The 72,089-nt window shown below is 28.8% G+C and overlaps 5 protein-coding genes across 5 annotated transcripts; 3 read left to right on the forward strand and 2 right to left on the reverse strand.

Annotated features, from left to right (window-relative positions):
• Nucleotides 1-9,853: 9,853 nt before the first annotated feature.
• On the reverse strand, nt 9,854-10,675 carry LOC136084165 (uncharacterized). The gene has a single exon (XM_065804297.1). The coding sequence runs from the start codon at nt 10,673-10,675 to the stop codon at nt 9,854-9,856; it is 822 nt and encodes a 273-aa protein (XP_065660369.1).
• Nucleotides 10,676-11,952: 1,277 nt separating this feature from the next.
• On the forward strand, nt 11,953-13,155 carry LOC136084166 (uncharacterized). Its single transcript, XM_065804298.1, has one exon. The coding sequence runs from the start codon at nt 11,953-11,955 to the stop codon at nt 13,153-13,155; it is 1,203 nt and encodes a 400-aa protein (XP_065660370.1).
• Nucleotides 13,156-29,759: 16,604 nt separating this feature from the next.
• On the reverse strand, nt 29,760-30,838 carry LOC136084167 (E3 SUMO-protein ligase ZBED1-like). The gene is made up of 2 exons (XM_065804299.1): nt 30,281-30,838; nt 29,760-30,077 (listed from the first exon to the last, which is right to left on the reverse strand). The coding sequence occupies exons 1-2, from the start codon at nt 30,836-30,838 to the stop codon at nt 29,760-29,762; spliced, it is 876 nt and encodes a 291-aa protein (XP_065660371.1).
• A 4,432-nt stretch (nt 30,839-35,270) lies between these two features.
• LOC136084169 (uncharacterized) lies at nt 35,271-36,122 on the forward strand. Its single transcript, XM_065804301.1, has one exon. The coding sequence runs from the start codon at nt 35,271-35,273 to the stop codon at nt 36,120-36,122; it is 852 nt and encodes a 283-aa protein (XP_065660373.1).
• Nucleotides 36,123-37,958: 1,836 nt separating this feature from the next.
• LOC136084171 (uncharacterized) lies at nt 37,959-38,678 on the forward strand. The gene has a single exon (XM_065804302.1). It carries the CDS (start codon nt 37,959-37,961, stop codon nt 38,676-38,678), a length of 720 nt encoding a protein of 239 aa, XP_065660374.1.
• Nucleotides 38,679-72,089: the final 33,411 nt, after the last annotated feature.

The raw sequence follows: 72,089 nt of genomic DNA on the forward strand, positions 1-72,089 counted from the left end.
TTTGATAAATGAACCGTTTCTCAATCCAGAGAATTAATAAAGCAAAAATACAATGTGCTGTATCAAAAATTATTGTTTGTTGCGTTCATAAAACTTTTAAATTTGTAACATTTGGTTCGGAATAATGACGTCATTCTACATTTTTGACCCGAGAACCATTGGCGCTTTCAAAGGCCCTGCCAGTACCCATCACCTTTTCCATCATTATTAAGAACTACTTTATTTGTATATTTTCTTACATTATTAGCAAATATGGTGGTCGATTGTGAAGAAAAGTGTCTTGATTTTATTTTATCATACAGATGAAATAACATCAAGTCTTTTTTTTTCAGTAAATTTTTGTTACTTTTTTCTTAACTTTAAATTTTCAAAAATTTAAAGTAAAAAAGTTAACAAAAGTGCAAATCACAATATTTAAACAACCAGATTCCAATCACATATTTAAAATCAGGCCCGTTGCAAGCTGTTTGTTTTTGTTTGAGAATTTAAATTTACGTAACGACGTGGAACAAACTCCAAACATTTATATAATCATGTTTATAAAAAGCTTTTCAAAAGTATTGCAATAATCGGAGTCTGTTAAATAAACCGCTTTAATGTTGACTTCCCTTTTATGCCATTAGTGTGAAAGTGATGAGTTTATAACATTTATAAAAAACTTTTTTTTAACATTTTAAACTAAATTTAAGTTAATTAACATGTCTTTAATAAGACATGTTGTCATGCAATAATCTCTTAGTGTTCAAAAACTATGACCATATAAATTTTGAGCAACCTCCCCGATTATATAGGGGATTTAAAAGGGGATTTGATATTTATCAAACTAATTTTTTTTCAATTAAATTTCGTAATTGATTTTTATTTTTTTTTATTACATAAAGACATTCTTTAATACAGTAATGGATTTTTAATTTTTATATTTTTTCTAAATTTGCCGTTACAAATTATTAATTTTCTTTATTTGAATATACGAAAGGCGGGGAAAAGAAGAAGACAAAAATAGTCTTATTGCCAAGCCCCTAAATATTCGTATATAATAAAGTCATTGAAAACTCGTCATTAAAAATTGACGATCATGTGTTTTTCTGAAGTTTGAGTTTAATAAGCTTATTTTAGTTGACAATTATAGTTTTGTATTTTTTCGGAATATATCTAAAAATTAATATATGTATCTGAAATACCAAATTCTCCTGTTTTAGTATGTTATTTTAGAAAAAGGTTAATCTTTTTCTAAAATATAATAATAAAACAGAAAAAAAATTGCATTAATAACAGAAATTTTGAATAATTTTGTTTTTTTTTAATATAAATGGTTTAAAAAATATCATCCATGAAAATATAAATTAAACAAAATACAAGATTTAACTTTAAATTGATTTAAATACAAGTACTGCGTGGTATTATACCACGTTAAAAGCGATGTAAAAAGGTTTAATAATTTGAAAATACGGCGATTTCGTTTATCACCAAACCTATTAAAATTACTTAATCAACAGCATCATTAGCTAATAGTAATATTAATAACGACGTACAAATGATGTCTTTTAATGTGTTGCTAAAAGCCATATTAAACTCATTTAAAGATTTTATGATAACCAATAATATAATGATGTCTACTTGCGTAAACTCTGAGATGTAATATTAATATAATTATGAAAAACCAATGATTTTGGTTAATAAATATACTTTTGGGAAATAAAACATACTAAGTGCCAAATTTGGTAAATAAAACATACTAGTGCCAAATTTAAGTATGCTCTTGTTTATATCACATTAGAATGTTTAGAAAAATGTTGAAACAACCACCTTGTTCGGTTTAGGTGTAAACTTGATATAATCATAACATTTCAATTTTGAATTTTAAAACCTGTCGACTTAAATTTAGTGTAAGAGTATAAAAAACAAAAGTTACTAAGTTGATGCCTTCATATTTAGGGTAAAGATGGTAAGTCTTTTTGGGTTGTTTTTTTCCAGGCTCCAATCACCACAAGTTTTATTTCTTAATCTACATACAAACCATTGCTTAGCTACAGCTCCGGTTATATGTACAGTACACAGTGGTATAGCAAAATATTTTTGGCCTGTAGGCATACTGGTCCAGGTGCCCAATTTCTGTTTCTCTGGAACAATAACTTTTACTAAAAAAAAACAACAAAAATACTCTTTAAATACATCTTGAGGCTCCTAAATGTCTCGGCCCTTGGTCTAATTGCTTGAGGGACAATAAATGTTGCATACAGTGGCCTTGCTGTAGTTAAGCCACTGATACTAAGCGCAGATAAAGATATTTACATAAATAGTTCTAAATTTTTCTCGCCCATAAAACACCGTATTTCTTAAAACCAGTGCCGGATTAAGACTTGCAGGGTCTGGGGATACTTTTGAGCAGGTGGCCTTTATTCTTACTAAAGTGGCGAAAAAACCTTACAAAAGTAAAGTATCTTTTTTAAAAATTTCGGAGCTCCTAAATCTACGGGACATGGGGTTGTATTCCCCATAGTCCAGGACTGGTTTAAACTTTCCCTTATTAGTTTTTAAATAATATTAACTTTCACGCAAAAAAACCTGTAAAAAGAACTAATAATTATGCCAATTATGCCTTTCAAACAGTCTTCCTTTTTGAGTCTCCCATGGGTATATGCGTCTTCTCACTGCTATGTTTTAGCTTTGTCTGAATTCTAGACTTTAATTTCTTGTATTACTGAATTCTAGACTTTAATTTCTTGCATTACAAGACCCTCTCAAAGTTATTGTTAAATATAAGTAAAGTTACTTAATTATTTTATATAGATTACTTTAATTTACTTTACAAGTTACATAAAATGTAACCTTATGTAATTTAAATTTATCAATCCGCGGAGTGGTCTTTAAAACTTTGTCAGTTTTTTTACCAAATATCTCCAAGCAGCATGCACATTTTTTTTTCTTTTTATACATGTTTATTTTACAACTGCAAAGTATTTACATGTAACCAATCACAGATTGGCGATTAAGATATACAAATATAAATTATAGATATAAAGTTCGAAATATACGAAGTAAATAAAAATATAGTTGTATACACCTCCGAGATATGATTTAAACAAATATCAATTACAACAATATAATAACGTGTACTTAAAAATAATCCGAGAAATATATCAATATATTATTCCAATTAAAATAAAAAATGCAATAAATAAAAATAAATCTGCTGATTTTTCGGAGGGGTGTTAAGATGTTTCACTATAAGTTTATTTACCACATTTCAAAAAAATGTTAGTGTATAAATATGATAAAAACAAAACTTGTGTAAGATTGATAAAAAAGTTTACATATTTGAAGTTATAGGAAGCTCGCTGAAGACTTAAGTCAGTCTTGTCATCGAGTACCTTTTTCAAAGACGTGTAATACACATAAAAAATCAGTTGCATACGTGGTATATATGTATGTGTCACATATATACCTTGTTATTAATATTTTTTTTATCGATTTGTATTAAAAGTTAAGTTACATTTATTTATTTTTTTATTCAAATTTAAAAAAGTTCCTTATAATTTGATTATTGTAGTTTTTAGCTTTATTTTTAGAGACTGTTCGTTGTTTTAGTTTAATAATGACTTGCGCAGCCGTGGCGCAGTGATTAGAGTTCTGGCACATAATCCAGAGGTCCGAAGTTCGATGCCAGCTTTAGCACAACAAGCGACATTGGTACGGAAGGAGGCGTATACTTTTTGTTAAATGCTCTCCCGCGGTGCACTGTGATAAGACCGTAAGGACTTCTGGGATCACCTAAAATAACTACAACAAAACATTTGTTTCTGGAAACTAATTTGTTAAATAAATTGGGACCACAATATGTAATTGAGAATTTTGAGAGTTTTGTTGTTTCAAAAGGTATCTTAAAGTTGCCTGTTGCTTTTGTTTTATATTTTTTTATATTATTTTTAAAATAGTGACTTGTAAAATGTTCTGGAACCAGACTTTGTTTATATTTAAACATGAATAGTATATTTTGAAAAATATTTATTTGAAATATATTTAGTGCGTTCACTTGTTCCAGTAAGTGTCGAGGAAGAGTAAATTTTTGTTGTTGTATGCTATGATATTATGTTTGAGTATTCTTCCATTTCTCACAGAACTGATTTTTAAAACTACTATTAAATTTTTCAAAATATAGAAAATTTTAGACAAAACAAGAAATTACCAAAAAGTTTTTAATAATTTAAAACTTTTTATTAACAGCAAAATTTTATCTTATAAAATATCTCTCACTTTTTATTTGTCGGGTTTTGAACTTAATATGGATAACTTGACTATTTCCTACAAATACAAAAATTTTCCAGCACAAATTAAAAACCTAATTTTCCGTTAACGGTAAAACTAATCATGAAAATGATTTCTTTTATGATTCACTTTAAATACTCAATAAAAAAATTCGGTTAATGACGTCACTTTTTTCAAGGATACTTAAAGCAATAAATCAGGAATTTTTATGCTTAGCAGTTAGTTTTGATTTTAAAAATAGTCTAGAACATCATTTTTCAAACCTAATAATAATAGCCAGTAAAAAAAATTTGGACTAAACCAAAATTTACCTTGAGGGTCGCAGGGGAACTCTATGTCATTGTTGATCGCAAATAATTTTTGATAGTCTTTAGTCTACTGAAACATCTCTCATCATTAGCACGTAAAACAAGAAGATTTAAATAGGTTTTGTAGAGTATAGACAGATTAGAAATGCATGATGTAATCTGTTTCTCAATTAAAAAATAGAAATGCGTCTTTTATTAGCATCGTTGTCGCTACAGTAAATTTCACATAAGCTTCTAAATAAATCTGTATTTTCTTCAGATAAATTTGACGGATCAAAAGAAATACAGCTGCTAAGGTCATTAAAACTTTTAAAATTATCTAATTGGTTATGAATAAATTCAAACTTTAAAAAAAGGTTTCACATTTAAAGCGCGTAATTGAACCCAATCATCAACCCCTTTGTCTCGTCAAAGTTCTTCTGTCATCCTTATTTTTTAAATTAACATTAACTGATGCCATTTGTTAAATGCAGTCGCATTTAATTTTAAATAAGTTTATTTTATTAAATAGGCAGTTAAGTTGGGTATATAAAAAAAGTTAAATCAATATTTAATTTTAATATTGTTTTAAATATGTATATGCATATGAAGCGAATTAAATTTTTTTTTTTGTTTGTTTATTGTCTTTAATATGTATACGAATATGTACAGATTTGTAATTTTTTATTTGTTATTTCATATTTTAACTTTATCTTAAATTTCTTCTTTTTTTAACTTTAAGTTCTTTTTTTAACTTTAAGTTCTTCTTTAACCTTCTAAAATTTCTAACCAATTTTTTTTTTTTAAACTTAATAATTTCACTCTTTTATGTAATATTGGAAAATGTAAAATTTAATTGTATTTTTTTTTTTTGTATTTCACAAAGGGGCTTGATGATAAGACTTCTACTTGCCCCAGTCAGCTTGTAATTATATATATTTGTTTAAATTTATAGATAACATTGTAAAATGTGTAAAATGACGAAATAAATAGAAAAAAAAAAAATAAAAAAAAAATAAATAAAATGTATTGTTTTATTATTGTTATTATTACTAAATTATTATTATTGATATTTTTAGTTTTATTATTATTGTTATTGTTTTTAAGTAAAACTAATTTTGATGATATATATATATATATATATATATATATATATATATATATATATATATATATATATATATATATATATATATATATATATAAATATATATAAATATATATATATATATATATATATATAAATATATATATATATATATATATATATATATATATATATATATATATATATATATATATATATATATATATATATATATATAAATATATATATATATATATAAAGGTGGATCCGGAATTTTTAATGTTTGAGGTCAAACTCCAAACATTTATACGTTTATACTTATGTCAAATAATAATGCTTTGCAAAAATATGTGATGATTGGAGGCTGAGAATAAAAAAGGCCCAAATATTTTGCAACAACAGCCCCAAATGTGAGAGCTACAAATAATAAAATTTTTTTTGCTATTCTCATTCAAATTTATATTTGTCGATAAATTTTAAGTTTCATAGTATTATACCTCAGCGTTCAAAAATTTTGACCGCACAAAGTTTGAACTTAAATCATTCTAATCTCCCCTTAAATTGAGGGATTGGAAATTTTATATGGTCATAACTTTTGAACGCTAAAAAAGTATTCAATGAAACTTAAAATTTACCAACAAATATAAGTTTAGATGAGAATAGTAAAAATATATTTTATCTACTTTTTATATATATATATATATATATATATATATATATATATATATATATATATATATATATATATATATATATATATATATATATATATATATATATGTATATATATATATATGTATATATATATATATATATATATAATATATATATATATATATATATATATATATATATATATATATATATATATATATTATTTGATTTAGTGTTGTATTTAAATAATACAAAACTCTTGTTCGTTGAAAAGTGCTCGATATTTAGGAAATTTATTTTGATTATAAATAAATTTCAAAACAGAAACGTTAACTACGATATTAACTCTTCTAAATGTCCTCCGCAAATTAAGGAAATGTGTGCTTTCGAAAATAATTTAATTAATCTTGTTAAAGGCATCATATTTCGGAAAATCAACAATGTTTTTCAAGAAAAAAAAAGCAAACGATGTAAAATCTATACGAACCTCGAAAAAAACTTTAACTCTAGCCGACAAAACATCAAACATGTACAAACTATCCAAAGATCAATACAACCATCTCCTTAATAATAACGGTACTGCAGATTGTTTCATAACTCTAGAAGACCATAAAGAGAACATCCTAGATAAACCAACTGCTAGACTTATTAATCCTGCTAAATATGAGATTAGAAGAATTTCAAAATTTATTGTATCCAACATTAATTCCGAGCTGAGAAAGAAGCTATTTTTGAACCAATGGCAAAACACTCAAAATGTTATACATTGGTTTCAAGCCATAAAAGAAAAGCAATTCTGTAAGTTCTTAGGCTTTGGTATTAATGATTTTTATCCATCTATTAATGAAAACCTACTAAAAAATGCAATAACTTTTGCAGAGCAACATCTAACAATAAATAGCGAACAAAAGAGTTTTATACACCATGCAAGAAAATCATTATTTTTTAGCAATAGAACTGCTTGGATTAAGAAAAAGGGAGGTTTACCCGATGTCACTATGGGGGTCTTTGATGGCGCGGAGATTTGCGAATTAGTTGGGGTTTTTTATTTTGTATCAAATCTCGCAGTTTTATGATAAAATTTCGGCATATATCGAGATGATGGATAGCTAAGTTTTGGAATAAAATTGGTCAGGAAATGGAGAGGATAAAGAAACATTTTGTGCAAATTTTTAAAAATAAAAATCTTCTTATCTCTATTATATGTAATTTGAAAATAGTTAACTATCTTGATTTAACGCTAAACCTTATGGATGGTTCCTTTCAGCCATATCGCAAACCAGATAAGTACCAAATTATATACATATTAGTTCTAATCCACCGAGTGTAAAAAAAAGTATTCCTAAGACTATTGAATTAAGATTATTAGCAGCATCTCAAGTGAATCGATTTTTAAAGAAAGTATTCTTCCTTATCAAGAAGTCTTGAAAAAATCTGGTTACAATTGCATACCATCCAAGTATAAAATCAACAAACGGCAACAATAAACGAAAGATAATTTGGTATAATCCTCCTTTAGTGAAAATGTTGTTACAAAAATAGGTAAATGCTTTTTGAGCCTCATCGACCTCCACTTTCCAGTTAACCACAGACTTCGTAAAATACTTAATAGAAGCACAATCAAAATAAGTTATTCCTGCACGCCAAACATAAAATCCATTATCAACTCTCACAGTAAAAGCATTTTACATAAGGAGTCTAAAACTAATGAAATAGAAGGCAACTGCATTGACAAAACCAAATGCCCAATGACCAACCATTGCCTTCCTAACAACATTGTTTATCAGGTCACCATCTATTCAAACAATCCAAAATATAAAGAAAAAGTATTTTGGACTTAGCGAAACACCTTTTAAAGTTCGGTATGAAAACCACTTAAAATATTTTAATGCAGTTAGCAACAAGAATGATACAGAGCTATTAAAAGAAGTATAAAATTTAAAAGACAAAAACTTTACACCTTTTGTCAGATGGAAGATTGCTCATAAATGCAAACCATGCAACCCAACATCAAGAGTTTGTAACCTTTGTTTGAACGAGAAGTTCTAAATTTTGATGAATAAAGGTGAAAATCTATTAAATACAAGGAGTAAAATGATCTCGAAATGCAGGCACAAAAATAAGTTCCTTATTTCCTCTTTTGATACCAAAAATTGATCGTGTTTGGCTTACGTCACGTTAACGTCACGTTATACTTTCAAAACTTTTGAAAATTTTGTTTCCATGGAGTCATTAGAACTCACGCCAACGTAATTCTAATTGTAATTTTAACGTTTAATTTTTAATTTTGTAATATATGGCTGATGATTGCTGTTAGGCATAAAACTTAAAGTTCCATAAAAGTTTTTTCTTTATCGCTTTTAATTATAACTATATATATATATATATATATATATATATATATATATATATATATATATATATATATATATATATATATATATATATATATATATATATATATAGACATATATATTTAATGTTAAAATCGGTTAGTTTGTTTTTTTATTCCTTTAAAAAAATAAAAGACGTTCTCCGTTTGTGAATCATTTTATTTTATGAACATCTGTCACTGTTCAGTCACAGTTTTTTTTGAATTATAGAGACTACTTTACTATAAAAGTAAAGTTTAGTTAGAGACCGCCGATCCGTTACTATTTATCGGATTGTCGGATTGTGCACCGAACTATCTATGCTGAACGGTTCAAATTACTTACGATTGATTTGATCCGAAAGTAACGTATCGGAAAAAAATTCGCTAAAATTTTTCGGATTATTTATTCGGACTGCAATCCGATTCGATGCTTTCGGATTGGATTGCAAATCGAAATTTTTTTTTTCGAATTGGAACCCGAACCGATATTATTTAAACGGATTTATACGGATTCAGAATGAAGAATTTAAATACCCTTCAATTTCAGCAGAAATTGCTTTCTTGGTGCTTCTTTCACCTCCAGATTTATTGTAACCTACACCAAACACTTTCTTCCTCAGTTGGTCAGTGAAACCTAAGTTGTCATCATCTTCATCATCCAACATTAAAGTAGAAGGAGTGTTTTGGCTAGCCAAAATTTTTTTTTTTTTCGACAGTTCTTCCATAGCTTTCTTTACTGCAGTTTTGACTACTTCAATTTTTTCCCCCTCATCCACAAAGCACATGCCCTTGCTGTTAGGATCTAAAAAAATGTGCAATTGAGAATTCAATATTCATTAGCTCACCTTCGAATCTTTTGTTTAGATCTTCATTGAAGTAGTGAGCAAGCTCTAATGAAACTTCGGTTTTTGGCTTGATTATCTCCCTTGCTAATCTTCCTCTGATGTTGTATAGACACTTAATAACGGAACAAATACTAACATTTTTTTCGCTACTGCATTTCTCAGAGAATTCTGAGAAGTCTCTCAAAAGCCAGATGACAGATTGAATAGATTCCACTTCATCTTCTGCTGGTAAAAGATCTGCCAACTTACAACCTCCAGGAACAGTAGGGTTCGGATTCTTTAAAGAATGCATCGCCGGAAGAAGATCCACCTCAGACTTCATTTAATGGAGGTCAGAGTCCTATCTTGTGGGGAATCTCTGCACTAACTTCGTTCTGGAGTTATTTAAGGCTTTTGCAGCATTAACTAAAGTCATTGCTTTTTGAGAGGACTCGTTGAAGTGACCTACTAATTTTGTTATTTTGTGGTTGAGAATTGACCGTTTCGGACATCTTTTATCATCGACAGCACCACTGACAACTAGATTTAGACGGTGGTCAACACACCAAATTGCACTTTGAACACCAATTAATTTCCTAATATCTGCTTGGACATTAGCTGCACCGTCGACTGTTATCCAGGTCTTGATTCCAAAATCAAGTTCAAGTTTGTTGAGAGATTCATTGAGCTTCTTGGCAATATTGTCGCCAGTGTGTTGTTTGGGGAAGTAGGACATTTCCACCAAAAAGCGCTTTAATTGGAACATTGAATCTATATAGTGGAGTGTACGGCTCATGAAAGACAAATTGGTGTGATCAGTGGTCCACACGTCGGATGTAAAGGCCACTACATTAAGATTTGACTTGTCTGTATTGAAAATGTTTTTTACTTGTTCCTTGATAAATTTAAAAAGGAGAGGAATGTATCTTGTAGATATATTCTTTGCTGTAATGGCTCCGAATTGACCGTTAGTTGTAGTTTTCATTATCCGGGTGAATGCGTCAGTTTCTACAGTAGAAAATGGTCGACTATCCTCAATCACCCATTTAGGGATCTCAACAACAGTTTTTATTTGATTGATGTCAGTAACTTCCCATTCTGGTTTGGTAGCCTGTTTTCTATCTTTCTGTGTTGGGAGTGCCACAAGTTCCACCTGGTCCAGACTGTGGCGATGCTGGTGCATCTTTTTGTGTCTGTGGACATTTCCTGTTTTTTCAGATTTTGAGCAAAGACAAGAAATTGTGTTTGCTCAAAATCTGAGTTTTCAGAGGTAAGCTCATTAAAAATGTCTGGTATTGTTGATTTTTGCTTGTCTTTCCTTTCTAATTGTTTATATAAATTCAAGTGTACTCTTTTTAAATGATTCCTTAAAGGACTTGTGGTACTTTCATTGATTAAGTATATTTTGCTACAGGCCTTACATTTTGCCTTGTTTTCCTCCACATTGTTAAAGAATTCCCAAATATTAGATAGCTAAGCATCTGAAAAAAAAAAAAGGAAGTAAAATAATAAAAAAAAAGAAACGAATCGGATTTGCCAGATCAGAACAGACGAATATTTCGGATTATTTATTGAATTTAAAATCCACAAAAACGGATCAGGCAGGGAGGTAAATGTTCAAAAAACTTTTTTTTTGCCTAAGTGTGGCGTAAGTTCAAAACAGAGAAATTTGTATTCACTAAACTTGCGCAGCTGCGTTTAACAAAACTTACGTAAGTTTTTTCGTAAGTTCAGCGCGAAAAAAATCGGTATTCACCAAACTGAAATGGCATTCACCAAACTTTTTGACTAATTAAAAAAAGTTTATGCCTTTGTATGGATACACACATATATATATATATATATATATATATATATATATATATATATATATATATATATATATATATATATATATATATATATATATTATTATACTAGTCCAGTTGCAGTTATATTATACTAGTCCAGTTGCTGTTGATGTTATGAATTTTTTTTATATAAGTTGTTACACAATGATAATTGTTTTCAAATTCATTTTCTCCTTTTTTGTTTTGTAGTGATTAAGTGATTATTTGATTTTTGTAAATAATTTTTTAGAATTTGAAATGTGGAAATCAGATGTTGAATGTAATAATGCAACACAATATGTTTTACCTTCTGGTGAAAAGATTGATAAAGATGGTAGGAAAGTATCATACTATCAATGCAACAGAAGTGGATTTTATTAATGCATTGCGAAGAAAAGACTAGTTAAAAGTAGTGGTATGTATCAAGTAAATAGCGATATTTAGAAGAAGAAAAATATTTGTAATTGCCACAAATTTTAATTTATTAGCATTGTTTATCTAATTACTGTTATAAGACTTAATTCAGTGACCACTTTCTTATTAAATTTTTGTTAAATATAGACATAAAAATGATATTCAACATATTTCTCTATCAAGTGTTCAAAGGCAAGAAATTGCTAGCAAACTTAAAATGGGTGTAACCAAAAATAGAATCCTAGATGATATTAGAGATGAAACAAGTTGTGTTCAATCCAGGTTACATTTAACCCAGCTTCAAGATATCAAAAACCTAGAGAAACCATTCAACATTAATTCTATACAACTTCATGCCAATGATCAAGACAGTGTTGCAATTTGGCTAAAAGAATGGCAAATGAAGGGAAATGTTTTATATTATAAACTACAGGGTGAGTTAGATACATGTTATACATTTAAAGAATCAAACTTTATAGTTATAATGCAAACAGAACATAAAAAAAAAATGCTGCAACAGTTTGGAAAAAATGGTGTTTGTAGTGATTCTACGCATGGCACAAATGCATATGATTTTCTTCTCACTTCAATATTAGTTGTAGATGAATTAGGTAAGGGGCAACCTGTTGGATGGTGTATAGCAAACAGTGATTCATTTAGATTTTTAAAATTTTTTTTTATAAAATTACATGAACATTCTGGAAGTTTTTGTCCAAAATGGGTAATGAGTGATTTGGCATTCCAATACTATGAAGCATTTTGTGATGTTTACTTATGTGCGCCTCTGAAATTCTGGTGTACCTGGCATGTTGATAAAGCATGGAGAGAAGAATTGCATAAAAAAGTACACAATCTTGAAATGGAAGCAGATATATACAAGCGAATAAGATATGTTTTACAGCTGAGTGATAAAAACCTATTTGATGACTATTTAAAATCATTGATGGGTTACTTGCAATCCTCAGTTTTGACACAAATGTTCGCTGAATACTTTGAAAAATATTGGGTTAATAATAAACATATATGGGCATTCTGTTATCGTATGGGTCATGGTATAAATACTAATATGTATATGGAATCTTTCCACAAAGTTTTTAAGTACAGTTACCTGCAAGGTAAGCATAATAAAAGAATTGATAATTGCTTGTTCGCTTTGTTAAAGTTTAACAGAGACAAAGTGTATGAAAGAATAACAAAATTAACAAAAGGAAAGATTAGCTATAAAATAAAAATGGTGCACTATAGACACATTGCAAGCCTACAACTATGTGAAAGTTTTACTAAAGACGATAAAGGAGCCTGGCTAATAGCATCTGAAACAAATGCTTACCATTACAGAGTTGTAATACACCAAAAATTGTGTGACATCACTGAATGTTTCACTAAATGTCCAGAATGTAAAGTGTGTACTCATAATTAGTATAATTAGCTAATTTAGTATCCCTTAGTTCAATATCAGATGAGGATAGTTTTCAGACCATACAGAAAAATATATCAATAGTTAAAAATGCTTTCTTAAGCTTAACAACAAATAAGCAAAATGATTTACATATCAAAAGTAAGGTTCCATCAAACAAAACAATAACTAAGCAGCCAACGTTTTATTCAACAACAACAAAAAAGAAAAACATCAAACATTCGACTAGCAAAACGTTCAGCTGCCGAAATAAATAACTTATTAGATATCTCTAACTGGACCATGAAAACAAAAGGTTTCTATACATTATTTTTGGTTTCCAAATATCAGTATCTTTACATATATTTATAATTATATATATATATAATTATATATATATATATATATATTTATATATATATATATATATATATATATATATATATATATATATATATATATATATATATATATATATATATATATATATATATATATATATATATATGTATATATATATATATATATATATATATATATATGTATATATGTTTATACATACATATATATATATATTTATATTTGTATGTACATATATATATATATATGTGTGTGTCTGTATATATATCTAATATACAGGCCTCTGTAAGATTAAATGAGTCTGAGAGCAGAGCTGCTACTCTAAACAACATTTTACAAGAGCTATCAGTTTTTGGGCAAGCTATCTATAGGTTTATATACTTATATATATATATACATATATATATATATATATATATATATATATATATATATATATATATATATATATATATATATATATATATATATATATATAATTATTGAATTATTATATTAACAAAATAACAACTACATCTTTATAAGTATTCTATTTCAGTTTTTTGTTAAATGCTTCATGTCGCATTAAGTTTAACGATCATAGTTTATTTAGTTGTTTTAATAGCTTTATTTAGTTTTAGTTTAAATGGAAATTTAGTTAATTTGGTCAAGATCAAATCTGGTGATAAGCTCAATATGTTGCTTTAAATGATTACTATGATGTAGAATGTGTTTAAAAATTTCATTTGTATAAAAATAAATAGAGGTAGTGAACACATTAACAATGATTTGTCACCAATCATGTTGAGGAGCAACCCAATTTCTTCTGAATCAAAAATGCTAATATCAATGAGGCTTTTTTCAAATTAACTGTGAGTTTTCAAAGAGTAATTGTTAAAAATTACTAGTCAATTCAAAAAAAATTAGTAAAAAAAAAAGAGCAATTTTTTGATTATTTATTGTTTAATATCGTTCTTAATTGACTGTTACGAATGAAGTTTGAAAGAGTTGATTTATCGATGACTTACTTAAAAATAGCTTTTTTCCTTTTTCAGAGGTGTCAAATGGTATCCTTGATAGAGGTTTTTATCTTTTCTATTTCTGAATTAAAAAAGACATTGGAATATAATCCTAACGCAGATTTCCTTTTTGCTTGTTAACAGTCCATTAAATCAGCCAACTACACCAGAGAAAATATATTTCAATAAAGTTCAACTTCAGGTAGATAGTGATGTGGAGCAATTCTTTGATTATCTCAATAACCGTTGGAGGTCACAAGAGAGGTGGAGCACTTCAGTGACCCTAACATATGCTCACCCACAGAATATATTGCAAAATATATTTTATGTGCAATTTGCTGCAAAACCTTTACAATTGCTTAGGATTAGAAATTCCAAATGACATAAACTTTGACAGGAAAATGATGAAGATGATGTTGAACATAGTCTTCATCAATGATGATGAGGACTATGTTCAGGCTGAATTATCACAATTCAACCAATTCGACTTGGCATTGTACAAAGAACTCTAATTAAAACTTTGTTTTTAAATCAAAGACGATAATATATTGTTGAATATTACAAGGATTTTTTTGATTTTTATATATGACTTGTTTAAGCATTATGCAAACTCCAAAGTTATGCTCTTTATAACCTCTTTAACTCTGCCCTTTATAACCTCATTGTATAATAATCAATTCTGAACCCCTTTCTATCTCTTTTCTACTTTAAATTATTTTCCTAATTTTCATAGTAATATATTTTACTTAATAAATATTCAATAAAAAGTATTTAGTTTTTATTGCGTCTTATAAAATTATTATTATCATTATATTAGGCTGTAAAAAATATTAAATAGTAATAATCCCTAATTTAAGTTAGTTAAAAATTATATAAATTCAATATTAGAAAAGTTTTAAAATTACGGAAATAAAATTACGGAAACTCGGTTCATTCAAAAAAAAATCAACTTGGTTGTTTTTTGCTTAGGTTTTTGCGTAAGTTCAGCGCAACTCATGCGCAACTCTAACTTTACGGTTAATTTAACTTTACGGTAACTTTACGGCAACCCTAACATTACGGTAATTTATTGGTGATGCGAACAAAACGCGATTCGTATAAAATCGAATTGAAGTTAAATTGATTCGTAAAAGTTTTTCGCAATAATAATCCGAACATCAAAAAAAATCTGCTAAATAAAAATCCACAAGCAGTTCGTAAAAGTTTTTCGGATTAATAATCCGAACAGCAAAGACTATCCGAAAAAAAAAATTCGCTATTAGTTTGTAAATTATTTTTCGAATTATGGTTTGTAAATTATTTAACGATCGGACTGTTTTAATCCGCAAAATCAGTAGGTCTGACTTTTTGCAGACTTTACGAACCGAATCGGCGGTGCCTAAGTTTAATAAAATATACAATTTTAAAATTTTTATAGATTATTTTTATAGACGAATTCTTCCAGAGCGGTGCAATAAAGTTTCTTTTTTTTTAGCAATTGGTTCACTTTTTTCACAACCAACTTTTCTTCTAATTTTTGTTTTTATCGTTTGGTGACACGTTGTTGAATAATCCATAAGTGACTGAATTTTTTTTTTTTAATTTCATTAAAAATATTTTTTCTCTACTAAAAAATTCATGCAGACTTACATATAAGAAAAACAAAATATGAACATGCAAAACCACTAATGAAAAAAAATTTAGAAACGACCTCTCGTTCTCCGATGCCGACAATGAGGCCTTCACCACAGAAATAATCAATAAAAATAAAAAAAACATTCTAGTAACTACTTGTTACAGGCCACCTGATGGCAATATTATCAAATTTTCTAACTATCTGAACCAAATCTTTATAAAACTCAACAATGAAAAAAAATATATATTTTGCATAGGAGACATGAACATAGATTGTTTAAAATACAATGAAAACAATAACATTAAAATTTTCTTTGATAATTTGTTTCAGCTCGGTATATTCTCATTAATTAATAAACCCACCAGAGTCACTTCAACTTCAATTACAGCCATAGATAATATACTGACCAACTCATTTTTAGACATATCTTTAAAAACAGGAATATCTAAAATTGGTATATCAGACCACTTTCCAATATTCTTCTTACTTACACAAAACTCTTCCTCATTAAATAATTCAAAAATTAAAACATATAAAAGAAAAATTAACAAATCTTCGATTCACAAATTTAAAGAAACTTTATCAAAAACAAATTGGTTTATGATAAAGTTTATCATAAAGTATATCAAATGTTTATCAACAATGCAACCGAGGACTTACAAATACTGCTTATAATATATTTATTGATATTTTTCTTGAGGACTACAATAAACACTTTCCAATTATTGAAAAAGAAATAAAAGTTAAATATTTGAAATGTCCATGCATAACTTACGGAATAAAGAAATCGTCAAAGAAAAAACAAAAACTATACATTAAATATTTAAAAAGTAGAAACGAAAAAAATCTTACTGTCTATAAACAATACAAAAACCTTTTTGAAAAAATTAAAAATAAATCAAAAAAAATCTATTATTCTAAACAATTACAAAAACACAATGGTAGCATTAAAAAAACATGGGAAATTATGAACGATATTATCGGAAAAACCAAAACTAAATCCGAAATGTTACCCTCCAGAATTGCGGAAAATGGAATTGAGTATACAGATAAGAAACTCCGACAAATTTAATAACTTTTTTGTAAATATCGGTTCTAACCTGGCATCCAAGATAAACAACTCGAACAATTCATATAATAACTATTTTACTGACCATACTAGTTCATTTTCTGAGAGTGACCTAAAATTGGAGGAATTTGAAGAAGCAAAAAAATCAATCAGAAAGAACAAAGCTCCGGGCATCGATGACATTTCCAGCAATGTAGTATATGATATTTTATCCATTGTAGCAGATCCTTTATTTAATGTTTTCAAGTCATCAATTAGAACTGGAGTTGTTCCGAACAAATTAAAAATTGCGAAGATTTTACCTGTATTTAAAACTAGAGACACGGCATTGCTAACCAATTATAGACCTATCTCAATTCTTCCAGTGTTTTCCAAACTCCTGGAAAGAATAATGTACAACCGACTTTATAAATATTTAGCAGACAATAAAATTCTAAGTGAATGTCAGTACGGCTTTCAAAATAATCATTCTACGGAACATGCAACCTTAGACCTAATGGACAACATTAGCTCGTCATTTGATAAAGGAAAATTTGTATTGGGAGTTTTTATCGATCTTACAAAAGCTTTCGATACTGTCAACCATAAAATTCTGCTCGAAAAAATGAGAAAATACGGTATAAAAAATCAAACTAATAAATGGTTCACTAATTATTTAAATAACAGGCAACAATGTGTTATTATAGACGGTATCACTAATACGGAATTATTAAAAATCAAATGCGGTGTCCCCCAGGGATCTATTCTTGCACCTTTATTATTCCATCTCTACATTAACGATCTTCCTAAAGCCTCTACAAATCTCGATTGTATAATGTTTGCAGATGATACCAATCTGTTCTATTCATCTGCCTCTATCAATGACCTCTTTGATAAAGTCAACTTTGAACTTCAAAATCTTAAAACATGGTTCAGTGCTAACAAGTTATCATTAAACGCGCAAAAAACTAAATATATTTTATTTCACTCAAAGAAACAGAAGAACAAACTACCATCAATTCTACCGACACTAAGTATTGACTACAAAAAAATTGAAAGAACCCAAACAAATAAATTTCTTGGTGTGATTATTGACAAAAATGTTTTATGGACAGCTCATATAAATGCCATCAACACTAAAATATCTAAAAGTATTGGTATACTTTTTAAAGCTAGACCATTTTTATCGCAAAAAAACCTAAAACTTCTTTACTTTTCCTTTATACATAGTTATCTCACATATGCCAACATAGCCTGGGGAAGCACACACAAGACAAAATTAATATCTCTTTATCGACAACAAAAACATGCTTCTAGAATAATACATCATAAAAACAAACTGACCCACGCTAAACCCCTATTAAAAGAAATGAAAGCACTAAACATTTACCAAATTAATAACTACGCTAACATTTTGTTCATGCTTAAATACAAACTAGGATTAGTTCCAAACCGATTCACAGGAAACTTCTTTCAATCTAATGTCAACAAATTTAACACAAGAGCAACTGGTAACTTTATTGTACCCCTGAAAAAAAAAAAAGTTCTCAATTTTTTATTTCTTATCGTGGCCCATATTTATTCAACAAATTAATTCCAATTTATACCTCGATTTCTCTACCAGGCAATATAACTTCTTAGAAGTCGAAACTCAAAAATCATGTTCTTAATATGGATAATTACCTAGAAATGTTCTAGTTCTGATGGTAAATCAAAATTTACGCTCAAATTAAAATAATCAGCAATCAAATACATATGGAAAATGTAAATTATTGTTTAACAAATAAAGCTAGTATTATTATTATAAACCTCAACACTAACACAAAACATAGTTCAATTAAAAAGAAAAGAAAAAAAAGTTTGCAATAATAACATGTAAAACATTTCTTTAATGAGAATCACATTGTTTTTATTTGTGCTTTACGCAATACCTCAAGGTTCTCGATAATAAGACTAATCTCAGTCTTCTACGAGTTCCCTACAACAACAAAACCCTTCTTATCAAGTCATAGCATACCTATTTATTGCTTCCTATACTTAACGGTATTTTGTAAAATGTATTTTTTTTTTGTTTAGGAAGTACAGTTTCTTTATAATATTGCAGTGTAAAAAATTTGTAATTAATATGTAGTTGTGAAAATTTAAAGAAAAAAAAAAAAAAAAGAGTCATGCAAATGATGAGTAAATATAACAGCCTAATTCCAAACACCTTTAATAATAAATTTACGAAAAATGTTAACAATAATTACTCTCTTAGAATAAATCAATGGAATACTTATAAATTGCCTAGAATTAGGAGCAAGTATTTTGAATATGGAATTGCATACCGTGGACCGAAACTATGGAACACATTTCTAAAAACTAAACATTTAAATACGGTAAAATCACTAAACTCCTTTAAGTTTCTAATAAAAAATGAAATTTTTAAACATTATAAATAATTTTTCAATTTTTCTAAATGAACATCGAATTCCATTTTTCTTAGTTTTTTTATTTGTTTGATTGTCTCTTATTTTTTATCAAATGCTAATTTCATTATTTGAGCATAATAATTAGTTTTTGTGGTTTTATGCGTAGGCATAAACGTTCTATAAAATATAAACTTTATTATTTAAAAACACAATTATTTAAAATGAGGTTAAATGCAGCTGAACAAGAATCTTTTTGAAAGCGACTAAAAATGTTTTTTGTAAATAAACCAAATATATATATAAAAAAAAAATCGTAAATCATTTTGAAAAGGAAGGATTTGCTCGAAGTACAATATATGATAACCTAAAAAGACTTGAAACTGTTCAATCGTTTTCTGATAGAAAGCACCCTGGTCGTCCGACATTATGGACTAGAGAAAAGAAAACCGAATTAAAGAGACTTGTCAACAATCAAAAAGGGGTCAGTCAGAGAAAAATAAGTATTAAATTTGGTGTAAATCAATCGACAATTGGTCGTCAGTTAAAAACAATGAATATTAAATATAGAAAACGTGAAAAGACTCCAAAATACACTATAGAACAACAAATAAAGGCAAAGAAAAGAAGCAGGAAACTAGTTAACCAACTCTATAACACAAAATCGCTTCTAGTCATCGATGACGAAAAATACTTTTGTTTTGCAGGGGACAACATGCCTGGAAACTCTGGATTCTACACAAACAGCAAAAAGACATGCCCAGAAAGTGTTAGTTTTATAGGAAAAGAGAAATTTCCAAAAAAATTATTAATGTGGATAGCCATATCTGACCGTGGTATGTCCGAGCCATTGTTTCGCACTTCCAAGGCTGTAGCGATCTATATTAATGAATGTTTAGAAAAACGACTTCTTCCATTTATTCACAAGTATCATGGAGACTTTAACTATTTATTTTGGCCAGATTTAGCAAGTTCTCATTATTCTAAAGATTCTCTAAATTGGATGGACCAATATGTCTATTACGTTGATAAAGAATCTAATCCCCCAAATGAGCCTCATGCACAACCAATTAAAAATTTTTGGGGACATTTGGCACAGAAGGTTTACGAGGGAGATTGGCAAGCTTCAACAGAGCAAGTTTTTATTGATCGCATTAAATTAAAACTACAAGAAATTGATTTAAACTTTTTACAGTCGCATATGAAAGGCGTCAGAGCAAAATCGAGATCAATTGCAGATGGTGGTATTTTTTCATATAAAAAATAATATATTTTTATTAAAAGATAAATGCTTTATTTAAAAAAAATATAATAGTAGTTTGTTTTTTTATCTATAAATAAGTTATTGACGTTTTTATTTTGTCCGATAACTTCCGCATCACTCGTTAGGGGCTCTAGGAAAAGATTGTGGTGACTTTAGTCATCCATATCTTCTATGAGCCCAAAATCAACTTTTTTTTGTATGTAAATGTTTCTTTGTAATTAAATTTTCTTATTATATAAACAGCAAATATATATTAAAAAAAAAAATTCTGAAGAAAAAGAGTACTTAATAAAAAAACAAAAACGAAAAAAAACTATTTTTTTTTTTTAATTTTGTTCTTTAATCTTTAATAATTACAAAGTCGTGTTATTTAGTAAATCGTGATCAAAATAAAGTAATATCTTTTACATATGCAATATAACAAACTGCATATACTGTAATTATAATCGTGTACATATATATATATATATATATTTATATATATATATATATATATATATATATATATATATATATATATATATATATATATATATATATATATATATATATATATATATATATATATATATATACAGTGGTGGCTCAAAAAATTAGAGCCACCTCGAAATTGAGACAATATTTGAGTTTCGACTGTGAAATTAATTAAAATACATACGGATGTCCAGTTTTTGTCATTTCGCATTGTTAATTACTTTGTTTTGAACATATTTTTACAATGACAACACTATTGAGCGGTTTAGAGTGAAGTTAGTTGCATTATTGCAGAAGATGTCACATTTTAGCACGTGTTGTACTGGGCGATAGTTGTGTTTCTGGCGGTTTTTATTTGTTGATTTTATATTTTTACACCAAAATTTGTTTATTTTACTATTCAACACTTATTATATATTCTATTTACAAGTAAGTTATCATTATTTTACAACTTTTTTATCATATTTAGGTAAATTTTGTTATTTTTTAAAATAATTGGTGTTATTAAGGTATGGGCAAAGAGAAAGATATTTCTCCCACAAAACTAGGGCTTATTCAAGGATATTTGTCAAGTGGAAATCATTCCAACAGGCAAATTGCCAAGTGTGTGAATGTTTCCAGAGCAACAGTCGATAGGATTAAAAGAAAACTGGACAATAATCAATCACTAAAATTGAATAGAAGAAAAAATTGTGGACGAAATCGAATTACAACGCCTCGCACCGAAAGAAAAATAAGGGATATTGTGATAGAAAATAGGAGAAAATCGAAAAAAGTGCTTAAGGAAATCATAAACAATGAAGGTATAACAATATCCCTTGCAACACTTCGGAGAAGAAAGGCGGAGCAGGGGTTTAAGGCCTGTAGACCAGCCAAAAAACCAAGGCTCACCCAGGCAATGAAGGATAAACGTCTCCAATGGGCTAAAAATCATCGCCATTTTACCACTGATGATTGGGAAAGAGTAAGTACTCAATTTCTCTTCATAAACACATTGAAATTTAAACGAATACCATATTAAAAAAAAAGAATATAAGTATTTCCTCAAAAATATTAACCCAATTTTGAAAATTTTAGGTTTGTTTCTCAGATGAATCCACATTGGAAATTGTAATGGATAAAACTAATTTCGTCCGAAGAAGGACAGGTGAAATGTTCAATGAAGATTGTCTTGTGGAGAGGGTGAAGCACCCGCTAAAAATTATGGTCTGGTCAGTCATTAGTAGCCAGGGTACTGGAAGGTTATACATTGTAAAAAATACAATGCGGCAGGACCAGTACATCCAAGTCTTGAAGGAAAGAATGATTCCTCAAGCGATGGAGTGGTATCCGAATGGGAACTTTACCTTCCAGCACGACTCTGCTCCATGCCATAAGGCAAAAACTGTAACAAAGTTTTTAGAGGCTGAAAAAATCCATGTATTACTCTGGCCAGGAAACTCGCCCGACCTAAATCCCATAGAAAATTTATGGGAATTGTTAAAGAGGGATATAAGTAAAAATCTTATAACAAATAAAAGAGATTTGATTGAAAAATTAATAAATGTTTGGCACCAATAATTAAATTGGTTTGGCACCAATAATTACTTTTGATGAAGTTTTGACAATTTTTTTTTATTTCCAAATAAACAATTTGGAAATAAAAAAAAATTGACAAAACTTCATCAAAAGTATGACCAGAAGAGTTGAAGCCGTAATTGCTGCAAAAGGTGGCCACACTAAGTATTAGTGATTTTGTGTACAATATTTTATATATCATATTTATTTTTCCTAAATATACGTATATATATATATTTATATATATATATATATATATATATATATATATATATATATATATATATCTATATATATATATATATATATATATATATATATATGTATATATATGTATATATATATGTATATATATGTATATATATGTATATATATGTATATATATATATATATATATATATATATATATATATTATATATATATATATATATATATATATATATATATATATATATATATATATATATATTATTAAAATTAAAAATAGTTGGAATTCGTAATATATAATAAACCGTTAAAAGAATATAGGATAGCCAAACATGAAATATAATAGACTGCTTTTATAATACTTAATCGTTTACATATATAGTAAATTGTTTATTGGGTAAATAATATATTAAAAGATTTTGGAATATACAAAATTACAATTAAGTAGTAGCACATTTTATGGAACGCGTGAAACTTGCAGAAGACTAAAGGTCTTATCATCAAGAAACCGCTTTTTCGTACCTTATGATACTTTTTTATACAATTTCTTTGTAATAACTTTATATTTATAAGCCACGTCATGTCCGCAGTCTGTTTCATCAATAAAGACTCATCAGAAAAAAAGGTTTTCTAATGAGTCATTATTGATGAAACGCATGTTAAATTTTCGTTAAGTGATTTTCTCCTAATTTATAATTGCTCTGTTCTTTTATGAACATTGAGCAGTCTGTTTTGTAGAATACGTTTTAAAATTATACATGGTTCCGGATGGTTTAGGACTTAAATTGTCATAACTAGCTCAATATAAAGAATTTTGAAATAATTTTTTTAAATAAACTTCATAACAAGACAAATCAAACGATATAAAAAATATTATTTTTGCAGTATAAATCTATCTTTTATCTTATTTTAAAAAAATATTGTTTTTATCCGGAATTAGGTGTTTATGTCCCTAATTCCGGATGCTTATAAAATACAGAAAAACATTCAATGCATGACCAATTTGAACACTGCTCACACGCAAGCCATTGGTTATCTAAGTTATTTGTACAAATAATTTCGCAAGAATAACATAGAAGATCATCAGATACTAAAATGTTATTTGAAGCTTGAGGAAAATGAGGGTCTTCTAATTGATTCTTTGTCTTTATACCTTTTTTACCTGGTATTTTAGACGACTGACTTTGTCTCAACTTTTTTTTTCTTCTCTTTTCTGTGCATTTTTTGCTGTTTGAGTAGCAGTGGGTTCTTTATCTTTTTTTGTTCTCTAGTAAATTTCTTTGCAGCTTGTTCATCTAATTTTTGTTTTTTTGATGCTTGTTCAGCTTCATCGTAAGCTATGTCATCCGCCGAAGTCATATTATAATTAGCTGGTTGCTTTATTCTCTCACTTTTTTGAACTTCTTTATTTAGAGTTGGTGTCAATTGATCTCGAAGCATATTTAACACTGATTTGTTTATATCTTTGCGCACGTGTTGAACAACATTATTCAAAGTAGCAAAGCTTTTAAGCAAAAATTCACGATTTGACATTCTTGACGGTGTGTTTGGTGTATTGGTAGCATTTCCCATAACTAATGAAATAGATACTGTTGAAGAATCAAATAAATTTTCAATATTGTTGTTTTCGACAGCTTGAAACACAGCACCAATGGAGGTTTTTTTAGAAGAAATTTGCGAACGATCGAGTGGAAATATATCAGTATTTTTGAAACCACTCCGTGCATTTTCAGGTTTAAACCCACCATTTTGGATGAGATCCTTAAACATGGCCGGAAAATGTCGATTAGTCAGGCTTTGAAAGTGATTTTTAGTCAAATAACTTTCGACAATTCTCTTCCATGAGCCTTTTACTGTTTTAAAAACGCCAACATCTAGTGGCTGTAAAAAATGGCTGATATGAGCCGGCAAACGTCAAAGTAAAATAGAATTTTCTAAAGCTTTTTTTTTCAACTATAAGCTCATATTTGAAGTATGGCCATCAAGTATTAGAACTTTAAGTCCTGAAAGTTTGTTTGCGTGAGGCAAAAAAACTGTTTTAAACCACGACAAAAAATGTTCGGATTCCATCCAGCCTGAACTACTACTGTTATAATAAACATTCTGGGCACCTCCTTTGCACCAGTCTTTCATAACATGTTTGCCTTTATAAATTATTTGATGAGGTAAATAATTACCGAATGCGTCACAACAAGACAAGATTGTCGTCATTTGCTTTTTATTCGTTGATGCTAGCTTTTTAGTGTTTTTTGTTCCTTTTCTACAAATAATTTCGACTTTGCCTTGATCAAATTGCAAACCAGACTCATCACAGTTAAATATTTGAAACGGCTTATCGCCTAAATTACGTTCATTATATGCTACTGCTAATTGCTCAAACCAATTGTCAATTATAGCTGGTTGTGTGGCCACAGCACAGTGGGCCAGTAGGTGGACAAAATGGGAAAAATTTTAGTTGTCTAATCTTGAAAACCTATTTAATTTTAGTATCTACATATATTAGGAGAAATCTATTGATAATTTATTTATATTAAATCCCTTAGTTACCAGGACTCTAAGCATTTGAATATTAAGATAAAATAAAAAAATAAAAATTATAAATAAGTAATTAACGGTGACATCAACGTTGTGTTATATTTCAATTACATCTACGTTTTTGAAACAAAAAATTAGTACATGTTATTCTAGAGTATTTAGAGATAAGAAAAACCAATGTGTGAAATAAATTTGTCATAGCATGTTATCTCAGTTATACTTTGAAAATCACAGATTAAAAAAAAAAATTTCTTAAGAAACTTATTTTTTGCCGCACAATAACTAATAATTACCACAATTTGCCATGTGTTGTCTTATATTTATTTGAGCTATATGATGCTTCAATCGAGTTTTAATTGATTGCTCGTCCCCTTAAATCCCCGTTCAGATTTTATGTATGTTTTAACTTGGTTGCTATGGTACTAAATTTTGCATAGCAACAACTCATTTTTACATTAACGTTGTTTTAACAGTATTTTACTTGCGCTAAATACACAATATTGGGGGTATGTATTAAAATGAGATTCAGAATTCTTATGAGGTTAACTTTTTTTGGTTACTATGGATACCTTACTTTGCATAACATAGCAACAACATATTTTCGGTAGTTGTTAGTAATTTAATTACTAACACTGGCAGTAATTTAATTACTTTTAATTTTAATTACTAACACTTGTAGTAACTTAATTACTAACAAGTATTAGTAGTCCAGGCGGCATATATATTATAACATTTTACTTTTAAATACAAAATACTTGTTACAATAATTATTTAGATATGGTTTTGTTAAACTTAGACTTTCATAATTTTCTCCAAAAAAACAACCTTAGTATTTCAAAACAAAATATTACTGAAGATATATTAAAATTTATTCAGCCAAAATTTGCTGATTTTAAAGACGTTGATTTTAGACATGCTGTTCAACGATTTGTTTACTTGACTATTCAGCTTCAGTTCCTTTAAAAGATTTAATGACTCATACTTTGCAAAGAATCTGTGCAGTTCAGGAACCTGTGCTAAGGCACTTGATATTAAACGACAAAGCAATAAAAACAATGACACTAACGTGTAAGGCTGGTTTTGATGGTGCTACTAAACAATGTCGGGTTCTGATAAACAAGTTTTATCAGAACCCGACATTACCAGAGATTTAAAGCGTGAAGAATCATTATTTATTACTTGTCTTGTCCCATTGGATTTGACTGGATTTAACAACAGCAACGAAAAGGTGCCTATTTGGAGAAATCAAAAGTCGTCCTCCACAGCCTATTGTAGACCCATAACATTTGCATACAAAATGGAATCCAAGGAATCTGTGATTGAAGAAGATCAGTACATTAAAAGTGAGATAGAAAGCTTGGGTATGATTTTATTAGAGGTTTGCGGATCTTCTATTGAAGTGAATTGTATTATTGAACTTACAATGACTGATGGGAAGGTTCAAACAATATTATCTGAAAAAAATAACTCATACCAATGCTGTTCAGTGTGTGGTGTCTCTCCAAAAAATATGAATAGTCTTGATATCCTTAATATAGATTATACTAACAGAGAGTTCAAATATGGTCTTTCCAGTCTTCATGCATGGATTCGATTTTTTGAGATGTTATTGCACATTGCATATAAAAAAGAAACAAGAAAGTGGCAAGCAAGATCTAAAGAACACAAAGAAAAGGCATCTGTAGCTAAACAAAAGATTCAGACTGATTTTATGAACAAAATGGGACTTGTTGTTGATTTCCCTAAAAGTGGTGGTTCTGGAACAAGTAATGATGGCAATACCTCAAGGCGTGCTTTTGCAGCATATGAACAAACAGCTGAAATTCTGGGTATTGACCAAAACCTTATATTCAGATTTTACATTATCTTGGTAACGCTCTCTTCAGGATATGAAATAGACTGCTTAAAGTTCAAGGATTATTGTTTTGACACTTTTAGACTATATGTGTCCCTTTATCCATGGTATTACATGGCTCAATCAGTTCACAAGGTATTGATACATGGACATGACATAATTAAAAGCCTTACATTACCCATCGGACTTATGTCAGAGGAAGCTCAAGAGGCTAGAAATAAAGACTTTAAATCTTATCGCGAAAATTTCAGCCGAAAAACATCCAGAAAAGCAACAAATACTGATCTTATCAATAGACTCCTAGTTTCCAGTGATCCTGTTATTTCATAAAGCATTTCCTTCAGATGTTTTACAATTACTTAAACAATCTTCAAACGATATTATTGTTTTATAATTTTTTGATGTAATTTAAAATTGATAACGTTTTCTTGCACTATTTTTTGCTATTATTATTCCTAAAACATTATTTACCTAAATACTCAATTTTTATTCAATATAGGTGGGTCAAAAATCCGATAAGATATTCAAATATCAATTTACCACTTTGTAACTAAGGAAAGTATCCGGTAACTAAGCAATATAAGTATCCATAACAACTGAATTTAAAAAATTATCACTTTTGTAAGAAGTGTGATCTCATATTGGTACTCATGCCAAATTTAGTGAATATAGCACTTATAAAATATCTGCAGATAACAAAAGTAGGTTGTTGCTAAGCAAAATAAAGGTATCCATAGCAACGAAATAAAAAAATATTACCTTCATAAAAAGCGCAGACATCATATTAGTACTCATACTAATTTTAGTGAATATAGCTCTAATATTAAATTAGTTATGAATTTTGTCCAGTAAAAGTGCATTCTGGCCCACTGTGCACAGCCTTAATAGTTTGCATACCGCTTACTTTTCTTGGGCAAACTTCTTTACGATATTTATTCATGAAACCGGAGTACCATTTTCTAGTCGGTTTGCCGTCTTTAAATAGACTACGTTGGTTTGATTCTTTTAAATAGTTTTCAACAACAATAAGCACGTCTTTTCTATTCAAGCCGAAGCGTATATCACTCATAAATTTTAATAAATCAACAATAACAGCTTCAGTGATGTTGCTCATCTTTCTTGGCGCTCCTCGACTATTAGATCATCCTTTTGTTCTGTCAAAAAGTGTAGATTTTGCCACATTATAACACTTAGCAGCTTGTACGTATGACATTTTTTTTCCAGTAATAGCTTGAATAGCTAGCTGGATTCGACTCTCTCGCTCTTCTTTTTGTTTAAAATTATCCATATTTTTTAATACAGTAATACAATTAACACAAATGCGTTAACTTTATGGATGCTAAAAAAAATTGCTGTATCTGGATTAGTGTCAATTATTTTTTCCCTGGTGGCTATTTTATTTTTTATTACTTTCATGAACATGATATATTATATTATGTGCATGAAAGTGATAAAAAATAAAATAGCCAATTGTAATTAACTGTATCTGGGACTCAAAAGTGTATTTGTTTATTGCTGCTGGCTAATTTGTTTATTATTTTTTTTAGTTACATAAAATAATAATTACCTATATCCGGAAATAGGTGGCTTTTTTTTTTTTTGGCTGGTAGCAAATTTGTTTTTCATTTTTTTTCTATTATTTCAAAAGGTAATTTAATTTTTTTTGGCTAAAATAATCAGCATAAAATTCTCCACAAAATAGTGTTTTTACTTTTTTAATTTTTTGGTTGCAAGTCAAAGTTATTTTTTTCCTTTTTTTTGTTTTTTTAGTTATGAGAGATTTCAAATTGAAATTTTTCATGATTGCATTAGTTTATATAATTTTTTTTATATTTGTCGATTTGTCTGTTAAAGACGTTTATTAATTAAAAAAAATTATTCTTCAATTCATTATATTAAGGGAGTTATGAAACTTTTTACTAAAACCATCCGGAATTAGGTTACATCCGGAATTAGGGGTTATATATATATATATATATATATATATATATATATATATATATATATATATATATATATATATATATATATATATATATATATATATTAGGGCTTGCATGCGATTAAAATTTTTAATCGCAATTAATCGCACGATTAAATTTTTTGATCATAATTAATCGCGCGATTAATCGAACATTTTAATTTAAATAAATAAAGGAAACAAACAGGAAAAGTTTTTTAAATCATTTGATCTGTTTGCATGCAAATGATAAAACATCATAAAAAAAGTTCTAATTATAGTTTATATTGTTTCTAATACAACCAATAAAAATAAAATATTTTAAAAACTTGAAACAAAAAATTTCTTAAAGCCAGTCTTTTAAACATAATAACATGTTCAATGAATCTGGCAGCAGAGATGATCTGTGCTTGTCTGCAATGAATCCAGCGGTTGAAAACAGTCTTTCGCATGGAACTGTAGTCGCTGGAACTGACAAATATTTCTTTGCGATTGTTGCTAATCGAGGATATGAACCTTGATGTAGCTTCCACCACTGAAGAGGATCTGAATCCATTTTGGCGCAGGGTTCTTTTCGATATCGACTTACTTCATCTTCACTTGGGGAATCAACTTCATCCAGATCTGGTAGATTGAATGCCATTTTAAAATTTTTTGCTGATGGCTGTTGCAAAATAATTATTCAAATATTACCATAAATAAAGCATATAGATATTATCTAACTATTTCAATTAATATTATAGTACTCATAGAGTTTTATCTATAAAAAACGATTATTTTAATAAATGCAATTTTGAATCTATTATTATGTCATTAGAATAATTCAATAAAAAAACAATATCAAATTTATTACTACAAAATGCTCACCTCTTTTGGTTCTTGTTCTATTGATACTGGTCTGAGGTCTGGAACAGATTCAAGAAGCTTCGATAATCTCTGCCAGACATTTGATCTTTCATTTGAAGCTATAAAAGATAAATTTTTAAATCTTGAATCCAATGCTGACGAGATTTGCAACCAACTATCATTCGAAAAATCATTAAATCTGCGATCCATTTCATTTACAAATTTTTCTTTAAATAGCGCGGTGTAACGAGGATTATCATCTTGAATAACCATTTCACGTGATAAGTGGCATATAATTGGTAAAACCACCGAACTAGATACGTATTTATTACCACCTAACAATTCTGAAGCCACTTTGCATGGTTGCAAAACATCAGCAATTTTTTCCATTTTTTCCCACTCTCTTTCTGTCAAAGTCTGTAAGTGATGGTTTTGCTCATCAAGTGTTACTGTGATGGCTTTTTTATGTTTCAACATACGTCTCAGCATATCATACATGCTATTCCATCTTGTAACAACATGCTGAATTAGATTTTCTTGTGGCAGGTCGAGGTCAATCTGATTTTCATGTAATTCCATATTATTTGCTGGACTATGTTTAAAATGTGCAACAATTCTGTGACATTTAGCTAGTGTTATGTCAAATGCAGTCTCTTCAATGGCAGATTTTATAATTAGCTGAACGGTATGTGCGAAACATGGAAGATGTTTGATGGGAAAACTTGATACAGCCTTTACAATGCTTCTACCGTTATCAGTACCAATAGAAAATATTTTTTCAAATTATCCCCATTCATCTGCAATATTTCTGATGTGGGTTGAAACATTGTCACTGGTGTGTCGGTCCAATGTTTGATGAACACCTAAGGCAAATGAGTTCAACATCCAGTTGTTATCTATCAAATGACATGTTAAACCAAGGTAACTGACATTACCCATTGAAGACCAATGATCACAGGTAATTGCTATACTAGTAGCCATGTTTACGAGTTCTATTTTTTTTTTCTTCTCATCTTCATAGAGTGTTTGCATTTTAATTTTAATTGTGTTTTGACAGGGAAGATTGTAACTGTAGTCGGACGTTGCTGTTCGAATGACGTTCGTCAAACCTGGATCTGTAACAATGTTGAGTGGTCGACAGCTACTGTCAACCCAGCAAACAATGGCTTCCGTAATTTCCTTTGATTTATCTGCAGAAATTTGTTTATTTACGCCATTTTGTGATTTAATACTGTCCTCAATTGTAAGTTGTTTTGAGGAACTCACGATCTTGTTTTGATTTTTACTAGTAGTTGCGAAGAACACGTGTTTACTGTTCAAATGATACTGAAGCGTTGTAAGACTTCGGTGATATGCAAATTCTTTGGAACAATATTTACAGATAACCAATTTTTTTGATTCGTCTTTAAAAATAAAGGCTCCGTTGAGGATAGATTGATTGCCGTTTGAACCCATAATTTAAATTATTAACAAATAAAGTTCATCAGGATAAGATATTAAAATTTTGGAAATTTAATAAATTTATTAACAAAACAACAACGCGATCAAAACAATTTCGAAAACAAAAATTATAAGGTAAGAGAGACATAATTGAGACAAATAAAACAAAATGGCATCATCAATGAGTAAACATTGATTAGAAATAAGAAAATGGTATAAAAATTTCTTTATTGCTCAAAAATTATTTTTTGATGCTAACCAAAATTAGCATCGCCAAAATAATTTATGATCTAATCTAATCGTCAGGGTTAGGGTTTTATGAAAATTTATGAGTTAAAAAATTTGATCTGCGTTAATTTTTTTAACTTGCGTTAAATTATTAGCGCTTTAACGCGTTTTTAACGCGTTAACTTTGCAAGCCCTAATATTTATATATATATATATATATATATATATATATTTATATATATATATATATATATATATATATATATATATATATATATATATATATATATATATATATATATATATATATATATATATATATATATATATATATATTAAAAAAAGTTGCAGAATGCAATATGTGAGTCAAACATATCTTTACAACATAGTTGTATATCTGTATATCTTGACAACATAATTAACTGAATTGACCAAAAAGGTTTATTCGTGTTTGACATTTATTAATAAGTTCATTCGCAATTTCTCAACAACTCTTGTTCTCAGCAAAACAAACAAACAAACAATTGCTTTCTAATAGAATGCTGATAATAATTCGAAAAGATGTTGATAATAACATTACTCGATTTGACAATCGAACCGTGATGTGTAAAAATCGCACGTGTACCTTAATATTAATACCACAGAAACGTTTAATGTTTAACTTCGTTTTATTAGTTATGCTTTGAAAGAACGCTTTTTCAAAATGCACGCGGTCATTGGAGAAAGATCTCTTAAGAGAGTTGAAACTTTTTTCCTTTTGAAATTTATTATTAGTTTAGATATATTACATAAAGAATCATACTAAGATAAATAATCATCGTTAAGATCATATTACAATTGAAGTAAGTATATAAAATAGTTTTATATACGTATTTTTATTAGATAAAGTAGGAATGATTTAAATTTTTATTAGATGAAGTAGCAAGGATTTTAAGTAGAAAGAACTTTAATTTTTTAAGTCGTTAATATTTTGTTTGTTTTAGTTTTTTTTTTAGCAGTTTTATTTTTATTATTTTATTTTTTAGAAGGAAAATATGGGTATGGATGTTATTTAAAGTTATACTAATGCTATTTCCATAAAATGGTTATTACTACTTTGAAATTTCTGTGATGCTATTAACTATTTTTGTTCTTTTTTAGAAAATTTAGAAAAATTAAATTAAAATTTTGTGCCAACACTGACATGGCATGTCACATGTTATTATGTGTAATGGGTATAATTTTTTTATGAGGATTACAGTTCTAATGAAAAAAAAAAAAGGTAAGGAGTATTGTTTGTAAATATATATTTTGTTTACTTTGAATCTTTTTCAATTTTCTCGCGTCATTTTTAAAATTTTTGTTTGTACACGTTTATTGTTTGCATTTACGATTTTTTGATATGTATGTGTATGTGGTAATAAGTGCTTTATAGTTGTTTTATCAATGTGTTTTTATAATAATGTAAAGTGTTTTTTATTGTTTGTGTATGTGTTAATATGTGTTATACAATTGTTTTAAAAATGTGTTTAAATATGTATATGAGGTATATATTTAACCTTAAATACATATTTAAACACATTTATTGTGTTTAAAGTTGGTACATATGTTTATATTTAGTTGTTTCCATGTTTTCAAAGTTCTGTTACTTGGTAAACGTGTAGAGTAAGATTTGCCAACTTTGCCAGCCAAGTGATACATAATAATGTATATTAATAGCATTTTGCGTAATGTTGTTATTTATGTTTTGTTATATATGAATGTTATCTTACTTAAGTTATATTATATACATATTATATTAATTTATGGTGTGTGCTATTGTGTGTTGTTGCTGTGTTGTTTTTATGTTATCTTTTGAGTTGATAGACATTCGGCTTATCTTCATGTTGGCGTCTATTGTTCAAAATGGTAAATAGGTAATTTTATTAAAAATCACTGCTTTTAATCATTCACTAAAAGCCAATACAAATTATACCATATATACAATTTGTTTTATCTCACTTTGATTTTTTCGTCTTTAGCGCTGTTTACTACATGATTTTACTATAAATATTTTGGAATCATGATTTTCCAGCATAAATTATTTTGTAAAAGTTAACATGAAATAATAATATTTTACAATTATTACTCTGATAAATTACAACAGCTTTTCTCTATAAGGTGCATTGATTTTCAATTTTTGTATGTAAGCTTTATATTATTTATTTACTTATTCGTTACATTTTTTATTTTAGATTTATCAGATGTTGTATTAATGTGGTATAGAAGAACAAAATATTGTAAAGTTTTGTGAATTTTTGAAAAAAACGTTAACTAATAGCTTTTTTTGAAGATATAATTTTTAAGTTTGCAACAAAGGGTTTACAACGTTTTTTTTTTAATTTCTCTTTGTTAGCAGTATGTTTATTATTAGAATTGCATGTTTTTAATAATTTTTTTTATTATTATTTGGTTAGCTAATTTTTAAAAAAAATATATATATATCTCCAAGCTGATATATATATATTTTTAAAGTCATAAGATTATTGTATAATTTATTTTAAATGACAGTGTGTTATACATAAAAATTATTTTTGTGTGCTATTTAGAATAGAAAAAAATTATATAAGAAAGATCGCAATCTTCAGGATTCGTTAATGATTTTTTGTTACTACTTTCAATAAAAAGTGAAGTTTAAATGGATGATATTAAACTAGACGCAGATATTAGTTTAGAAAATGGAAATGTTAATAGGCAAGTTGTTTGTGGCACAAATGAAAGAGATAGACTTAGGCAAGATGAAATTAATAATGGACAAAATGCTGCTCGGCAAATAATTCGAACCCGAATGAGGAGAGCTTGGTTAAGCGAGTTGAAAATAATTGTCGCAGAAATGAAAGAGATGGGCTTAGGCGAGATGAAATTAATAATCGACAAAATGCTATAAATGCTGCTCGGCGAGCAGCAAATAAATTGAATCCAAATGAGGAGGGTTTGGTTAGGCGAGTTGATAATAATCGTTGCACAAATGAAAGAGATTAGGCGAGATGAAATTAACAATCAACAAAATGCGAGTGTTGCTGCTAGATACGAAAGAATGTATTGTATAGCAAGAAGTAATTCTATTCCAAATTATAATTATTTAGGAGAAGTGAATTATGTTTGTCAGCATTGTGGTGCTAAGAAATTTCCTGATTAAACACATTTTTTATGTTGCCATAATGGAAGGGTAGTTTTGTCGCAACCTTAATTTCCACAAGGTTTTGAAGATTTATTTAAAGGAAACTATGCAGATAGAAATGCCAATCTGAATTTTTTAAAGTATATTAGAAATTATAATGCCTGTCTTTCTTTTGCTTCATTTGAAGCTAATGTAGTTTAACCCATGAATCATGGGCCGTCATGTTTTAGAATATGTGGTCAAGTTTTTCATCGTTTTGGTAATTCAAGGCCCAATCAAGATGTTCCGCCGACATATTGTCAACTATACATTTATGATCCACTAGCAGCAGTAAATTTTAGAATAAAACAACGTGGTCATAATGTTTGCTTAAATGACTTAATGTTTCGATTGCAAACTATTATTAGTGAAGAAAACTCATTTGCTCTTGTATTTAAAAACATGGCTAAAGTGGTAGATGAAGAAATTCGTCAAGCAGCTCTAGAAGGTCGCTCAGTGTCAGTTGTAAAAATGTCTTTACTTGAAGGGCATAATAGACGTCGCTATTATCTCCCTTTACATAATGAAGTTGCAGTTGTATTTGTTGCGGAAGATGGTGCACCACCTGCTTCCAAGGAAGTTGTTATTTACCCAAGAGGTCATCCTCTTCAAACTATATCAAGTATGTCTATAAATATGATTATGCCAACCAGCATCACCCGAGGGGTGATGCTTGTTGGCATAATCAATTGGTTCACAACCCTGAACGTGCTACATTGGTTAGAAATTATGTTACATTATCTCAGTATTACAATTATAAACTTTCAGTTAGTCAATTTTTTTTCTTTACTCTTTTATGGCAAAAAGCTGTTTCAGCAATATGCTGTTTATGCGTATGTTAAAATTGAAGGCCAGCGCCTTGGTTTCATCAGAAATAGCCAAAACAAACTGAGAAGCGAGCAGAATGATGTCTTACACAAACATATAAACAACCTTGGAAATGATCATATTGTTAGACCAGGGCGTGTTGTAGTTTTGCCATCAAGTTATGTAGGAAGTCCTAGAGCTTTAAAATAAAACTTTAAAGATGTTATGGCTATAAATAAAAATTATGGTAAACCAGATCTTTTTTCACTTGCAACGCAAAATGGCGCAAGATGACTGAAAATTTATATCTAGGTCAGACAGCAAATGACAGACTTGACTTGGTTATTTGAGTATTTAAACTCAAATTAAATCACCTTCTCAAAGACATTTTTAAGCACGGTGTATTAGGGAAAGTTGTAACACATGTTCAGGTTATTGAGTTTCAAAAGCACGGTTTGCCACATGTTCATATTTTACTTCACTTTGCAAATTATGATAAGCTTGAAACAGCTCATGATATCAATAATTTAACATCTGCAAAAATTCCAGATCCGATTGTTAATCGAGACCTTTATGACGTGGATAAAACTTGGATGATTCACGGTCCACGTGGCATACTGAATCCAAATTCTCTCTGCATAAAAGATAGGGTGTGCAGCAAAAACTATCCTAAAGAATTTAATGCTAACACAGTAGCAGTTCATGATGGTTATTCACGCTATAGACGTCGTGATAATGGTTTGGTTATCAATATTAAAGGTAACAATGTAGATAACCGCTGGATGGTACCTTACAATCCATGGTTATCAAAAAAATATCAAGCTCACATTAATGTTGAAGCTTGCATGTCTGTTAAGGCTGTTAAATATTTGTACAAATATATATACAAGGGTCACGACTATGCCAATATTTTAATAAGTAAACAAATTAATCATGATGAAGTAAACGCTTTTTTAGATTGTCGTTATGTCAGTGGACCTAATGCATTGTGGCGAGTTTTCGAGTATCCAATAAGTCATATGTCACACACTATTATACGCCTTAAAGTTCATCTACCTCAAAATCAATTAGTGTAGTTTAGAGAAGGAACAAAACAAATGGCTTAGGTTGTGCAGCTCAACGTGATGCGTACCTAACGGCATGGTTTAAGTTAAATACTGAAAACGAAAGAGCACATTGCTATTTGTATGTAGACATTCCTTATCACTTTATATTTGATGATAAACATTGTAAATGGAAGGTTAGATAAAGCGGTGGTAAAAAATGTGATAGTAAGAATGTATAATTTAATTAAGTTAATCCAACTAGAGAATTGTTTTTTCTTAGACTGTTACTTTTGCAAGCAAAAGGTGCAACATCTTGGGAGGATGTGCGTACTGTTAATGGTATTGTCCTTGAAACATTTCGTGAAGCATGTGTTTTGAAAGGTATGTTGCAAGATGACACTGAATGGCAGAATAGTCTTTCTGAGGCGGTATTAACACGTATGTCAAAGCATATTAGACAGTTTTTTTCAATTATTTTGCCTTTTGTGAACCTGACAATCTTTTGCATCCCTGGAATACATACAAAGCTTTTATGATGGAAGATTTCAGTCACTCAGACCCACTTCTAAAAGCTGAACAAGCTACTCCTCATCAAATTGAAAAGATTATAAATGAGCCAACCGAATGAGACTGTTGCTTAATGTCAGTCAATTAAATGTATGAAATGCTATCCTTGCTGCCCTAAATGAGCAACCAAATGTAGATAACCAACATTCTAAATTGTTTTTCATGGATGGACCAGCTGGTAGTGGAAAAACCTTTACCTAAAATTATTTGATTGCTGAAACCATAAGTAGGGGCTTTAAATCTGCTACAGCTGCATGGACTGGCATAGCAGCAACTCTTCTTGCAAATGGATCTACATTGCATGGCTTATTCAAACTTCCTGTTCCAATATTGGATATTAGCACATGTAATTTAACTCCTAACTCTATACACGGGCATTTTTTAAGAAAAGTTAGTTTGTTTTTGCTTGATGAAACATCCATGATACCTAAACATGCTATTTACAAGTATAATACAAGATATTTGCAACAACAACTTTACGTTCGGAGGAAAAGTTATTCTTTTTGGTGGTGACTTTAGGCAAATTCTGCCTGTTGTGAAAAGATTACAAACAGCTGAAATAGTAGAATTTTGTATAAAATGTTCTTTGCACTGGCAATGGGTGCAGAAGTTTGCATTAACTGAAAATATGAGAGTGCAAAATGGGGAAGGTGAATTCTCCCAATGGCTACTAAAACTTGGGAATGGAACTATACCTGTCAAAGAGGAGGATCCTTTTAAAGAATGCATTGAAATCCCAAATCAGTGCATTATTAGAGAAAATGAATCGATTGTTGAAAAGATTTTTGGAGATGCTGATCAAAATGATTATTCTAAATGCGTGATTTTAACACCAACTAATGTTGATTCATTACAAATCAATAAAGAAGTGCTTGAATGTCTGCCGGGTGAGATTAAAATTTGTTTAAGTGCTGATCAAATTGATACTGATGAACTTAATGAAAGAAATAACTTTCCTGTTGAGTTTTTAAACAGCTTAACTCTTTCAGGTATGTCACCTCATTGTTTAAAACTGAAAATTGGTTGTGTAACTATGCTACTTAGAAATTTAGATCTCAAAGCTGGGTTATGCAATGGTACTCGAATGAAAGTTTGTGCTCTCCAAAATAATTATATTGATGCAGAGGTTTTGACAGGTTTTTTCTGGTGGTAAAAGGGTTTTTGTCCCTCGAATTCAGTTGGCTCCATCAGATTCTAATTTACCTTTTTTTATGAAAAGTTGTCAGTTTCCTGTCAGATTGGCTTATTCAATGACAATTATTAAAAGTCAAGGTCAAACATTTGATAGAGTTGGTTGGGGTATATCTCAAAAAACCGTGTTTCTCTCATGGTCAACTATATGTTTCATGTTCAAGAACTAGAGCATTTAATAGTTTCTTTTTTAAAATTGATAAACATCTCATTCAAGGTATGGTAGGTGGAAAGTGTTACACAAATAATGTTATATATTCTAATGTTCTTAATTTATATAATCTTTAGATTTTCATTTCGAAAACTTACTGTTTGTAGATTGTGAGCACATTTTGCATGTATAACTTTATTTATTGTTTTAATTTTTTTTCAATGTTTTTGATAAATATATCTGTTATTTAATATTGTTATAAAATGTGTTTATATGTGTTATATAAAACCATATTTGTTTATAGTTGTATATATGTTAAAATTATGTTGTTTCCATGTTTTCAAAGTGGTTTGATTTGGCATTATGTTGAGCAAGATTATTAACCTTGCCAGCCAAGCGGTGTACTTATAGCAGAGGTGTGGCAGCATTTAGTGCCATGCGGTGTTACTGCTTTAGAGCTAGGTTGCGTTGTCTATCCTTTTTTAATTATTCTGGAAACACATATTTGTTAATGTTTAGCGTAATGTGTATGAGAGAGTATGCAACCTTGATCTTTAAATCTTGGGCGTTTTAATGACCTAAATTTGAAGTAATTAAATAACTAATATTGAATATAAAAGCAAATACACTTTTATATAAAAGCAAATATACTTTTATGTACTTATATGTTTTGTAAAAAGATAAATATAGTTAACTTAAAATTGGTTTTCTAATATTGTCTTTCATATTTTAATTTGGTTTGTTATTTTCGCTGGATTATAGGATCAAAGGTGTAAATATTCCATTATTATATGTTATTATTGTGATGTTTTATGTTAATAGACTGCTTGGCTTACCTTCATGTTGGTGTCTGTTGTTAAAAAAATTCATTATTGGAACTTACTGCTTTTATTTATTTACTAAAAGCCGATTCATTATGTTGCTAAAAATGCAATTTATATCTTAATTTGATTTTTTTTTTTTTTTTTCTTTAGTATTTTTAATCCTTTTGTACTTCGAAACAGATTTTATAGTTACATTTTCGATAAATGTTTATGTTAACTGCCATATCAACATAGGTGTCTATAAATAGGTAAATCGATTTTGAGTTTTTATGTGGTGTTTTTTTTGTTTTTTTATTATTATTATTTTTTTTTTGTTTTTTTATTATTATTATTTTTTATATATATATTTTTTTGTAATTATGGTATCATAATTCCATTTTTTTTTTCTTTAAGATTTACAATTGACGCATTTATACGATTTATAAAAAAAAACCTGATTTTCTTTTATTGTAAATTTTTGTCAGTTAAAAGGATATAAATATATTCAATTAGTTCAATTTTTTTTAAAACTTCTCTATTTTATGCCTAATAATTTGTTGTACGTAACTTAATGGATGTTTTTAAACGTGGGTTCGCAACTAAAAAATAATAACTCTATTAATAAAAATAACTTTATTCTCCTGGCCACCATTAAGGCAAAAACGAGGAAGGGAGTTCCTTTATTAGTTTCAAAGGGGCGACTGAATAAGTGCGAATTTCATAACTGCGAATCTGCATAAGTGCGACTGGCATAAGTGCGAACTGGCATAAGTGCGAACTGGCACAAGCACGAAATGGCATAAGTGCGAATCACTTGCAAAAACTGGCATAAGTGCGAACTAGCACAAGCGCGAACTGGCATAAGTGCGCCAAAAGAATTTGCAAACATTGGCATAAGTGCGAACTGGCATAAGTGCGAACTGGCATAAGTGCGAAACAATTGCAAAAACTGGCATAAGTGCGAACTGGCAGAAGCGCGAACTGGCATAAGTGCGCCGAAAGAATTTGCAAACATTGGCATAAGTGCGAACTGGCATAAGTGCGAACTGGCATAAGTGCGAACTGGCATAAGTGCGAAGCAGTTGCAAAGACTGGCATAAGTGCGAACTGGCACAAGCGCGAATTAGCATAAGTGCGCCGAAAGAATTTGCAAACATTGGCATAAGTGCAAATTGGCATAAGTAGCGAATTGGCAAGTTCGCACTTATGCCAATTCGCACTTATGCCAGTTCGCACTTATGCCAATTCGCACTTATGCCAATGCTTGCAAATTCTTTCGGCGCACTTATGCCAGTTCGCGCTTGTGCCAGTTCGCACTTATGCCAGTTTTTGCAAATGATTCGCACATATGCCAGTTCGCACTTATGCCAGTTCGCACTTATGCCAATTTTTGCAAATTCTTTCGGCGCACTTATTCCAGTTCGCGCTTGTGCCAGTTCGCACTTATGCCAGTTTTTGCAATTGATTCGCACATATGCCAGTTCGCACTTATGCCAGTTCGCACTTATGCCAATGTTTGCAAATTCTTTCGGCGCACTTATGCCAGTTCGCGCTTGTGCCAGATCGCACTTATGCCAGTCTTTGCAACTGCTTCGCACTTATGCCAGTTAGCACTTATGAAATTCGCACTTATTCAGCCTCCTCGTTTCAAAATATTTAAGAGAATTAAATTCCGAGTAACAAAAATAATTTTTAGTAAATGGTAGCAAACTACCGTTTACTAAAAACTATTGAAACAAAGAGGCCATACAAATAATATAAAAATGGTCTGTGTTAAACAGACTTAACAAGATCCGGGTGCGGTCAGCTTGGTTTACAAACATGAAATTATGTCACGTTAAAAACTATGAACGTAACATAACCTTTAAAAGCCAATTTAAAACATTTTTGGTTGCTAAATGTGATAGTACATTGTAAGAATAAATGTGATAGTATAGTAAAAAAAACTATTTTAAGATTTTTTTGCTCATAAAATGGATTTAAGACTTAATTGATTGCGGTTAAACCGCAATAAATAACGGATAGAAGGCTATATGACCCAGGCGAAATATGCGACATAAATATCAAATTTGTATTTATCTGAATGAGCCAATTTATCTGAACTCCATTTGTAAAAATGGAGTTCAGATAAATTGGCTCTTATGTCCAGATATGTTTACTGCACATATTAATAAATAAACTAAAACTTTAGATTGTGGAAAACGGTCACTATAAATTAAGTAACAGACCGATCACAACCCGTATTACGGGTTGCTTTCTGCTAGTTACAATAAATACTTCATTTTTTGCAATAAAATGCAATATTGAGAAAATGTAAGGTTTTTTCCAGGTTTTAAGTTTATCTTAAGAAAATAAATACTATAGAAATAAAGTCATTCTATAACAAATGTTAAGACCAAATAATTAAATAATATTTTTTTCTTAAAAGTGTTTTGTTTTTGAGAAGAAACAAAGTTAATAAAACAATTCTTATTGTATTACAAAACCCTTATCACCTACCTTGACTACGCGCCAGAAAATAAGGATTTAGTAGTTTATAAGTATTAATAACTTTTATTTTTAACGGTTCTATATATAAAATACTTTTTTTGTAACTTATTTCGTCACTATATAAACATTTTACATACAAATAACTTTAATACATTTATAAATACAAATATATTTATATGTTTATTTATAAATAAGATAAAAATTAAGATAATGGCAGGAGCAAGTAGAAGACTGCAGTCTTATCATCAAACCCCTTTCATTAGCAACTTTGTAATAAGTTACAATAAGTTTAAGTACAAGGTGGGCAAAACGACGGCTAAACAACGTCGGATAAACATCAAAGTTGGCGTTGGATTGACACCGAGTGGCCTCTGGTTTATATACTTTTCCTCATTTTCAGTTAAATACAAAGTTTTAAAGTAAAATTTCAATTCTTCTTCTAAAGTAGCATCGAGTAACGTCAGTTTCTCGAGCTTAAGTTACTTCTTTCTTTGCGATGGATGAAGTTAGGAACACTTTTTCAGGATTCTGGCCCTTCCGAACTAGCAGGTGAAGTACATATCTCTCTTACTTTAGAGGCTAACAATGGATATCGTTTTCGTACAAAAATTCATCGAATTTCCAAGCATTTGCTTTTATAGTGTAATTAAAAAAAGATAACTATTCTTTTATATTTTGCTTTGAGTGTGTTTTTTTCGCACAGATTAAAACCACACAATGTTGCAAGCTTAGCACACCCATTTTTGCGTTTAACAAGAACTTCAGGTGAAACATGAAATTGTAAATCAATACTTGAATCAATCACATCTAAAAAAGAAAACAAGTATTTATATATTGTCAAAATGTAATCTATTTTTTAACAACGCTGAAAATGTAAAAAAAGTAAAATTTATGTGTAAATTTAAAAACAAATGATGCTTTTTAACAAACATAAGTTTTAGGTTTATAACTAACCACTTCTCGAATAATTTTGTTCATTTTGAAAAACAAATGTTTGTATGCGTTGATCTTTAAGGTTATTGTCGGAGTGCTGACTTTGAAAAATTTTTCATAAGTTTGCTTTCTGCTTCTTGATATTCTTTGCAGATTTTGTTTCGTAGACATCTTTTCGACAAAGTATACCTTTATGAATTTGAGAAGACTAGCTCCTAACATGTTCTCTCTTTCCACCGTAGGAACCAACGGTGGAAAGAGAGAACATGTAACCAAAACATTATTCCGTCTCCATCGCTTTAACTGGGTAATTTATTTTTAAGAAAGTTCATTAACGTATTTTGGAGAAGTCTTGCCGAAGAAAGTGTTGGAAAATTTTTAGTAGAGAGAAGTTTAGTTGCTTCTAAAAATGGAGCAAGATTATTATGTAAAATGTCTTGGAATTTCCAGTCGTCTGATAACAAAGTTAGTTTCTTGAGTTTATTAATCTATTTTTCTGTTAACTCATCGATAGTGCCAGGATCTATGGTAATTTTATTATAAACATATTTCGCTTTCATTATCTTACTAATCATCAAAAACGTTGAGTTCCAAAGTACATGAAATCTGACGATAAAATTTTTAATTCCGGTCCCTGCTTTTTAATCTCGCTAAAAACAAATGATTGTAAAACAGAAGTTCGTTTAACAAGAGCTATCGTTTTTCTTAACTTGAATAATATGCTGGATGAAAAAATAAATAACTGATCAACAGTTTCATCGGTTGCTGCCTCCTCCTCCTCGCTACATTCTTCATCATCTGAGCAAACGTCTTCTTTGCCATAAGTGCATGCACTTTCTTCTTGATCGTCAGATGAAATATTTCCATTTGATTCAATATCGCTTTCATTATAATTATTGTAATATATAAGATCTTCATCTACACGTGGCTTGTAATGCGGAGCAAAAGTGTTTAAAAGTTGCATAGCAGATTTATGAAAATCATTGAAAGGGCGGCTAACTTGAATAATTCAATTTATTATGGCTTCATCTATTTCATCTCTGTTCTTGGTTCCGAGGAATTGATCTTGAGCAATTTTGTTTTCTTTTTGAGAACCGTAAAGGTACTACTGTTTTTTATGAACATGAAAAATATGTTTCCGCAGATTTGGCTCAGGCCCATGTATGTGGATACAAGCCTTCTATTTTCTGGGCACATCAAACAAATATACTTATTAGCTTCGGAAACAAATGAAAATAGTGACTTAATGGGAAATGCCTTCATTTTACAGACTGGTTTTATAATTTGATCATCGCCGGTATCAGAGTTTTAAGACCAATTTCAAACACATAACTGTGCAAGAGTATTTTTACCGGTTATAATTTTTTAATATTATTATTACTACATTCTGTTTTCATTAGCTAGACATGTTCATATTTTATTATACAAAATATGTTTGCGAATATACCTGAATATGTAATACTGCCGCTACGTTGGCCTCTAGATTCTACAGTTTCTATGTTTCTTTGAGATAAAGACAAACGTTTTTGACGATGTATGTTGATAAAGACTTGCGTTCCAAATAAAGATCTTTTAGATAATCTTCTGTCTTTATCTTTTTTCCAGCCATATCTGTCAAAATAAAAATTAAGCGGTACTCGTGCTTGGGTCTTGTTTATATTATTTATAGAAATTCAATAATGAAATGAAAATAGAAAAAAGAAATATATATACCAATTATTTTCACTAGAATAATAAATTTTAATATATATAAATGTAAATAGGCAAAATATTAAAGTTAACTACGAAAAAGTATCAAAAAGTCGCAACTTTCTGATTTCTGATATTTAACAGTAGTTAGTAGAAGTGGAACTCCAATTTTTTGAGCTTTTTTAACAGTTTCGCTGACAAAAAAAAAATGAATTACTCAATGCTGCTCTTTAATTTTTTTTTTTAATTTGGTTTCCTCTTTTATTATTTTGTAACTAATAATGTAATATATTGCTAGAAAAAGAATCTCAATATCAAGTTTTTACTTTAAGTTATTAAGAACATTGATGTTCTTTCCGCTGAGAAATTCTTGTATCTGTTCAGGATATTTTATTTTTATGCTTTTTATTTGATGATATGTCAAAACATAATTTCTGTTTCTCAGAATGTTCAATTTCTTTCCAAAAAATATAGCTTAACACTTTAGATAAAGCCAAAATATTTTTACGATTGTATTACTATTAATACTATCATATTATTTTATCGTATTAATTTATTTTTTATTTAAAAATAACTATTTTTGTCGTGTTTCTGTTCTGTGTTATATTTCAGTGAACGTGAAAAAGGTGTTAACTACCGTAATAAAACAACTACTGCCCAGTGGGCACAATGACGTTGAAATAACGTTGAAACAACGTTGCAAACCGACGAAATGCAATGTTGAAACAACGTTGAAATTTGGTGGAATTGGAAACAAAATTCGACGTTGAAAACCACGATGTTGAAACAACGTCAATGAAAACGTTGTTTCAACGTTGTTATAACGTCTTATCGACTACATATCATCCATATTTCAACTTCGATAAAATGAAAATTAAAAGTTTAACGTTGAAATTACGTTGTTTTAACGTCTTATCGACAATATATCAACCATATATGGTTGATATATTGTGCCTTCAAATTTCTCTTTACCCTTGCCGCCAGCCATGTTGAACTTTGATTGTAAACCATTGGTCATCAACCTACAACAAAAAGTTATTATTTTTATAAATACATTAAACTTTGATACAATATCAGGTTAGGTAGCCCAATGGCACCGCGTATACCGCGGAATTCCGAATGGTTTTAAAATTTCAAAAAATTAAATGACTTTTTTTTTGTAGAAATAGGTCAATTTCAATAAAAATTATACATATATATATAATAGATCATCCAGGTCAAATTTGAAAAATCCGAAAAATTGTTTGCGGAAAAAGTCCGGAATATTCCCCCCTCCCCCTTATTTTCCCTCTTAATTTGCTTTCATCTGAGTTGCTTTTATTTATAGTTTTAAATTTCATCCTGTAAGATAGAGTCTGAATTGTATTCAGAATCTACTATTGCAGTAGCCTCACAATTGCTGCTGCTACAGACATCTTCATTTAATGAAGCTGAGCAATCAATACCAATGTCACTACTAAGAAGCTCATTAACCAAAACATTATTCCGTCTCCATCGCTTTAACTGGGTAGTTATTTCCCTAAACAACAGAAAGCACTTTTATAGTATGTATTTGTATATATATATATATACATATATATATATATATATATATATATATATATATATATATATATATATATATATATATATATATATATATATATATAAATATATATATACAAGTGGAAGTTTTTAGAATAAAATAGCTAAATTAAAATAACATAAAACACACTATTTAGTTATATAGTGTGTGATTCTTCACCATTTAGTAAACTTGGCATCGATGTTCATTTTCACGATGTTCATTTTCATATATATATATATATATATATATATATATATATATATATATATATATATATATATATATATATATATATATATATATATATATATATATATATATATATATATATATATATATATATGTATATATATATATATATGATATCATTATATATAACATATGATATATACATAAAATATATGATATGTTAATAAAATATCATATAGACTATCGATTTTTTTTTTTTTTTTTTTTTTTTTTTTATTTATTTCGTCATTTTACACATTTTACAATGTTATCTATAAATTTAAACAAATATATATAATTACAAGCTGACAGGGGCAAGTAGAAGTCAAAATGACTTATCATCAAGCCCCTTTGTGAAATACAAAAAAAAAAAAATACAATTAAATTTTACATTTTCCAATATTACATAAAAGAGTGAAATTATTAAAATTAAAAAAAAAAAAATTGGTTAGAAATTTTAGAAGGTTAGAGAAGAACTTAAAGTTAAAAAAAGAACTTAAAGTTAAAAAAAGAAGAAATTTAAGATAAAGTTAAAATATGAAATAACAAATAAAAAATTACAAATCTGTACATATTCGTATACATATTAAAGACAATAAACAAACAAACAAAAAAAAAATTTAATTCGCTTCATATGCATATACATATTCAATACAATATTAAAATTAAATAAAGTACATAAAAAATTAAAAATACAAAACTATTTCGATTTTTTTTTTCAAAAAAATGAGAGAATGTACGTAATGTTTAAATTTAGTAAGTGTTTTTTTATAGTTCTTTTAAATGTAGCAATAGATTTTATTTTTTTCATATTTTCGTCAAGAACCGAATTCCACAAGCGTGGTCAGGGTTAGGGTCAGGGTTATATAATAATCATAATACTATAATAATCATAATACTATATTATAGTATTTTTATTATTGTTATTATTATTTTTATATTTTTTTTATAATTGGGAAGAGCGGAAGGAAAAAAGTGATTCTTACGCCAACACATACGTCGCACAGTGGGACGAAATCCCGATTTCGTGGCCAAAAGTCAAATTTTTGAGTTTTATATTTTCGTCTTTTTACGTTCAGATCTTGTTTACAGATAGTCCTAGAACAAAATTCCGAACAGGGCAGGTATATACCTGCTCTAGGGTGGTCTGGGCATCAGTTGACATTTAGCCTCCGTTCGTTACGCACTAAACAAGTGGACGCGTCGAAAAATTCTTGCCTGTTTTAAAGTGCTGTTAAACTGAAGAAACTGTTTAAATTGGAATTCGGCAAAATGGAATCACTTTTTTGGAGGCATGTAGAATATATGGTTATGCACTGTTATTTAATTTTTTTCATATTTAAATCGCGCGACAAGTAAACATAAAAAATTGTAAATTTTTTATCTGAAATTGATTTTCTAATTTCGTTTTAAAAATTTAACCGTGGTTATCCACCTTCTTTTGATAAGGAACTGATCGTGTATAGTGTTAAATATAACATATTAAAAAAATGGCTGACATTGAGTGCCATTTTAATAATGAGACTAGTTTTTATGGAGGAATGCGTGGTGTGACATTAAACTATGTTAATAGATTAATGTCGCACCACGCATTAATGATCATGGAAATTAGTGAATTAACATTATTTAATAGCACTAATTACTTTTAATGCAGTAATTTTTTATTTTAAATATATGCTTTAAAAGTTACTTCTCATTCCGTTTTATGATAATCTCAAAGTTTTATAAAATAGTCCTCAAAGAACTTTCAGCAGTTATTACTGTATTTTTTTTACAGAGTCTTCCAAATCTTCAAATATGGAATTTTCAAGAAAAGATATATTCTTTATAGTGAAAGACAGTTTAAAAATTGAATATAAATTCATCATTAATGTTTTGGCAGATGCAATTTTCAAAAAAACGGAACATGTGATACAAGTAGGCGAGGATGAAATGTTATTATCACGGTTATTTTCAAATTTTCGATCGAGATGGAGAGCAACAGGAAGATGGGAAGATTTTTTTCTGAAAAAAAATGAAGAATGGTTGAAGGGCACCGTACAATATTCAAAATTATCCAATACTGAATGCACAACACCAGAGAAGATTGTGAAGAGTGATAATAAAAAAGGAACATAAGGGCGACCTTCGCAATCCTTTGCTTCATCTAGTGAAAGATCAAAGAGGCAAAAGACTCAAGAAGTACGTTCTACTTTTTCTACAGATGAATTGGCATATGCTGCTCAAATGAGTTTAAAGACTTCTGGTCAAGTACATGCTGCTCAAGTCGTTAAAGATGTCACATTAACAACCCCAACAAGAGCCTCAAAATATATATCCGCTGTTAGTTTACAAAATGAAGTCCCTTTTACCCCAGATGAAGCACTTTCTTTAATGATCGAGAAAAGAGAATCAAAGCACTCTTATCAACTATCAAGAAATGTAGCTAGAGCACATGAATGCAAATTATACCCATGATACCTTGACGGGTGAAGCAACTATTGTGTGGAAAAATCCTAGACCATCATCTCCGCGATTCTGCAGACCAATACGATTGCAGTTTGTACATGAAGATGTACAGTCAACATTGAAAGAAGTTACCGACATTGAACTGCAGATTGAGGGTCTTGCACCATAATGAACTAAAATGGAAAATCCATTTCAGTAACTTATTGTATGTCATTTACGATGATAGACGGTAAAGTCTGTAATGCAGTTACTGGTACCACTTCTACACAACGCTGTTTCCTGTGCATAGCTTCCTCTAAAAAATTTAATGACATCAACAACATTATAAAAATGGACATTACAACAGATAATTTAAGATTTGGCATATCTACATTACATGCATGGATTCGTTTTTTCGAGTGCTGTTTGCATCTGTCGTATAAGCTAACAACTGAAAAGTGGCAAGCTCGTCGAGAGGAAGATAAAAAGAATGTGAAAATACGTAAGGAAGAAATACAGACTCAATTTAGGATAAAATTGGGGCTTATCGTTGATCGACCAAAGCCAGGATATGGAAGCTCTAACGATGAAAATACAGCGCGCCGCTTTTTTCAAAATGCTGCTATATCTGCTGAAATAACAGGAGTCGATGAAAATTTAATTCACCGATTTCATGTTATTTTGCAGGTAGTTTCGAGCGGGTTTGATATAGATGACCAAAAATTTAAAGACTACTGTGTAAATACCGCCCATTTATTTGTTGCTTTATATGCGTGGTATTACATGCCTACATCTGTACATAAATTGCTGATCCATGGAGCAGAAATTGTAAAGTATGCCCTTTTACCGATTGGACAACTTTCTGAAGATGCCCAAAAGTCACGTAATAAGGACATTAAAAACTTCAAATTATATCATTCAAGAAAATGCTCAAGAGAATCGAATATGAGAGACATTTTTAATAGGCTCTTATTAACATCAGATCCATTTCTCTCGAGCATCAGGAAATTGCCCCAAAGACCGGTAAAATCTCTACATTAAGAAGCTATACAATTGTTAAAACAACCTGAAGTCACCAGACAAGAGACAAGGAACAATTTCGATACAAGTGGTTCAACATCAAATTCCGAATCGAATGATTCGAACATTGATGAATATGACATACGTGATTTTTGTTACTAGGATTAAAGAAACAATTTTTTTACATATATGTGAATTAATGTTTTACCAATTAAAAAAAATAAAATTAAAATTACAAATTTCTGTTTTCTTATTAATAGTATAAATTTGAAAATAATTTTGCAATGTTTTTGCTCTAATTTAACTCCTGAATCATTAGCAATGACCTTGAAAACCAAACTACATGAGATTTCATATTTTCAACGTATGAAAAGTTTTGGCCGCCCATTTGAATTTTTTAAATCTGACCTCAGATTCCTAATCAGCGACCTCGAAAACCCTTATGTAGGTAATTTGGGAATTTTGGCCACAAAATCAGGATTTCGTCCCACTGTGCGTCGATTTGTTAGAAAGTTAAAACCATTAATTGAATAACAAACTGATCGTTTTTTAAAAAACCACAAAAACGCAAATTTAATTGACCAAAATGTTTTTTAGAAACATTCTGAATGTTTTTAACAAAATAAACAATGTTTTTATTTTAATTTTTTTTAATAAAATGTTTTTATTTTTAATTTTTTAATAAAATGTTTTTATTTTTATATTTTTTACTGTAAATCATGCGCGGAGTGTTGCTACATCGATTATCTTATAGCCTGACTCGCTAGGGAGTGCTGCTACATCGACTGACAAATAGCCTGACTCGCAAGGGAGTGCTGCTATATCGACTGACAAATAGCCTGACTCTCAACGGAGTGCTGCTACATCTACTATCTTTTAGCCTGACCCGCAAGGGAGTGTTGCTACATCGACTGAGGGTTTGGTTGGGGCAGGCAGTCTATCAATTTATAAAAAAAAAAATTCCGGTTTTGCATTTTAATTTTTACTTTTTGTCAACAAAATATGGACTTTCTGACAACATATAAGAGTTCTATATATATATATATATATATATATATATATATATATATATATATATATATATATATATATATATATATATATATATATATATATATATATATATATATATATATATATTATAGCAAAAATGTTTCTACTACTGAAGTTTTATTAAATTGATCATCCATTTCTGATGAATCTTTGTTGATGAAACACAGTGTTAAATGGAAAAAATTTTTGTTAAGTGATTTTCTACTACTAATATATATATATATATATATATATATATATATATATATATATATATATATATATATATATATATATATATGTATATATATATATATATAAATATATATATATATATATATATATATATATATATATATATATATATATATATATATATATATATATATATATATATATTAGGGTTTGGGAAAACCCGGCATTTTTAGACCCGACGAGTCCGAGTCGAGTCTAAGAATATTTATCGAGTCCGGGATCGGGTCCGGGTCCAATACATCTTTTTAACTTGCAATTTTAACTATAGCATAGAAGGATTTTTTGTTCTCACGCCGATTTTTAAAATTGGATAGTGTGATTCAAACACAAATTATAGAGACTAGGAGATTCTTGTCCAAATTTTATCATTACACTTGCACCGTCGCCGGTTGAACCATCTATATGTTTTTTAAAATTAACATTATATGTGTTTAAATGCTGTTCTTCTTTTTCAACTAACTGTACATCTGTACAAGAGTTAAAAATTCTCACATAAATTAAAATTTATGTGAGAATTTTTAACACAATTTATTCTCACACAAATTAACCCATATTATACACTTCAGAGTCAATTCCATGCAAATTGATATTAAGATATTTCCAAATTTCCATACTCGTCCATTCATCAAGTGTAATGCTAAATCGTTGGCCTTCTTTAATTTTTTCTTGTAACAATTTTAATATTTCCAACTTCTTTTTTTCATAAACTTATGAATTAAATTCATAAGATCCCTTTCGGCTTTAGAAAGATTATAACTTGATTTTACTAAACTTTCACGAATAAAGCTAGACTTTGTAATCCCCCTAACTAATATACCATCAAGAGCGGCCATTTTAGAGAAAATTTCTTCTGAAGGCTTTCCTGCGACAGAAACAAAAGTGTCGATAGTTTTAAATCGTTTGGTACCAGAATTTTCTTCTATTTCTTCTCGTGTTGGTAAAGAAATTCCATGTTTAACTTTTATATGTTTAATTATTGATGAAGTATTTCCATCTTTGTTTGATATTATCGTTGAACACTTATTCCATTTTCCACTTTTCAAATCGATACATTGAGTCAAATACTCCCACACTTTTGAGTGCTTCGGCATAATAGGGCTGTAAAAAATATTCTAGTAAAATTATGATATTTCAGTTTTTTCCTAAAACAGAGAAGTAATTAATAAATGAAAAGTGCTTTTTTTTAAGTTTTTTATATACGCGCTAAAAGTTAACTTATTAACTTCAATCTTTCTAATCAAAAGTTTTTAAATTAGCGAAAGCTTTTAAAACATTTGCCAATATAGACATATTATATTAGTAGATCCTTTAAGCATTCGCTTATATATAAAAACATTCGATTTGAAAAAATTTAAGTTATGAAGTTAATTCTTTTAGTGTGTATTTGGACATACATGGAAGCATACATAAACTTTAATGTTCTTAAAACATCTAAAAAGCTGGAGCCAAGTTTAACTTTAAGTTAGGTTCACAAACCCTACTACTATATTTTTCTAGAAAAGGTAGGGATCCAGCTCGACGACGCACCGCTGCCTAAGAAACAAGGCAAACATTCAAACAATGAGACTCGCCGAGCCCTAAACCGGGTATCGGATCCGGGTATTTACCCACAGACTCGCCGAGTCCGAGTCCGGGTACCCGGAACCAAAAAACCCTAATATATATATACATATATATATATATATATATATATATATATATATATATATATATATATATATATATATATATATATACATATATGTATATATATATAAAACATATGATATGTACATAAAATGTATGATATGTTAATAATATATCATAAAGACTGTAATAATCATAATACTATATTATATTATTTTTATTATTGTTATTACTATTATTATTATTTTTATATTTACAATTCATCAGTGTGAACTGCATAAAGAATTTGCTTGAATTTGTTTTAGAGTTTGTTTAAGTAAGTAGTTTTTTAGAGTTTGATTAAATTGTTTTACTATCAATGTTAGTATATATATATATATATATATATATATATATATATATATATATATATATATATATATATATATATATATATATATATATATATATATATATATATATATATATATATATATATATATATACTAACATACATAGTAAAACAATTTAATCAAACTCTAAAAAACTACTTACGTAAACAAACTCTAAAACAAATTCAATCAAATTCTTTATGCAGTTCACACTGATGAAATAAAAAAAAGATCTATTTAATATTTATCACTAATGCATCACAAATTAAGCAATGTGGTATCGTTAAATTGACAAACTCAAAACCTTATGAAATGGCAATAGATGGCCTAATCAATGACTCGTAAAGTCACGCATGCGTATTTGAGTTCTCAAAATGCAAAACGAACGGTGAAACTCATAATATATAGACGTTGATTTAACGTCGCGTTAAGTTGATCGTTTTCAACGAATTTTCAACGTTGATAAAATGTTGATTTTTGGTTATATGACGTCGCAACTAAAAATCAACCGTAAATCAACGTTGAAATTACGTCGTGTGTCCACTGGGTATACATATATATATATATATATATATATATATATATATATATATATATATATATATATATATATATATATATATATATATATATATATATATATATATATATATATATATATATATATATATATATATATATATATATATATATATATATATACATATATATATATAAATATGTATATATATATAAATATGTATATATATGATAAAGCAAATGAGCTTTCGTTTTATTTTAAAAAAATGCGCTATACGAATGATAACAAAAATTAAGAAAATTTTTAAGGTGGTAGCAGGGGAAAAAAGAGGCATTTTTTGAAATTTTTTGAAAATTTCAAAAATTATATTTTTGAAAACATTAGGGTGTCTTTTTTCATGGAAACTTGGTGTCATATAAAAAATCTTATGCATTCAAGCAAAATTTGCCCTTCTAGATAAAACTGTTTGAGTTCTATGGCCATAGCAACCACCTTAGCAACGACTATTTTTGATGTATTTCAGGATGGAAACCTGATCTAGGCATCTAGTTTTCACCTTAATTTAAGGCTTAAGGCTTCTTTTTGTTTTTTTAAACGTTTTTTCTTTATTAAGTCTATAAGCTATACACTGAAGCCCCTAAAACCGTTCTTTTATCAAAGAAAATGGGTCTTGCCCAGTTTTTTAATGTTTCATGCACTGAATGTGATTGGAAAATAACATTTTGTTCTTCAAAAGAATGCAGTAGATTGCAGTCTACTTCAGGGAGAAAGAGTTTTGAAATAAATATTCAAACTAGGCTTAGAAAATGGATATTTTACTATAGAAGGCTTAAGAAAATCTGATATTCAGCGTGTCAAGCAGTTTGAAAAAAGTCAACCAGCTCAGTAAAACAAAGAAGAAAAAAACTTCTTGTAATCAGAAAAGGTTTTAATAATAAAAATGAACTTGAGGAAGAATAGACATATGCTAGTGGAGCATTTTAGTTTGTTTTTTTGAGTTTTAATGTTTTATTTTCTTTTATTTGATTTTTTGATTAGATTTTTCTTGACTTTAATTTTTTAGGATGTTTGTTGTCTCTCAACAAGGATAACTTTTGATTGGACAAAGCTGATGAGCTGAAATTTTTTATGGTGTTACCTAGTTCTATTTAGAGTGTTCTGAGCGAAGCACTTTTTAAAATTTTATAAAAACAAGGCTAGCAATATGACTTTTACATAAAAATATATTTCTTTTATATGAAATTTAAAGTTTGACAGTGAACCTGGCGCGATTGAAAAATAATAATTTTTTTCTGCCTCGCTCAGAACATTGTATTACTAATAAAGATTGCAATTTTAAAATTTCAAGAGATTCTGATAATTTTCCACTAAGTTATCTTTGTTGGAATAAACATATCAAAATAGGTCAAAAATCTGTTTATGACGTGTATAATTAATGACGTCATCATTAAATTTTTATGCAATTAGTGTTAATTGCTTTTTTTTTAATAGTATATACCATTAAAATAAAATATTTTTAATTATTTTAATTTTTTGAAAAAAAAAGTGTTTTTCCCCTGCTACCACCTTAAAAGAATTAAGAACGGAGTTCTACAACTTTTAAAGAAAAATGTTTGTCAATTATAAGTTAAGTATAACACTTTACATACATTAAAACTAAAATAATAGTTAAAAAATTAAACAACTTGTTTGCTGTTTTTCTTTATTTTTCAAACAGATTGCAATATTATTTTTTGTTGTCATTGTATATGGATGGTTGATACCTAAAATTTCAGTTAGTATTTTATCAACAGAATAATAAATTTCTAAAGCTTCGTTATATTTTCCCATAGCGTACAAACAGCTTGCGATATTATTTTTTGCTGTCATTGTATCTGGATGGTTGATACCTAAAATTTCAGTTCGTATTTTATCAACAGAATAATGAATTTCTAAAGCTTCGTTATATTTTCCCATTTTGTTCAAACAGATTGCAATATTATTTTTTGTTGTCATTGTATATGGATGGTTGATACCTAAAATTTCAGTTTGTATTTTATCAACAAAATAATGAATTTCTAAAGCTTCGTTGTATTTTCCCATTTTGTTCAAACAGAGTGCGATATTATTTTTTGTTGTCATTGTATCTGGATGGTTGATACCTAAAATTTCAGTTTGTATTTTATCAACAGAATAATGAATTTCTAAAGCTTCGTTATATTTTCCCATTTTGTTCAAACAGCTTGCGATATTATGTTTTGTTGACATTGTATCTGGATGGTTGATACCTAAAATTTCAGTTTGTATTTTATCAACAGAATAATGAATTTCTATAGCTTCGTTATATTTTCCCATTTTGTTTAAACAGTTTGCGATATTATGTTTTGTTGTCATTGTATCTGAATGGTTGATACCTAAAATTTCAGTTCGTATTTTATCAACAGAATAATAAATTTCTAAAGCTTCGTTATATTTTCCCATAGCGTTCAAACAGGTTGCAATGCTATCTTTTGTATCAAGCGTAAATTTATTATTTTCGCCATAAGTTTCTGTATTAAAACTTTGAATACTTTTTAATATTTCGATTGCTTCTTCAAATAAACCTTTACATAATAATAATTTGTTAACAGATGTCGACATATTATGGAATGTTTTTGAAATTTTTATTCCGTTAGTGCGAAACATACAGATAAAATGGAAAACAAAATAGTTTCCGTAATCCATGTGATCTTTTACTTTATTCAATTCAAATCTAAATAAATTTTCAATTAATTTAAGATACGTATTTGTAGTTGAATTTCTATTTTGAAAACATCTACATGTCAGCTGTGTCAGTTCGTGCATTGAATATTTGTTATCATCAAAACAGTTTAGTAAAGAATAACTCATTAGTAACCCAACGGCTTCATCTATTACATATTCATCGTTTATTTCTATTTGTTTTGAAATTTGCATTATAAACTGTTTACTTATGTTTTGATAGTCGCAATGAGATAAACAGTTTAATATTTTAAATGGAAAAGGTTTACTTTTTTCTAATTTTATTAAAACTAAGGTAATTGCTTTTATTGCAGACTTTGGTTCTTCTTCGTTTGGAAAGTTATTGTCTAATATTTCTGGTTTCGATCTATATCGATCTAAGTATTTTTCTATCGAAATTCTATGAATATTTATATATTTTATTGCCTGAGTAATAGCGAACGGATGATAACCAAGTTCTTTAATGAGGTTTCTTATGTTTTCATCGGCTTTTTCTTTAATATTATTTTTTACATAAGCGAATGCTTCTTCTGAAGTAAAAACATCAACTAGCATTTTGTTTACGTTGTTTGACCACGCTCTCCATTGGGAGGTAATCAACGTAAATGAATTCGGTTTTCTTGAAATATACATGGTCAGGTTTTTAACACTTTCATCGTCGACATTGTCAAAAACATACAAAGTTTTTTCATTTTTATAATGGTTGTGAATTTTTTTAACAATCACTTCTATATTCAAATAATCACCTTTCGAGTCATAAACATCGAAGCCTAATATTTGACATTGGTTTCTCATTGAGGTTTGTAACTTTCCAAATGCTGCGTCTATCCAAACAAAGTTTTTGTAGAAGTTATAATAAATTTCGCAATACTTTCTTGCAATTTGTGTCTTCCCAACACCGGACATTCCATATAATATTAAATTTGACTTGTTTGCTCCATGTAAAAAACGTCGAATTTCACGAAGGAGTTTTTCGCGTGAAAATAAATTTTCTGAAAACGGTTGAACTTCTAAAAATGAACGCATGGTTAGTTTATAAAAACTTATTCTCTCAATTAAAATATATTTAATATCATATATTTTAGTAAAGAGTTTTAATTTGGTACTAAATTTTTTCCATTTTTTTCAAACGCGACGCGTTAGTATTAGCGTATTAAGTCCAGTTTTAAAAAGTTTTAATATAAAAAATTATAAAATTATACTACTTTTAAAAGCATTTTTAAGTAAAGTCTCATGTTACAATATTTTTATATACTAAGAGAACGTTTTTGTAAAAAAAACTTAATATACTTTGTAAACTTAACAATTTGAAAAACATCAAATAATTACTCTAGAGAATACAACCAAAAGAACTATGTTTTTTTTTCAATTCAAATTTTACTAAATTGAAATTTTAACTGAGTTTGGGAGTTTAAAATTCACAAAAAAAACAGCATTTTTTTTAAAGCTTGTGCTCTACAGGCTTGTGGAGCCGCAAGTTTTTTTCACGGCTCAGCTCCGGCTCCGGCTCCAAAGAAATGTCCGGCTCCCGGCTCGGCTCCGACTCCCGGACCTAATAAGTTAAATTTAAATTTTAAATGAAAATTAAATATATTTAGGCTTGTTTCCCAAGTTGGATAAAAACTACACCTATTAGTTTTTATCCAACCCTCATTTTTAAAATGTGAATCCATTACTACCATATATATATATATATTGTAAAAAATGATTTGAGGACATAAAAGAAAATAAAATATTCTATCAATATTAGTTTTTTGCTTTATTACCATTGTATTTCAAACCCAAAGTTAAATTTCAAACAAGTCAAATGTATTTGTTATTTGTCCTAAGAAATAACAAATCATCAATAAGATCCGATGTCATATGGCTTCTTTGGTCTGGCGTCAGAAATTTGAGCGCTGAACTCTCGGTAGGAAAAGTTTCACAATCCTCCTCCAATCTATAAAAACCAAACTTTTGCTTATTAATCTTTTTTTGAACCAACCAGAGAGTGTCCTGAGGGACTACCTAAAATTTTTAAAAAGATAACAAAATAAATTTGCAATAAAAAAAACTCTAAATTAATAAATATATTTTCAATTTCTAATCGAAGTAATAAAAAGTAAAATCTTTTAATCAAAGTTTAAATAACGTTCTCACAAAATAAATGATGAGAAAAAAAACCTGTTATTCTTCGAAGACATTGATAGTGTAAGTCTGCAAATACCGCTGCACAAAAAAAATGGATTACTCATTAGGATTGCTTCCCTAGTTTTCATAGATTGTTCTATGGCTTCAGTAAAAACAGATTTCTTAAAATCACCCTCCATTAACTGTTCTTTTAACAGTTCCCAAACATAGACAAAGTGTCCTGGCGTGAGATTCTTAAACTAAAAGATTTGAGTAGCAATAGCAGGTTTTTCAAGAATACTTTGTAATTCCTTTATTTTTTTCCACTGATATGGCTGCACTGCAAAACTCCCTTTTGGATATTTCCCTTCCAGCTCTTCAACAACATCACGTAATTCTAAAAGACGCTTGAGCATTTTAAATGTACTCGACCATCTAGTTACATTGTGTATAACTGCCACCTATATTATAGAACATATTTTATTCTTGAAATATAACAAATAAACATATTTATTAGTTTGCATAAAAAATTTATAAAATTACTTTAAAAGGTTTTGTATTTTTGCAAAATTCCATAGCAATTGGAGCACGACAAGCTTTTGCAACTTTACGAGTACGCTCAAGTATTACTTTGATTTCCGATTCTTTCATTGCATCGGTGACTGCAAGTTGAAGGGTGTGTGCACCACAACGTTGAAGTTAAATAGTGTTCATATTTTTGGAGATTTCGTCAAAGTAACCATCATGCTGCCGTTCACAGAATTCAGAACCCTCAGTTTCACTACTTGCGTCTTCAATAATCTGTTCTTCTGTACTATCATCTCCAACTTAATCATGATCTTAACTAGGTAGGGTTTCTAAAATCTTGTTTATCTCAATCGTCTTGCCAAAATCATTCACCATTTTAATCATGTTAGACCCATTGTCAGTACTAATTCCAAGGATTTGTTCTTTTCGGATGCCAAACTTATCAAGTACGTTTTCAAGTGCATTTTGAATATCTTCAGCTTTGTGTCTGGCATGTATGCCGATGACTGCTAATGTTTTGATTAATATTTTGCTGCTAGAGAAAAATTGAGTATTGACTCCAAGAAAGCTTCGCCGATGTCTTGATGCTCCATCAACTTTTAGGAAAATTAGTTTTCCATTCAAATCGCTTCTCAAATCAGAACGCTTTTTTTCAGCTAAAGTCTGAATTTCCTGACGCATATTTTCACGACTGATCTTTATGCCAAATTTTTTTGCCAAATCTCGGGTCAAAATTTCTATTCCATCTCCGCTAAAAATGTTAAACAAAGCTCCATTTTGAAGTACTAACATATGTAAAGCTTTTTTGAAATCTTCTTTCAATATTGTTATAGTACCTTTGTTAAAAATATTGTCAAGTATCTTTTGTTTTTTTTGACCACCAAAAGATAGAGAATCTCCATTTCTTGACAAAGTAACTTTTTTCTTTTCTTGCTCCTGAACAATTTTATGATGAAGTATTCCGTGGCTCTTCCTAATGTGACGTTTCATATTTGAGGTTGGTTTTTTTACTTGTTTTCAATCCATTAGCATTTTAACTTGCACGCCACAAATTTTTTTAGTTTGATTCTCCTCAACAAGAATCTGGCAAATATATGCTTTTTCCTTTTCACCGAAGGAAAAGCATTTTAATTCATCCTCAAACATATCTTCGTTTACAACTGCGGTGTTTTTAGTCACAATAGTCATGCTAAATGTACATCAACAATTTTTTAAACAAAATGCTAAAATGGAAAAATTAAACTTGAAAAATATAATCCTAATTAGGATTTATTCAGACCAACAACAAGATAAATCTGTAATTAAAGTAATTGAACCTTCTAAATAAAAAGTTTTTAATTAATGTTGCTTTATTAGGTTTTAGAATAAGTTACCTTAACTCACCAGAAATGAGGATTATTTAAACTAAATATCGCGGAACATATTCTGATTAAAACTTTTAATTTATTAATTCTTCACTTAAATTGCAATATATAAATTTATGTTTACACGTATTTTAATAATAACAGTGTAAAGGTTTCGCGCCAGTTTATTTTTTTATGAGTTTCAACTTTTTTAATTGGTTGCTGTTTTTTTAAATTACTTATAAAACGTGCTTACATAAGAAAGAGTATATCAATTACAAATAAAAACTAATAAACTTGCTCGTCGGAATATTTTTTTAACAGTAATAATAATAACAATAATAATCGTAACATGACATCCAAAATTAAGACAAAGTTTCTCGTTACCTGAAACGTTTTATATTAAAAGAAACAATGATGAAGAAACAATGATGAAGAAACAATGAAGAAGAAACAAATGATGAAGAAACAATGATGAAGAAACAATGATGAAGAAACAATGAAGAAGAAACAAATGATGAAGAAACAATGATGAAGAAACAATGATTTTATTTTTAACTTCTGAAGTAAGAGATCTACTGCACAACGGCTGCTCCTAAAATTGCGGAGGGGGTTTGGGGTGGACAAAATTCCCCCATTCCATTTTTAATATCGCCCAACTGCCGCTAATAATGAATATAATTATTATTTCTCAAAGTTATAAAGAAACTAAAAAAATTTCTCTTGACTATGTTACCAATATTACATGTTACATACATTATGATTTAAAATTAAACCAACTGGGAGGCTAAATAAAGCTAATAAAAACCTATTCTAAAAACAGAAAATAATAATATAAGTGTCAATAAAGCAATGTTAGCAATTGATATTATAATAATTTAAAACGATTTATTCAACAAGTTCGTTCAACAATGAGTGAATAATATTTGTTTTCTATTAAAAACAACTTTTCATTAAAAATACACGAGAGCCGTGATCCGCTAGATTTTTCCGGCTCCTGCTCCGGCTCCGGCTCCACCAAAAAACAGCGGCTCCACAGCTCCACGGCTCCGGCTCCGGCTCCACAAGCCTGGTGCTCTATCAACCTGTAATGCAAACGTTTGGACTTTCATAAAATTTCTATTTTTGTTTTATGTTTGCTTGTTTATTTCATTACGAATTCTAAAATTTTGTACAAATTAGTTAATTAATAAATGTAATATCTATTTTTGAATCAAATTAAGGAAAACTAACCAAAGTAGTGGTATATTTAATTATCAGGTTGAAATATTGCTTGCGCAGGTTATAATAAATAATCTATAAGCTATAGTCAATATTTCTATAAAACTGTAGCTAGAATACTCAAAAATGGTTTCTCGATTCACTTTCTGATCATTGTTTATAATCATTTGGAAAAAGAAGTACAGATAGCTGATGCATTACAATGATATCTGTTAGTTTCTACTCTGAGGCTCTAAATAAGAACCTATGCAAATCTAACTTGAACTATACATACAACATATCTAGATAAATTTGTTTTAATGAACCTATTTCTTACAGTCATAAGTGATCACGTGCCCAACAAGCATTTTCCGTTTTTTCAATGTTAAAATTAGGCCAATATTTTGAAGCCATTTTTTTTAAAGTTCTACATGTTTTTCACGTCAAACCTCAGATGTTGATTAATTAACCTGAATTCAAACCAGGGCCGTGCACAGGATTTTTTTATTATACTGCTGGTATATAAGTATAATTAAAGTAGTCCAGCTTTTGTGTCTTACAATGTTATTTTTCTTGCCTTATTTTTAACAAACTCTTTAATCGCATCATTAAGTCAATATTTTGAACTAATTGAGACCTATTATAAGTTCTTGAAGACCTTCAATTTATTGAATGAAAGATACGCAGTGCAATCACTTCTTTTTTTGAAAAGTTCCCCCAGCTTCATCTCAGAAATTTCATTTAATAAGCCGAATAAGACAAGAGGTTTCTTTCCACAGTTTTCCAAATGAATTTGTTTCATATGAAGCAATTCTTAAGTCAGTTCATTTTCAGTCTCGTCACATGAATATTTCTGCAAAAAAATGGAAGCAGGCACTTTTGATTTCTGGTTCAAACAGTTTTTAATATTCCCACAAAAAAAAAATTAGCAAAAATTTCTTGAATGGGTACGAGCAGTGAATCCACCAATTACAGAATCAAAAATGTGATATAAAACTAATCCTCAAAATGTTGCCTCCTCTCCTCATTCTGTCTCTGCTGATTCCGTAACATGTTTATCAATTCAATTAGCTCCCCAGCAAAAATTTTGCGCTTTACTTTTTGTAATACATTTGAAGGAGCTCATTTATTTATTACCTCATAATCACTGGTGCTCGAGTAAATTGCTCGGGGCCGGGGCACCAAGAAATTTGTAAACTTTGATAAAAAAAATTGTCGTTAATTTTATCAATAGTTTTACACTCTTAAAACAATCCGTTAGAACAACGGATTGCTTTTTTCTAAAAAACCCAAAATCACAAAAGCAACGGGGTAAAATTAACTATGAATGGATTCTTTAAAATTTCGTTAATTCATCGGATTAAATATTCAAACCCGTTGAAAAACAACTAAACTTTTTATTAAAAAGGGTTTCCATAAGAAATTATGAAGTGGTGCTTCTGTACATTATATTTTTAAACCTTGTTTGTTTGTTTTAGATTTGTCAATATATTATAGTTCTTTATTTATAAATGATAAAGTTTTAAAAGGCGTTTTTTCAAACCACATTTAAGTCGTATATAAAACGTTTGTTGTAAGTAAGTTTAATTTGCCATTTTTTAAATAGCTTCACATTTCGACTAAATGTGAAGCTATTTAAATAAAGCGTAATTTAAATTGTGTTTATCCACTTGCTTTTTTTTTACTAAAATTTAGTAGAGAAAGCAAATAAATAACCACAGTTTGAATTACACTCCGTTATTTGTAATTTCGAAGGTTGTTAAACTTATTTTCAATTTTTGATATAAATTTTATGTTTACATAGAACTAGATTTAGATATTAATTTTAGACATATGGCATGCAATATCACATTGTAAGTTTCATCAGTTGTAAAATAAATCAGTTGTAAAATGTTTACTTCCTTTTTTTTATGGCTATTTATTTCGGCTAGTTAGAGCAAAGTTTATATTTTGATTGTTATAATTTGTATATTTAAGTTTTATAATTTGCTATTTTACTCTTTAAGTTTAAATTAGTTTTTACGATTTTTTTTTTTATTTGTAATTTTTTTATTTAGTTTTTATTTGCAATTTTTTTAATTAGTTTTTACGATTTTTTTTATTTGCAATTTTTTTATGTTAGTTACAAATAAGTTTATATATTACTTGTTTATATTTGTATTCTCGCAGTCGGAAAGTCACCTGGTTAAGCAAAATAACAATAGCGCATGTTGTTATTATCTTGGATGGGGAAAAACAAATGATTACTTGAGATAATAAAGCAGGAGAATTCGTACGAAAAGGTGATTTAAAGAGTTTAAAAAAAGAAAAATCGGTTTGTAAATACTTTGAAAGATTAGATTTTAACGCCGCAGAAAGGTATATAAATAAACTTTCAATACTTGGAATCAACCGGTGTCTGTACAAGTTCCTTGCAAATACTTGGAAAGATGATCAAACTGAATGGTCATGAGTTCAAAACCATGATGTTTATAATTATTTAATATATAATAGATATTAAATAACTATAAACTATTATAATTATTTTAGATAATTAAGATAGCATTGGATGCTTATAAATATTTTGTCTTTGGCTAGATGCAGGAAGCTTTTCACACGACATTAAGCTCTGGCTTTGTTGTTTTGAAAACACAAGTTGTCTAACTTGTGTGTTTAAAAAAAGAAAACCATCTTAGTCACCAGAGTTGTCTCAAAACAACAAAACCAACTTACAAAACATATACAGTTATGGCCATTGAAATCCGACCACCAGTATCATTTTACTTAAAACTAGTTTAATGTAGTAATAAACAATTGTATTATAGCAATAAAAGAATAACAGTAACAATTAATGATTATAATGTAACATATCGTACATATTCAATGTTTTTAATATTTAGTGGCACCACCATGTGCTTTTAAGACTGCATTAATGCGATCTGACATTGAATCCACGAGAGCCTGACAATATTCTGGCGTTATTTCAGTAATCCAAGCTTGACGAATTTTGTGCGCTAGATCGTCCAGTGATGTAGGATTAGTTCTGGATACTGCTGACTTTAACTTGACCCAGCAATTTTCGATTGGGTTTAAGTCTGGGGATGATCTAACCAAGATTTTACAAGACGAGATTGGTGACACGGTGCACCATCATGCTAAATTATTTTGCAACGACGAATTTCCATCAAATTTGGAACCTTTTTCTTAAAGGATTTTAAGATATTGTTGGGAGTTAACAGTCTGTCCCTTCTGCATTAAATAAATATCACATCGACCAGATGAAGCTATTGCGCCCCACACCATAATTGAAGAACATTGCTTGACAGCTGGAACGGTATACCTTGCATTAAAACGCTGATTAGGTGGGCGACGAACTAATGACTTATGCGGAGCGAATTGCTTTATTTGTGTCTCGTCGCTAAACATTACCTGGCGCCATTTGGTTATTGACAAGTATCTGTGAGCTCTACAAAATGCGATCCTATCACGGATGTTCTTTAAAGACAGTCGCGGTTTGAGGGCTGGACGACGAGAACGTAGACCTGCATCTTTCAATAAACGTCTTCTAATTGTTCGAGTGCTGACTTTAACGTCATTAGGTAGATCTGCCCTGATTTGTGTGCTGGATATTGTTGGATCTCTCACAACAGCCCTGCGTATCATATTGTCTGTTTGTTTGCTAGTAATTCTAGCTTTACCAAAACGTTTTCTGGGCGCAGTGGATTCCGTGTCTTTGATTAGTTGTATAATATCATGAACAGTAGATTTTGGCATTCGCAATTTTGCTGATATCTGACGCTCACTTGCACCATCCTCCCATAAAAGTTTAATATTAGCACGAAGACCTTCCTTCGTAGTCATAATTAAATTGTGACAGTTATATAAAATAATATATATATATATATATATATATATATATATTTTAAAACATATATATATATTTATATATATATATGTTTTAAAATATATTGAAGTCAGCGGTTGAATGGCTTCTTTTGATTTTTAAATTTTAAAAATGACGTCCAAAACATAGTTTTGACATATTGGCCTTCATCAAAATTAATTCCGCCGTTTCGCGCAGAGCACATTCCGGAAAGCAGGGTACAGAGCAGTATTTAAATCAAAACCAATTTTAAGATCTTTATTAACATCAAAAAACAAAACAAAACTACCAAGTAACAGCCAACCTCGAACCTATATAATAAAATGCAACTGCTCCAAAGTTTACATAGGTGAAACAAAAATGCAGGTAAGTACGCGGGTGCATCAACATCAGAAGAGCATTAATGAAAACAAACCTAATCAATCTGCATTAGCATTTCATAAAACCTTTTGCAAAGAAAATATTATTTGGGAAAAAACAAGAACGTTAAAGGTAGAAAATAAAAAGTTTGAAAGAAAAATTAGAGAGGCACTAGAAATACAAAACAACGTATGCTCTGCGCGAAACGGCGGAATTAATCTTGATGAAGGCCAACATGTCAAAACTATGTTTTAAACGCCATTTTTAAAATTTAAAAATCAAAAGAAGCCATTCAACCGCTGACCTCAATAGTAACAATTTTATATAAACTAAAACGATTAAAAATTACTGTAATATTTTACAAGCTGATGATGCTGGTATCCATAACCCAGCGAAAATTTCTTATATAATAATATTATTTGTATTGAGAGAAACCGTATTTCTTGATGTTTTAAAATAATATATAATATACTCTCATACAAGATGTCATATTTTAAATATATATATATATATATATATATATATATATATATATATATATATATATATATATATATATATATATATATATATATATATATATATATATATATATATATACATATATATATAAACTAATTTAAAACATCAGATAATACGAATTCTCTCAATACTAAATAATTTATTTGAAATTTTCGCAGGATTATAGGCACCGGCATCATCAGCATACGTCACCTTTATAATGGCTTCTTTTACGTAAGTATGAAAAAAATGAAGTCCAAAAGTTTGTTCTGACATATGGTCCATTGTCCAAATTCATACCACCGTACATTGGAGTACATTGATGTTTTTGTATCTCCAAGGCTTAACGGACTTTTCTTTCAAATTTTTTATCCTCAACTTTAAATGTTTCTGCCCTATCTCATTCAATATCCTCATCGCAATTTACTTTATGCAAAGCTAATACAGACTGGTTTAACTTGCCTTCAGTCAAAAATTTTTGGTGTTGTTGAACCCTTGTTCTTATTTGAAGTTTCGATTCACCGACATATACTTTGGAGCATTTGCACGTAATTAAATAGGTTCCAGGTTGGCTGTTGCGTGGTAATTTCGATTTATTTCTAGACGTTTATAGCGTTTTTAGGTTAGCATTTGACTTAAAAACAGTTCTGTAACCAGCTTTCCTAAATATTCTTCTAAGTCTGGGAGATATTATTGGTATCCATGGTAAAGAAATTGTAGGAAGGTTATTAGAGTTTGATAGAGTTTCATTTTTATTTGCTGAACGTTTTTTTCGAACCTCATAAGAAATGTCTTTAAGCATTTTTTCATCGTACCCATTTTCAGTAAACACTTGAACTAAAAAATTTATCTCATCTTTTAAATGGTTTTCGCTGCACATTAAGTATGCTCTGTGTATATATCCGTTGAATATTGCCTTTAAAACTTTGGGATCATGATTAGAACAGCTAAATACGGAGCTGAAATTTATACAATAACCAAAGAAATACAAGATTTGAAGAAGTCGATAGCTAAATCAAAAAATCAGTTTATATTTTTACAAAAGTGCAAAAAACATAAGTTAATTCCGAAATCTTTACGAATCAATTGTCCTGTAATTTCAAGGAAAGCAAGTATTATTTTTCGTTGTAGAATTGAACTTTTAGTTTGTATAAAAAATAATTATAAAAGACAATACTTTAATCTTATTAATATTACTACAAACCTCAAGAGAGATCTTAAAAATAAAATTGAAGACAAAGACTTTAATCAAGTGATATTTATCACTGAAAAAGCTCGTGAAAATATGTATATAAAATCTAAAGAACGGCTAATTAAAAAGTTTAAAATACTTCAATGTGAATTCAATTACAACAAAAGTAATAAAAAATCAAGGAAATACACTTAAAACGCGATTTTAAAACTTTGTGATACCAAGATACCTGAAAATCAAATCGATCTTCTGAATCTTGGTCCACACTTTGTACCTTCCTTGAAATCTATACCTTACATGGACATTATTACAACAACTGTATCGTCTGCCTTAAAACTCGAATATAATAAAGAAGTTGAAAAAGCGCAAGCCTTAAGGAAAAATGTACTGAGAGAACTTAAAATGGGTAAAAAAATTAGTCATAATCTAACGAGAGATCAAAGAAAAGCATTTAAAGAAATTCATCAAGACAAGAAAATTGATATTTATCCATTTGATAAAGGAATAGGATTCGTGAGAATAGAACATGATAAAGCAATTGAAAAAATTAGAGTACAGATTGGCCCAACAAAAATTATTAGTATAGATCCACTCTAAGTTATGCAATTAAAATAAAGTCTTTCTTTTCGAAGCTTAACAAAAAGCAATGTTTTTCTAAAGATGAATATGAAAGCATATATCTGAGTGATCCTGTTCCACCACGTTTGTATGGGCTAATTAAAGCTCATAAATAAGACAAATCTTATCCGATGAGAGTCTTTGTATCAACTATTGGCACACCTTGTTATGGAATTTCAAACTACTTGGTTAGAAGAATATAACCGGTCTTAAATGAAAATCCTATTAGGTTAAAAAAATCAAAAGACTTTATTAACAAAACTAAGTCGTTGTTAATTGACAAAGATGAAATACAGGTATCCTTTGATATTGTGAACTTATACCCATCAATACCATTAAAGAAACAACTTTAGTACCTTTGGATCAATTAAATAAAAGCGTTTCTTACAAAAACTCAACTAAGCTTTCTTTAACTGAAACAAAACAACCAATTAAACTTTGTTTGTTTCGTTGTTATTTCTTGTGGAACGGTGAGATTCATGAGTTGGAGAATTCAGGCCCAATTGGATTGTCTTTTATGGTTGTTTTGGCTGAATCTTTTTTACAATACCACGAGGAAAAGGCAATAAAAATGGCAAATGGCGATTCCTTCAATTGATATTAAATCCTTTTATAGATATGTAGATGATAGCCACGCTAGGTTTCCTAACTTAAAGCAAGCGGAACAGTTCCAAACAATCCCTAATAGACAACATCCTTCTTTAAAATATACTATTGAAGTTGAAAACAAAAATAAGATACTTAACTTTTTGGATATAACTGTTATTAATAATACACATAGAAAATATGAGTTCAAGGTTTACAGGAAAGATGCTATAACCAATATCCAAATCAAACCTCATTCTAATCATGATCCCAAAATTTTAAAGGCAATATTCAACGGATATATACACAAAGCATACTCAATGTGCAGCGAAAACCATTTAAAAGATGAGATAAATTTTTTAGTTCAAGTGTTTACTGAAAATGGGTACGATGAAAAAATGCTTAAAGATATTTCTTATGAGGTTCGAAAAAAACGTTCAGCAAATAAAAATGAAACTCTATCAAACTCTAATAACCTTCCTACAATTTCTTTACCATGGATACCAATAATATCTCCCAGACTTAGAAGAATATTTAGGAAAGCTGGTTACAGAACTGTTTTTAAGTCAAATGCTAACCCAAAAACGCTATAAACGTCTAGAAATAAATCGAAATTACCACACAACAGCCAACCTGGAACCTATTTAATTACGTGCAAATGCTCCAAAGTATATGTCGGTGAATCGAAACTTCAAATAAGAACAAGGGTTCAACAACACCAAAATTTTTTGACTGAAGGCAAGTTAAACCAGTCTGAATTAGCTTTGCATAAAGTAAATTGCGATGAAGATATTGAATGAGATAGGGCAGAAACATTTAAAGTTGAGGATAAAAAATTTGAAAGAAAAGTCCGTTAAGCCTTGGAGATACAAAAACATCAATGTTCTCCAATGTACGGTGGTATGAATTTGGACAATGGACCATATGTCAAAACGAATTTTTGGACTTCATTTTTTTCATACTTACGTAAAAGAAGCCATTATAAAGGTGACGTCAAAGTTTAAAAAATTTTTGTTGTTATTTACGGTCACAATTTTTGTAAATATATTATATTATATGCTGATGATGCCGGTGCCTATAATCCGGCGAAAATTTCAAATAAATTATTTAGTATTGAGAGAATTCGTATTATCTGATGTTTTAAATATATATATATATATATATATATATATATATATATATATATATATATATATATATATATATATATATATATATATATATATACATATATGTATATATATATATGTATATATATATATATATATATATATATATATATATATATACATATATATATATACATATATATATATACATATATATATATATATATATATATATATATATATATATATATATATATATATATATATATATATATATATATATATATCGCGAGGTTATATATATATATATATAACCTCGCGATATATATATATATATATATATATATATATATATATATATATATATATATATATATATATATATATATATCGCGAGGTCAGAATTATTTTGTTCTATCTCCACAAATCAAAAAATTTGAGTTAGATAAATTTTTTTTCTTTTTATAGTTAAAATATTTATTTTTTACTACCAAATCAGTAAAAAATAAATTATTTCTTAATATACCTGACATTGCATTTTGTTCCACCTCATTAATGCAGTTTATAAATTAAAATTATAATGTGCTCTCTCCGTTTTATCTGTTTTATATTTGAAAGTCGTTAAAATCAAAAAGGCAGCCGCGGTAGATTTTTTTGTTGAAAAATTACAACAAAACGTTGAAGGTAAAATATATATATATATGTATATATATATATATATATATATATATATATATATATATATATATATATATATATATATATATATATATATATATATATATATATATATATATATATATATATATATATATATATATATATATATAATGTTTTTTTTTCATAGATCATAGTTATTACATTTGAACTTTCTTATATATATATTGTTCATGGTTTGGGTATTATTGTTATTTGTTTGTTATTATGTATATATTTTTTTTTTAGAAACTGATCTAACTGTTCTTGGATATCCTAATGGTGCACTTGTAATAGTATTAGCTAGTCGTCTGCCCCCACATGGAGGCCAAACTAGGAAACGAAAGTCAGCACCTAAAACTTGGATACAGAATGTGAGAGGGCAGTTGAGACAATCTGGTCAAGCTTATAAAAATAGAAAAGGAGAAAATGTTCCATGCAAGTGTGTATAGATAGAAATAGAAAAGACTGTTTAAATTCTTGTAACTTTAAATGTAGACAACATATCAGTGATGAAGAACGAGCACATATATTTTCTGATTTTTGGTCTATGGATGATACCCAAAAAAAGCACTTCTACAGTAGATCTACTGAACGACTCCAGAAGAAACGTCATCGAACCATCAATCAATTCGCGAAAAACATATTCATTTTATTACAGCTTTTTTGTTGGTGATTTGCAAACTCGAGTTTGTAAAGAATTTTACCTCACTACTTTAAATATAAGTAGTAGAAGAGTTTATTATCATTATGAATACAAGAATGATGCTACTGGAAGCCAAGCCTTTTCAAAATGGGGGAAACACACCAAAAAGGTTGTTGATCAAAGATCAAAACAAAGTGAAGGGCTCAGTGGAAAAAGTACTTAAGTTACATTTTTTCAAAAATGAGTTAAGACCGGTATATTATTTGATTACCTCCCCTAAACCATCCCTATAAATTTGGGCCATGGAAAAAGTACCCAGACATGAAAACTATCGCTAAAGAATGGATCTACAGAGATATTTTCAACTATGAATTTAATATTAGTTTTGGGTTTCCACGCATAGATGTGTGTGACACATGTGAAAAATTTAATGCTGATATTAAATCTGCCACTGTCAACAGAAATAATGATTTGGTGTTAAAACTGAGAACTGAACATGAAGTTCACAAAAGAAAAGGGGATGCCCTCTACGAGCAGATAAGAGAGGACAAACATCTTGCTCTTTCTACTGATGATACTCAAGTCATAGCTATGGATTTTCAAAAGAACCTGCTTCTACCTGTTACTGGGATTGGTCAGGAATACTACAAAAGACTGTGCATAACCTTGGCATTCATGATGTTTGCTCTGGAAATGCTTCGATGTACATTTATGCCGAAAACTTTGCTCACAAAGGACCCAATGAGGTTCTTTCATGTCTGGAACACTATATA

Source organism: Hydra vulgaris, chromosome 08 (genome assembly GCF_038396675.1).
Source record: "Hydra vulgaris chromosome 08, alternate assembly HydraT2T_AEP".
Lineage (NCBI taxonomy): Eukaryota > Metazoa > Cnidaria > Hydrozoa > Anthoathecata > Hydridae > Hydra > Hydra vulgaris.

Bases quoted from the DNA above. Each gene is read 5' to 3' on its own strand.
- LOC136084171 (XM_065804302.1), top strand. From the start codon at position 37,959: ATGCTATTTACAAGTATAATACAAGATATTTGCAACAACAACTTTACG.
- LOC136084169 (XM_065804301.1), top strand. From the start codon at position 35,271: ATGAATCATGGGCCGTCATGTTTTAGAATATGTGGTCAAGTTTTTCAT.
- LOC136084166 (XM_065804298.1), top strand. From the start codon at position 11,953: ATGGGTGTAACCAAAAATAGAATCCTAGATGATATTAGAGATGAAACA.
- LOC136084165 (XM_065804297.1), bottom strand. From the start codon at position 10,675: ATGCACCAGCATCGCCACAGTCTGGACCAGGTGGAACTTGTGGCACTC.
- LOC136084167 (XM_065804299.1), bottom strand. From the start codon at position 30,838: ATGGAATTACATGAAAATCAGATTGACCTCGACCTGCCACAAGAAAAT. The intron at 30,078-30,280 runs GTGAGCATTTTG...ATTTTGCAACAG, and splicing joins TAGAACAAGAACCAAAAGAG to CCATCAGCAAAAAATTTTAA.